This window comes from Nyctibius grandis, unplaced genomic scaffold (assembly GCF_013368605.1).
Source record: "Nyctibius grandis isolate bNycGra1 unplaced genomic scaffold, bNycGra1.pri S41, whole genome shotgun sequence".
NCBI classification, from domain to species: Eukaryota; Metazoa; Chordata; class Aves; order Nyctibiiformes; family Nyctibiidae; genus Nyctibius; species Nyctibius grandis.
The window spans coordinates 526,610-597,014 of NW_027167475.1; the positions used below are offsets into that span (position 1 = coordinate 526,610).

The 70,405-nt window shown below is 51.6% G+C and overlaps 2 protein-coding genes across 2 annotated transcripts; one reads left to right on the forward strand and one right to left on the reverse strand.

Annotated features, from left to right (window-relative positions):
- Positions 1-7,335: 7,335 nt before the first annotated feature.
- On the reverse strand, positions 7,336-27,729 carry LOC137677217 (ubiquitin carboxyl-terminal hydrolase 17-like protein 6). Its single transcript, XM_068424487.1, has 11 exons — positions 27,543-27,729; positions 26,988-27,098; positions 26,810-26,912; positions 26,595-26,662; positions 26,370-26,440; positions 25,728-25,810; positions 25,362-25,473; positions 24,959-25,099; positions 24,641-24,741; positions 8,538-8,589; positions 7,336-7,839 (listed from the first exon to the last, which is right to left on the reverse strand). The coding sequence occupies exons 1-11, from the start codon at positions 27,727-27,729 to the stop codon at positions 7,336-7,338; spliced, it is 1,533 nt and encodes a 510-aa protein (XP_068280588.1).
- A 26,296-nt stretch (positions 27,730-54,025) lies between these two features.
- On the forward strand, positions 54,026-63,318 carry LOC137677218 (olfactory receptor 14C36-like). Its single transcript, XM_068424489.1, has 3 exons — positions 54,026-54,622; positions 62,097-62,343; positions 63,149-63,318. Exons 1-3 carry the CDS (start codon positions 54,026-54,028, stop codon positions 63,316-63,318), a joined length of 1,014 nt encoding a protein of 337 aa, XP_068280590.1.
- The last annotated feature ends 7,087 nt before the right edge of the window (positions 63,319-70,405 follow it).

Consider the following 70,405-nt stretch of genomic DNA (forward strand, 5'->3'; position numbering starts at 1 on the left):
CCTGCAGCTACCCTAGGCCTGCCTATGGCTTGGGCCTGGGCCTGGGCGTAGTCCTGGTTGTAGGGTTCGCCCTGGCTCTGGCCCTGGTCCCCCACGGCCCTGGTCCCCCATGGCCCTGCTCCCCCCTGGCCCTGCTCCCCCCTCACCCTGGCTGCCCCCCCCCATCTCTCCCCCATTTCTCCTCAGGCCTCTCTGCCCCCTCCAGCCCTGCCCCAGCCCAGCTGTGACTGACAGGCCACCTCCGGCTCCGCTGATTGGCTCAGCCATGGCCAATGGCGCGGCTGTTGCCGGGCAGGCACAAGCAACCCGGGCCTCTCCTCACAGACCCCCTGTACCCGGCTGCCCCCCTGCATCACTGCAGACCCCGGCGCTGGGGCTGGGCCTGAGCGGTGGATTTCTGGCAGCCGTGGCCCTGGGCAGGAGGAGCTGCCTGTTATTGTCTTGTGGCTTTTGGGGGATTTTATTGAGGCGTCTTGGGAGGAATAAAGGCAAAGGGCAGAGGGTTCTGTCCAGGCCCTCTCCTGCGAAGACAGGCCGTCGTGGAAAGGGCCATGTCGGGGCACAGGCCTCGTCCTGCTGCTCTCACCCAGGCCAGCCTGTCAGCCGCGTCATCTCACCCCTGAGCGCAGCTGCTCCTCAGCCAGCCGGGACCCTGGGCCAGCAGAGAGATGGCCTTCAAGAACGCACACACAGAATCACAGAATCACAGAATCACAGTATGTTAGGGATTGGAAGGGACCTCGAAAGATCATCTAGTCCAATCCCCCTGCCGGGGCAGGATTGCTTAGACCATATCACACAGGAATGCGTCCAGGCAGGTTTTGAATGTCTCCAGAGAAGGAGACTCCACAACCTCTCTGGGCAGCCCGTTCCAGTGTTCGGTCACCCTCACCGTAAAGAAGTTTTTCCTCATATTTATGTGGAACCTCCTGTGTTCCAGCTTGCACCCATTGCCCCTTGTCCTGTCAATGCATGTCACTGAGAAGAGCCTGGCTCCATCCTCTTGACACTTGCCCTTTACATATTTATAAACATTAATGAGGTCACCCCTCAGTCTCCTCTTCTCTAAGCTAAAGAGACCCAGCTCCCTCAGCCTCTCCTCATAAGGGAGATGTTCCACTCCCTTAATCATCTTCGTGGCTCTGCGCTGGACTCTCTCTAGCAGTTCCCTGTCCTTCTTGAACTGAGGGGCCCAGAACTGGACACAATACTCCAGATGCGGCCTCACCAGGGCAGAGTAGAGGGGGAGGAGAACCTCTCTCGACCTGCTGACCACACCCCTTCTAATACACCCCAGGATGCCATTGGCCTTCTTGGCCACAAGGGCACATTGCTGGCTCATGGTCATCCTGTTGTCCACTAGGACCCCCAGGTCCTTTTCCCCTACGCTGCTCTCCAATAGGTCTGTCCCCAACTTGTACTGGTACATGGGGTTGTTCTTGCCCAGATGCAGGACTCTACACTTGCCCTTGTTATAGTTCATTAAAATTCTCCCCTCCCAACTCTCCAGCCTGTCCAGGTCTCTCTGAATGGCTGCGCAGCCTTCCGGTCTGTCAGCCACTCCTCCCAGTTTGGTGTCATCAGCAAACCTGCTGACAGTGCACTCTATTCCCTCATCCAAGTCATTAATGAATATATTGAATAGAATTGGTCCCAGTACCGACCCTTGAGGGACTCCGCTAGACACAGGCCTCCAACTGGACTCTGTCCCATTGATCACCACTCTCTGGCTTCTTTCCTTCAGCCACTTCACAATCCACCTCACTACCCGATCATCCAGACCACACTTCCCCAGTTTAGCTGCGAGGATGCTGTGGGAGACCGTGTCAAACGCTTTACTGAAATCGAGATAGACCACATCCACAGCTTTACCATCATCTATCCACCGGGTAACATCCTCATAAAAGGCTATCAAGTTGGTTGAGCATGACTTCCCCTTGGTGAAGCCATGTTGAGTGCCCCTAATGATCCCCCTATCCTTGATGTGCCTAGAGACAGCACCAAGAACAAGTTGTTCCATCACCTTTCCAGGGATGGAGGTGAGGCTGACCGGTCTATAGTTACCCGGGTCCTCCTTCTTGCCCTTTTTGAAGACTGGAGTGACATTCGCTTTCCTCCAGTCCTCAGGCACCTCTCCCGTTGCCCACGACTTACCAAAGATGATGGAGAGTGGCCTAGCAATGACTTCCGCCAGCTCCCTCAGCACCCGCGGGTGCATCCCATCAGGGCCCATGGATTTATGGACGTCCAGGTTGCTTAATTGGTCCCTGACCCAGTCCTTATCAACCAAGACAGATTCCTCCTCTATCCTGACTTCTTCTGAGGCCTCAGGGGTCCGGGGCTCCTCAGGACAGCCTCCAACAGTATAGACAGAGGAAAAGAAGGCATTCAGTAAGTCCGCCTTCTTTTTATCCTCTGTCTCCAGGGCCCCCACCTCATTCATCAGTGGGCCTACATTGCCTCTAGTGTTGGTTTTACCTGCAATGTATTTGAAGAAGCCCTTTCTGTTGTCCTTGACCTCTCTTGCAAGGTTTAATTCCAAGGAGGCCTTAGCTTTCCTAGTTGCCTCCCTACATCCTCTGACAACAGACTTATATTCCTCCCAAGTGGCCAGCCCCTCCTTCCATGATCTGTACACCCTCTTCTTCCACTTGAGTTTGCCCAGCAGTTCCCTGTTCAACCATGCAGGTCTCCTGGTACCCTTCCTTGACTTCCTACCTGTTGGGATGCTCTGATCTTGAGCTCGGAAGAAGCAGTCCTTGAATGCTAACCAAAACACGCAGGGCCTGGTGGCTGAGACCCCCACTCGATCCAGTAGCTGCACTGGGACACCCCACTCGCTCCATCAGCCTAACTGAGACCCCCCACTCGCTCTATCAGCAGCACTGAGACCCCCTACTCACTCCAGTAGCTCCACTGAGACCCCCCACTCGCTCCAGTAACTGCACTGAGACCCCCACTCTCTCCAGTAGCTGCACTGGGACACCCCCACTCACTCCAATAGCTGACTGGGACCCACTCCAGTAGGTGGCACAACAAGCCAGGGGTGCCCACACCCCCTGGTTGGCTCCAGGAGCTGGCACCCAGTCCACCCATGCCAGCGTCCCAGTATCTGACGCATAATCCTTTCAGTTCACATACACACAGGGCAGAGAGTGAGATTACGCAGAGAGATTATTAAGAAAATATTTAATAAGAAGATAGAAGAAGACAGGACAGACATCATCTGTATCCTGCTACCAGTCATTTGTCTCTGGAGAGATTATGGTGTCATCAGGTAGTCCGTCATCTGAAACTTCTTCCACAAGATTAGAGGGGACAAATACTCTTGTGCCATCGGTCAGCTCCCCCACATGCCAGCTGTCTTCATCCAGGTCTCCAAAGATGTAAACATATTGTCCAGTAACTAGAGGAAGCTCTAGTCCAAGCCCTCCTTTGGGATCATCAAACGAATCATATCTGTATCGATCTGCCAGGTTCTCCTGGCACGACGTGGAAATGATACGGTTGGATCTTTCTCTTTCCAGTCGTTCAAACTGCTCACATAATGGGAGCCCTCTTCATCTGCAGCCACTTGGGCCTGAAGCTCCTCAGCTGCTTTCTGTGAGAAGTCGTCCTCCTCCTGTGGCAGCCAGGCTCCGTCAGTCTCTCCCATTTCTCCAGTCCTCTGCTGAAGAAACGTTGCCATGCACAGTTCCTCAATGGAGCTTTGGACAGGCAGTGGCACTCGAGTATTGCTTGGGCGATGGATCATCCCCTGCAGTTTCCTGGCTGTTTCATGCAACTGCTTGCTAATGAGACACATCTCAGCAGTCTCCTTCTTGAGCCTCTCCACCTCCTTCCCCATTTCAGAAGAGCATGCCTTCCTCAGAAGACAATTCTCCTCTTGAAGGACACTGTACTTCTTCTCGAGGTCCTTCAGGGCCCTCTGGAGGTAGGCATTCTGCTCCAGCAGCCTTCTGTGACTGCTACCAGGCAGCCAGTCCTCTTGCTGCCCTACAGTCTGAACACCCACCTCTGCCACAGACTGCCCGCTGCTGGTCCTTCCTTGCAGTGGGGAGTGTGGCTCCAAGTCTTGCCCCATAGCCTCGAGCAAAACCTCCATGTTTTTCCCTTCCTCCTGGAGGTGATCATCTTTTAAGCTCTCGCAGGTTTCCCACTGCTCTTCTCCATCACAGGAGAAAGATGCCATGAGGCTCTCCAAAGAGCAGGGCCCGATGGCCCCAGTGCCCAGGAGGTTCCGTAGGTCATGACAGGCCGTAGCCTTGGCCCTGGCCTCATTGCAGGAAGTGGGCTGCTTGCTCTCAGACCGCTCCAAGATGTACTTTAGGAAGAGTCTCCTCTGCCGTAGCAGTTTGTCTTCAAGGCTGAGGATGCGAGCAGCCTGCTCACCGCTGGTATCCCAGCGCAGCTTTCTGAGGATGTCCTGGAGCTTACCATGGGCTTCGCTGCTCCTCCAGGCTCCTCCCACCAGCTTCTTGGCCAGCTGACGCTGCAGGTGCCGTGCCTGACGCATGGCATCATCGCGCTGCTGCTGCAGCATCCCCTGCACCTCGCTCAGTTCAGCCTCCTTCAAGCGTAGCAGCTGGCGGATCTCCACCGCCCGCTGCTGCTGGTTCAGCTCTCGCAGCCGCTGGAGCTCCCGTGCCTGCCGCTGCTCCCATTTGGAGCATAGCCGTTTAGCCAGGAGCTGCCGGTCCCGCTCTGCTGCCTCCATCAGCTTGTGAGTTTCAGTGGCAAAGCAGCAGCACAGCTCTTGGGAGCGGAGTTGCTCAGCCTCCAGCTCAGCCCACAGCCTCTCCAGCTGCTGCTTGTGCTCATCCTTCTTCGCTGGGCCCCAGCAGGTTGAGGGGCAGCTGCCTGCCACAGGTCCCTGTCGTGCACGATGCCGGCTCATGGCTGCAGGGATGGCAACCAAACGCTACCACTAACGGCTACCAACGTCACGCCTCACTGCCTCTCAGCAGCTGCTGCCTCCCTTGACCGTGCGGGAGCGGAGACAGCATCTGCAATCAGCCAGGGCTGGGTGAGTGTGGCCTTATACACCTGTCCTGGCCATGACCACACAATGGAGGGGTGGGGCCACATGACCTTATAAGGTATGTCCTGGCCATGACCACACAATGGAGGGGTGGGGCCACATGACCTTATAAGGTATGTCCTGGCCGTGACCACACAATGGAGGGGTGGGGCCACATGACCTTATAAGGTATGTCCTGGCTGCAACCACACAAAGGAGGGGTGGGGCCGTATGGCCTTATAAGGTATGTCCTGGTCCCAACCACACAAAATTTGTGTCATCTAACGCCATCTCCTGTGAATGTGCCATTGTGTTCATTGTCATGTTGAGTCCTTTTGTCTAGTCTGGCTTGGAACATCTTGAGACATTTTGGTTATTTTAATTGAAAAGGACACCTCCTGGGGTGTAAGAGCTGTCAGTTTTCCTTTCCACACCCTCAATTCCCAGGGATTCCCAGGGCTATCAAGAGCTAACTCTCTGTGGCACTGCTCAGTTCCGCTACCAATGGTGTGCAGGGTCATCCATAATGAAATCAGTACAACGCATCAGCCTGGGAGTCAGACAGGTGTTGAACAAGGATGAGAGTACATCAGAGTGCAGAGAGGTTAATGCGTGCTTGTCCAGCTTAAAGCCAGCACCTACGGGGAGACCACTGCCATGGCATCCGCAGAAAGACACCGTCTCTTCCACTTCCCACCCACCACCAAGATGTCTTGTGGTATACGCTGTATACCAAGCCAACTGCATTGATTCTGGAAAGATACAGGGGCCTTGGGACATCTTGAAGCATAATTACAACCCCTTTTATATCCAAAGGAACATCCAAGAAGGCCTCGTAGGAATCAGAAACCGTTTTGCAGCTCAAGCATGTCACTGGACGGCAAATCAAAATGCTCAGCGATAGGGGAAGTTGACTGTGCTGGTTTATGTCGTCTGTACCTAGTACGCCAGTCACACGATGAGCTGTTTATCACAGGCAGTGACAGGGAGGTGTTGGCTGGACCCTGTGATGGGGACGGGGACAGGGACAGGCAGGGGGTGGCGCATCACCTGTGTGACCTGCACACGGTCCAGCTGGTCCCCGGTCCCCAGCTGCACGTAGGGGATCCTCCCTTGCATGTAGACTCATCCCTGGTTGTCCACCAGCCCCAGATGGTTGTACCCCACAGACCAGGCCAGCACCTTGGGGACAAGGTGATGGTGAGGTGACACCACTGGGGACACACCCCCAAGGTGGCAAGGACCCCTCCTAGGGATATCCCCCCACCTTGATGGCATTGCTGGGATTGCCCTAAGGAAGGGGCTCAGCCCCCACTGACCCCTGGCACTGGGGGACTGCCCCAACAGGGACCTCACCCTACACCTTCTGCAAGACAGACCCGGAAAGATCATGCCAGCATGGTGGGACAGCGACGCTTCTTCCTGAAGGAAAGACACAGGGGGTGGTTACCTCCCTTTCCATTTTACCCCCTTCCTGGTCTTGTCGCTGCCCAAGGGGCAGGCAGACCAGGGGAGGAGGTTCCCTGCCTGGCCTGCAGCTCCCTCCCTCGGCATGATTTGGGTGATTTGGGGTTATTTTACTGTGGCAGTGAGACAAAGCTGGGCTCCAGAGCTGAGCGCAGTGGGACCCAAGGAAGGGCATGACGGTCTTGAGGCTTTTAAGGGCTTTGCACCGAGCCCTGTCCCTGCTGGAGGGGACGCTGGTCACGTTCAAGACAAAGGTACTGAAGCCCTTGTTGTCACGTGCGTCTGTCGTGCCCCCCAGACCACAGGTCTACCCTTGTCCTGGGTGGTCAGTGCTGCTTTCTGCATGGGGCCGTGTCTGAGTCCTGCAGGGACCTGTCTGTCCTGGCTGCCCCGCCAAAGAGCTGCTTCCTCTGGGCAAGGGGACAGGGGAGTCACCCCCCACCATTGCCTGCCTACTGACGGTAACTCAGCCCTGGGGCAGCTCGGTGCCCTTCGGGGCTTGCCAGCTCCGATTTGGGGCTCAGCAGGGCTTTTGCACATCTTGGGTACCATTTTCTGGTGCCCCCTGAGCTCCCCCCCACTCCCACACAAGCACGGAGGCGTTATGGAGAAATGGCTTTTAATGGAAAAAAAAAAACCCAAGAGCAAAGGAGCAAATATGTCAAGAAATCTCCTCTAATTTAACACCACGCCACCGCCCCCCCCTACAATTACACCACCCATGCCCCCAACCCATCCCCCCCAATCTCCATCTCATCCCTGCTGTGGGTCTCATCTCACCTTCCCACTCCAGTGCTGGCTGCCAGAGCCCTGCGCTCGCTGGGTGCGTTTGTCCAGGTGCTCTTCTGTCACTTCTTCCTCCACTTTTCCAGCCTGCCAGGCTGGGACATGCCCGGCTGGGACGTGCCTGGCTGGGACATGCCTGGCTGGGGTGGTGGCAGGTCCATCCCTGCATCCCACCACAGCTCCTGGGGCTCCATCCTGACGGTGGTGAGTTGCTTTACACTAAGGCCTGCGTTGGTGGTCTCGGGGATGCTGTAATTGGGGGTGATCAGTTCCGTGGGCAGTGAGAGCGAGCTGATGTAGCAGTGGGGGATGGCTCCGTCAGTGCCACCAGGGTCCCCAGGCATGTGGACGCTGCTGGGACCATTCTGGATGACCAGGGAGCAACTCAGAAGCATCTCCTTGAGCAGTGCAATGTCACCTGCCGGGTCCCCAACAGCTTGGGTACGAAGGGCAGCACAGGGGCTGAGGAGGACGTCGCTGCGTAGGGGGATGTTGCTGCCCAGGGGTGCCCCCGCGCGGGTGGTTGTGTCAGAGATGCTGAGCTGTGCAAACTGCCTGTCCACGTGCTGGCAGTTGGGGAAGCACAGTGGCAGCACCGGTGGGGCTGGGGCCACCGCTCTCCCCTGATGGTTCAAGGGTGCAAAGTGTTGCACTTGGCCCTAAGGGGTCCCAGGGGCCGTCCAGGCCGGGGGGGTCCTGTAGCCCCGGGGCCCCACAGGGCAGTACCCGTCAGAGACACAGTGCCAGGACCGAGTGTGGAGGTGGCCGGTGGAGGTGGGTTGGTGCCCGTCCACTGGGTGCTGAAGACCCAGGGGTTGAAGAAGGAACTGCACGGAGCTCTCAGCAGACCTGTGTGGGTGAGTGGGAGCCGTGCTGGGCTGGGGGCCTCTCCAGGGGCACCCACCAAGCCAGCCCCGATGGCCAACAACCCCCGGCTCTGAGCCAGGCACGTGGGGAGGTTGTAGCCAGGGTGCTCCCCGCAGAGTGAGCTGCTGTGCCAGCAGGACGCAGCTGCAGATCGGGGAGCAGACTCGGTTTTAGGAGACAGAAGGGAAGAGATGGCGATACTTGCTGGGGGTGCCTGTGGGGCCTGGGGTGCCACCCTTGCTGGGGGTGCCCAGGCTGCGGGGAAGGGCTGCTCCTGCGCGGGCAGTCGGCACAGTTTGGCTGAGCCTGAAAGAGAGCTGGGAGCGATGGCCAGCGGTCACCTGTGCTCCTTCCCCCAAGATTGTCCCCAGGCTGCAGGGGTGGGGGCGGTCCCTACCTTGCGGGTAGAAGGTTTCAGGACAGACAAAAGGCTGAAGCAGACAGGGGACCTGGGGGGCCTGGGGGCCGCACGGTGAGAGCCGCAGTGCTGGCAGCACCATGGTCCGTTCTGTCTGTTGACTGCTAAAGACTCTGGGGATGCCGGCTGTGGCCTTCTGTTTGGGAGTCTCCCAGGAAGGAATGTGGGGGCTCCCTGTGTTCCACCCTGCCCCCAACAGCCTCCCCAGCTTCTCGTGGGGAGGAAAAGGGTTAACAAAAGAGGAACAGCCAGTGGCCCAGTGCCCAACAGGAAACCAGCAAGGAGCGGTGTCCCTCAAGGGTCCCTACTGGGACCAGTACACTTTAATATTGGTGGCATGGACAGTGGGATCGAGTGCACCCCCCAGCAAGGCTACAGGTGACACCAAGCTGAGTGGTGCAGTCGATATGCTTGAAGGAAGGGATGCCACCCAGAGGGACCTGCTTGCTCTTCTCCAAAACAGAGGCATTTCACATCCCAGAGAGGGGAAAAACCACATAAAAGCAAACAAAGAAAAACATTTGTGTTTTTAAGAATGATCTAAAATGAAGCAGGAGGTACAGAGCATAACAGACCTTTCAAGAGGAGGAGTTTCAGGAGAGTTTTCTGCTCACAAAGCCCCTGGGAAGAAAACTGATCATGACTACAGCCTCTGGAGACCCTTTATCTTCTCCTCTGTTCGTACTCAGGGTTTACACCTAAGGCTTCAGTGTTGAGGTTCTGCAACAGCTATACACCCTTGCACAGAGCCAGCACAGCCTGAACTGCATTACTCCCCCCAGGTCACTAATTGCCTGCAGGCAATTTAGTGAGCGTGGACTGAAACTCCCAGACTCAGGCAGCCACCTGGGTACGTAGGATCATTTCAGCCTGCCAAACCACTCTCTATTATCTACCGGCAGTCCTGGTTAACTGGAGAAGTTCCAGCTGACTGGAAATTAGCAAATGTAACACCCATTTACAAGAAGGGCCGGAAGGATGATCCAGGCAACTATAGGCCTGTCAGCCTGACCTCGGTGCCAGGCAAGGTGACGGAACAGATCATCCTGAGTGCCATTACATGGGTGATGCAGGACAATCGGGGCATTGGGGCCAGCCAACATGGATTCATGAAAGGCAGGTCCTGCTTGACCAACCTGATCTCCTTCTATGACAAAGTGACCTGCTTAGTAGATGAGGGCAGGGTTGTGGATGTAGTCTATCTAGACATCAGCAAGGCATTCGACACTGTCTCCCACAGCATCCTCCTAGACAAACTGGCTGCCCGGGGCTTGGATGGGTGGACTCTTCAATGGGTTAAAAACTGGCTGCATGGCCGAGCCCAGAGAGTGGTGGTGAATGGGGCAAAGTCCAACTGGCGGCCAGTCACTAGCGGTGTTCCCCAGGGCTCAGTTCTGGGGCTGGTGCTGTTCAATATCTTTGCAGATGATCTAGATGTAGGGATTGAGTGCACCCTCAGCAAACTTGCAGAAGACACCAAGCTGGGTGGCAGTGTCGATCTGCTGGAGGGTAGGAAGGCCCTACAGAGGGATCTGGTCAGGTTAGATAGATGGGCCAAGGCCAACAGCATGAGGTTCAAGAAGAACAAGTACCGAGTCTTACACTTCGGCCACAACAACCCCATGCAGCGCTACAGGCTGGGGGAAGAATGGTTAGAAAGCGGCCCAGCAGAAAGAGACTTGGGGGTGCTGATCGACAGCCGGCTAAACATGAGCCAGCAGTGTGCCCAGGTGGCCAAGAAGGCCAATGGCATCCTGGCCTCTCTTAGGAATAGTGTAGGCAGCCGGTCTAGGGAAGTGATCGTCCCTCTGTACTCGGCACTGGTGAGGCCACATCTTGAATCCTGTGTCCAGTTGTGGGCCCCGCACTTCAAGAAAGATGTTGAGGTGTTGGAGCGAGTCCAGAGGAGGGCGACCAAGCTGGTGAAGGGTCTGGAGGGTCTGACCTATGAGGAACGGCTGAGGGAGCTGGGGTTGTTTAGCCTGGAGAAGAGGAGGCTCAGAGGTGACCTTATTGCAGTCTACAACTACCTGAAGGGAGGTTGTAGCGCCGTGGGAGTCAGCCTCTTCTCCCAGGCAACTAGCGATAGGACAAGAGGACACAGCCTCAAGCTTTGCCAGGGGAGGTTCAAGTTGGACATTAGGAAGACCTTCTTCTCAGAAAGGGTTATTAGACATTGGAACGGGCTGCCCAGGGAGGTGGTAGAGTCACCATCTCTGGAGGTGTTTAAGCAAAGACTGAACATGGCACTTAGTGCCATGGTCTAGTGGCCATGGTGGTGTCAGGGCAATGGTTGGACTCGATGAGCCCAGAGGGCTCTTCCAACCTGGTTGATTCTGTGATTCTGTGATTCTGTGATATTTATTTTCTTTATCGTCTTTGGATATGTCACTTAGCACATAGCCTCCTACCCACTGTCTTTTCTCCCAGCCTCACAGATCTCCGAAACATTCAAATGATTTGCAAAACAGGCAATTTACGTGTCTCTGACACAAACACTTCCTGAGCTCCCTCCCGGCTTTTGCACCCAGCAACAAATGGAACGCTATTCCTGCCCGTTGGTTTGCTGCTGACAGGAGCCAATGACCCCCATCGATGCTATTTCGGCAGAGAGAATTGCCCGTGCAGCTTCCCCGGTGTGTGCAGACTGTCCCCACCCCACCTTCCTCCCACCCTCGCCTGCATGCTCCCACCCTCCCCACTCCGCTCCCAGCTGGACCAGCTCCCTGCACCAGCTCCCTGCCTCCCCGCGGGGTGCTCGCAGTTCCCAGGAGCACAAGCAGCCCCGTCTGCCTGCCTCTGCCTCTGCCTCTGCCTCTGCCTCTGCCTCTGCCTCTGCCTCTCCTCCCGTCCCGCCAGCGCAAGCGAGTTGAGGGTTTGTGGGTGCGAATTAAGGGGCAGGCTGGGAGATACTGTTGTGGGTGTCTATTACAGGCCACCAGATCAGGATGAGGAGGGTGATGAGGCCTTCTACAGGCAGCTGAGAGCAGTCTCTCAATTAGAGGCCCTGGTTGTCATGGGGGATTTCAACTACCCTGATATTTGCTGGGAGGCCTACTCAGCCAGCCATCCTCAGTACAGGAGGTTCCTCCAGTGCATTGATGATAACTTTCTGATGCAAATGGTGGATGAGCCAACTAGGAGAGGAGCGCTGCTGGATCTTATCCTCACTAACAAGGAGGGTCTGGTTGAAGCGGTGAAGGTAGAGGGCAGCCTTGGTTGTAGTGACCATGAGATGGTAGAGTTCAGGATCTCATGTAGCAGGAACAGAATAGCTAGCAGAATCACAACCCTGGACTTCAGGAGGGCCAACTTTGGCCTTTTCAAGCAATTGCTAGGGGAAATCCCATGGGACAGGGTACTAGAAGGTAAGGGGGGCCCAAGATAGTTGGTTAGCATTCAAGGACTGCTTCTTCCGAGCTCAAGATCAGAGCATCCCAGCAGGTAGGAAGTCAAGGAAGAGTACCAGGAGACCTGCATGGTTGAACAGGGAACTGCTGGACAAACTCAAGTGGAAGAAGAGAGTGTACAGATCATGGAAGGAGGGGCTGGCCACTTGGGAGGAATATAAGTCTGTTGTCAGAGGATGTAGGGAGGCAACTAGGAAAGCTAAGGCCTCCTTGGAATTAAACCTTGCAAGAGAGGTCAAGGACAACAGAAAGGGCTTCTTCAAATACATTGCAGGTAAAACCAACACTAGAGGCAATGTAGGCCCACTGATGAATGAGGTGGGGGCCCTGGAGACAGAGGATAAAAAGAAGGCAGACTTACTGAATGCCTTCTTTTCCTCTGTCTATACTGTTGGAGGCTGTCCTGAGGAGCCCCGGACCCCTGAGGCCCCAGAGGAAGTCAGGATAGAGGAGGAATCTGTCTTTGTTAATGAGGACTGGGTCAGGGACCAATTAAGCAACCTGGACGTCCATAAATCCATGGGCCCTGATGGGATGCATCCGCGGGTGCTGAAGGAGCTGGCGGAAGTCATTGCTAGGCCACTCTCCATCATCTTTGGTAAGTCGTGGGCAACGGGAGAGGTGCCTGAGGACTGGAGGAAAGCAAATGTCACGCCAGTCTTCAAAAAGGGCAAGAAGGAGGACCCGGGTAACTATAGACCGGTCAGCCTCACATCCATCCCCGGAAAGGTGATGGAACAACTTGTTCTTGGTGCTGTCTCTAGGCACATCAAGGATAGGGGGATCATTAGGGGCACTCAACATGGCTTCACCAAGGGGAAGTCTTGCTCAACCAACTTGATAGCCTTTTATGAGGATGTTACCCGGTGGATAGATGATGGTAAAGCTGTGGATGTGGTCTATCTTGATTTCAGTAAAGCGTTTGACACGGTCTCCCACAGCATCCTCGCAGCTAAACTGAGGAAGTGTGGTCTGGATGATTGGGTAGTGAGGTGGATTGTGAAGTGGCTGAAGAAAAGAAGCCAGAGAGTGGTGGTCAATGGGACAGAGTCCAGCTGGAGGCCTGTATCTAGCGGAGTCCCTCAAGGGTTGGTACTGGGACCAATTCTATTCAATATATTCATTAATGACTTGGATGAGGGAATAGAGTGCACTGTCAGCAAGTTTGCTGATGACACCAAACTGGGAGGAGTGGCTGACAGACCGGAAGGCTGCGCAGCCATTCAGAGAGACCTGGACAGGCTGGAGAGTTGGGAGGGGAGAATTTTAATGAAATATAACAAGGGCAAGTGTAGAGTCCTGCATCTGGGCAAGAACAACCCCATGTATGAGTACAAGTTGGGGACAGACCTGTTGGAGAGCAGTGTAGGGGAAAGGGACCTGGGGTCCTAGTGGACAACAGGATGACCATGAGCCAGCAATGTGCCCTTGTGGCCAAGAAGGCCAATGGCATCCTGGGGTGTATTAGAAGGGGTGTGGTTAGTAGGTCAAGAGAGGTTCTCCTCCACATCTACTCTGCCCTGGTGAGGCCGCATCTGGAATATTGTGTCCAGTTCTGGGCCCCTCAGTTCAAGAAGGACAGGGAACTGCTAGAGAGAGTCCAGCGCAGAGCCACAAAGATGATCAAGGGAGTGGAACATCTCCCTTATGAGGAGAGGCTGAGGGAGCTGGGTCTTTTTAGCTTAGAGAAGAGGAGACTGAGGGGTGACCTCATTAATGTTTATAAATATGCAAAGGGCAAGTGTCAAGAGGATGGAGCCAGGCTCTTCTCAGTGACATCCCTTGACAGAACAAGGGGCAATGGGTGCAAGCAGGAACACAGGAGGTTCCACATAAATATGAGGAAAAACTTCTTTACGGTGAGGGTGACCGAACACTGGAACGGGCTGCCCAGAGAGGTTGTGGAGTCTCCTTCTCTGGAGACATTCAAAACCCGCCTGGACACATTCCTGTGTGATATGATCTAGGTAATACTGCTCTGGCAGGGGATTGGACTAGATGATCTTTTGAGGTCCCTTCCAGTCCCTAACTTTCTGTGATTCTGTGATTTTTTTTTGCCAAACTTCTGTATTAGATGGCTGCTATTAGCCATGAAGCATTTAGAGGCAGGGTATTCTGGAGTGCCGAGTTAGTTACTGGCCAGACTCGACTGATATTTCTGCTGTAAGACGTCTTAACTGGCCTCTCAATTCATGGGCATTCTTTTCTGAAACCCCTTCTTACTGTGGCCAGTGTTAGTTAAAAGTGACCCTGTCTGGACAAGAGCAGACCCAGCGACAGCCGTAGGCAGAGCAAGGTCAGAAAGTAAAAAGAAGGGAGGACGTGGCCATAGAAGGTGAGAGCTGCAATAGTGACAACTCCCTACCATGCCCAGCTTTGGTTCTCTTGGTCTGTCGGGGTCCGGTCTCCTTCCCAGCACGTGCAGAGCAGGCATGTCAGGATGGCCAGGGCCGAGAGAAAACAAGCCATGGGCTGGCAAGCAGAGCCCTAGCAAAGGCGTGCGGGGCGCCCCATTTTCTGCACGGAGCTCTCCGTGCCCACAGCTTCCACATGTAGCCGAGTGCTCGCACCCCACGGTGCACCCAGCACTGCCCCGCACCCTCACACCCATCTAGAACTGCAGCCGCGACAGGGCCTCAGCAGCCTCCTCTCTCCACAGGTGCCTCTCTGCAGCTTCAGGAGCCCGGCACAACGCCAGCAGCTGTCCCTCGCTCCCAGCCAACCATCCTGCGCACCCCAGTACCCCTGAGAGCCAGACACAATGCCAGGAGAGGCTGCCTGTGCCTGAAAAACTGGCCCGCCTGCCACAGAGCATGGGGGGACTGGCCCGTGCCAGCCCAGACAACCGCCTGGCACATTCGCCCCCAGCCTGCCCCTCATGGCTGTCCAACTCAGCCAGCCGGCTGTTGCGGGACTGGCCCAGCACCCTCCAGCACCTGGTGGAACTGAAACTACCCCCCCTGCCCCCCAAGCCCATGGCCTTTATCCTCCTGCAAGGACTTGAGGCAGCCCCACCAGCATACAGGTTGGGGGTGCAATGAGAGACTCCAGATGCACAGCTTCAGGGGTCAACCATTCATTGCTGAAGAAGAGCATAGCAATGAATCCAGAGCAGTAGCACAATTGCCTGGCTTGTGTTGAGAGGGCACGGAGTAAATGCACGCAGACCAATATGATCGTTAAGCAGATCTCATTTATTCGCGTATCTGAGGGTACATTTATACTATTCTGGTTTTGTACACGCTGTGTGTACATGTCATTTCTATTATGATTGGTTAGTATGCTTTGTTCACACGCCTCTATATTAGTTCTGATTGGCTTATGCTAAAAAGTTATATCTTGCAGGTGCAGCATTCTTTCTTATTTTTCAACTTCTCCCATATCTTGTTGGTCTCATAGCTAAGGCCCTTGTTCTGTATTATGATTGGCTAGTTCATCACCACCCCATTACAACCCCCTGGACATGCCTGGACATAGCTCGTTCAGTACCTCGTTCCCACCATTGTCCCGTGGGAACCCCACAAATCCCCCTTTTTGTTTTTGAACGAGCCATGTCCTGTCTCGTCCTTTTTGTCTTCGTTTCTTATTTAAACCTGGTTCCCTGTGTCTCGCAGAGCCCGGTCAGAGAATCCCAGCCTTGGTTACCCATAAATCCTGCTCTCTGTTGTTGTGCCAAAAAGGCTGTATTGACCATTCGTTGTACAGTTCTCTGCAAACATGCAAACAAACAGGGTAACACAAGTAGGATAATGCCTATTATAAACATTCCCATAAGTAAATTCTATCTACAAAACATGCAGTTTGCTTCAGAACACACTGTTATTCTCTGTTATTCTAGCTGAAAGGAAAGTTACTGACAGGAAAGCTGATTCTGTATAAAGGTAACACAGAGCAGGCCTTTTAGAGCCTACTCTGAGGCCTACTCTTGCTAAACCGTTCCTAAACCATCCAGTATCAATTTCCCCCTTTGGAAGTAGTTAGATTTATTATCTCACTACTTCCATATACTATTCTCAATGATTACCTCAACACAACCCACGCAGATCCCTATGATAATTATAATCACAACTATATAAACTATTCCCTCTAATAATGTGGCTAACGATCCTTTTAGAGACAATCCACCTAATTCTTGCAGGATTTTGTTGAACCAACTATTTCCTGCTGCATCCCTGATTGCCCTGCTGTCTTCTGCTACTCTGTCGGATCTCTGGATCTGGATTCCACCTCCACATATGGTTTAATACATTTGATCGGAAACCATCATACTCCTGTGCCTGTAGAGACAGAAGCATAACCTCGACCCATTAGTAATAGTTCCCCTGGTCCTAACCACTCGTTAGTACCTGGTTCCCTATACCACACTTTGCCTTTGTTTTGCACATAGCTTGCTCCCTGTCGAACTGCCTCCCAATGTATTACAACTGGGGGTCGCTCCTTATCTCCTGCTAAAGTTAAATGGTTAAGTACATAAACAGCTTTTGCAAGTCTCTCAGAAGGTTCAGTCACCTCTCCCCCTTTTTGTTTTTGCAGAAGCTGTTTCAATGTACTATGAGCACGTTCCACAATCGCCTGACCCGTAGGCGAATGCGGAATCCCAGTGACATGTGTAATACCCCATAGCTGACAAAATTGACGAAAAATCTGTGAACAATATGCTGGTCCATTATTAGTCTTAAGTTGTTGTGGAACCCCAAGACTTGCAAAGCAAGCAAGTAAATGTCGTTTGACATGACGACCTGTTTCCCCAGTTTGTGCTGTTGCCCATATTACATGTGAAAATGCATCAACAGATACATGAACATATTTGAGCCTTCCAAATTCTGCAATGTGAGTAACATCCATTTGCCACAGTTGTAACGCACTCAGTCCTCGAGGATCTACCCCTATTCCAATTCCCATGCCAATTTTCTGACAACTAGGACAAACACTAACTAATTCACGTGCTTGTGCCATGGTGAGGTGAAATTGTTTCCCTAACATTTTCGCTGATTGATAAAAGAATTGATGGGATAGGTGTACTTGTTCAAATAAATTTGGTGATATTTGCGTATAGAACACAAGTGTGTCTGCTTTATTATTTCCAATGCTCAAACCTTGATCAAATTGATGATTACGAATGTGGGTGACAAAATAAGGTATCTCTCTGAGGTTTATTGCTTGATGCAACTGTAGCAAAATGGTGTAAAGTCACATATTTCTTATTGGTCGTATAAAAACTTTTTCATTTCGATTTACAATGCCTGCTGCATAAAGAGAGTCTGTTACAATATTGACAGGTGAATCCTTCCATTTTATAAAGACCTGGTATATTGCAAAAAGTTCAAGTGTCTGCAATGAGTCCTCAGTTTGTCCTGAGAATTTGCAATGTTTCCATTGTCCATCCTCTTGCCAGGTAATAACTGCTGAGTGTGATCGCTTTCCTGCATCAGTAAAAACAGTTAGTCCAGTCACAGGTATCTCTGATCTGATAGGTTTTTCTTCCCAATCCTGTTTGCAAATAAACTGTAGCTTTTTATCTTTTGGTAAATGCGTTAACAATTGTCCAGTAAAGTCCTGTAAGGCCATTTGAAAAAGAGTTGACTGATTTGTTAACCACTGTAGATATTCCTTTCTGATAGGTAAACAGATAGCATCTGAGTCTAGTCTGGTAATGTCTGTAATCCTTTTATGTACTTTGATAAGCAATTGTGCTATTGCTTCCACTCTGGTACAAATTGTTGTTTTAGGATGAAAAACCAAAGAGTCCACTCGAGCATTGCCTTCTGCAATAAACCCAGGCAAATTAGTATGATTTCTTACATGTAAAACGTAAAACAATGCAGTTCGGATTTGAATTTCTTGCCACAGAGCTCGCAGCAATTCAAAAACACACTGATTACATATATGCTCTATAACAGATCTATCCAATTGCTTTATAATGCCAGCTACATATGCTGAATCAGTAATCAAATTAAAGGGAATGGGAAAATTCTGAAATATTTTTAATACAGCTCGTAATTCTACCACCTGAGGTGAACCCTTTTGTTGTACTACCATAGATTCCCACTTGCCATCAGAATACCAGACAAGGCCTGCCTTGCCTGTGTTCCCAGATCCATCCGTAAAAATGGTAGTTCCATCCACAGGAGTGTCTGCGCACAACACTCCTGTGGCAATTGGAAGTTCCACGCTCAATTTTATGACAGGATGGGAGGGCAAGTGGTAAACAACCTGTCCCGAGAAATTCTCCATGGCTGTTTGCAAAGCAAAGCTATTAGCCATACACTACTCAAAATATTGAGCTGCAATAGGAACGGTTAGTGATGCAGGATCTCTGGCCACAAGCTCCCGACATCGCATCCGACCTTTGATGATAATCTGTGCCAATAGCTCTGCAATCAGGGGAACAGTTTTCTTTGTTCTTAAAGGTAGAAACAACCATTCCAATACATGTAACGAATTTGATCATTCTGAATTCCATTGACCAATTATTGCATACGGAATTTGCCTATCAAACAAAGTGATAATTTGTATTTCCTGATTCAAATCAATACGATGTACAAATTTGGAATGTAGCCTGCTTTCTATTTCTGTAATCAGTTGCTGTATCTCTGAAGTAGTGTGTCGTGGTGCTGTTAAAGTTGTGTCCCCTGCTAACAATTGGAATAGAGACTGCAATTGTGACGACGTAAGCCCCAAGTGCGGCCGCAGCCATAACTTGAGCCTTATGTTCCACAGTACCCACTTTTGCACATGCCTTTATCATAACATTCAAATCTGTTTTTCCAGGTAAAGCTTCAATGATCTTTTGACAATCAGCATTAGCATTATCCCTGTTTGCCACAGGTCCAAGGCTTGGCAGCCGCACAGGTTAACCCTGCGTGGAAACACCAGTCCTGCACTCCCTGCGGTTTGGGTTGTGAGTTAACTGCATAGGCCTGGAACTCGTTGGGAAGATTCATTTGTCTCAGCATACGATTCCCCCCCCCCCCCCCCGCGTTCTTTCTCCAGTTTCCCTGCATTCTGCAGCTGGTTGTTATCAGCTGACCTTGAGCATTATACTGAGACCTGCACAGCTTCACAAAATGCCCTAGCTTCCCACAGCAATGACACATCAAAACAGTTATCTCTCCCACTCAGCTTCAACTTCTTAAGGCAGTTTTTCTTAAAGTGACCTTCCTGTTCTCATGTATAACAACGATGAACTACCTTAATTGCCGCCGCAAAAGTTTTTGCTAAATACTCCATCTGAAATATGGTGGTTCCTACTTTCTCACAAGCATCCATTAGCTCAGTTAAGGTGGGGTTACGATTTGCCATCCCCGCAGCAACCCCTCTGCAGTCCTCACCTGTGTTGTCCCTCGCCAACTATAGTGGCAATGCTTCTCCCACAACCCTCCAATCCAACAGTTGCCAAATATTTCCTCCCTCAGGACCCGCACCCACAATCACCGGATATGCCCGTGGAATCACAACTCCTTCTAATAACGCATCTCGAATGACCCCTTTCCATTTTACTCCTCCCCCCCCCTCCCCTGTATACGCAGGCAGACGCTGACCCTCTCCGCCACCTCCCACATTACCAGATGGACGCAAACCTCCCCCCCGGCCCTGATCTAAAGGTGGAGTAGGGATTTGCAAAGGAGGTTGAGGTGGCCCTAATGCTTGTCCCGAACACAGAGGGGGGTTTGGGGGAGACATAGTCACGTGTCCCGAGGCGTTGGCTGAACGATGCTGCTGCAATTCCGTCTTTAATTCTTCCAGTCGTCTACCAAGCTCTGTCATGTCAAGTTCGTGTCCATTTCATGATGGTAACGGTCCTTTAAGTCCTTGTGACTCTGGTACTGCTGACTCCGTAACTGGAGACTTTAAGGGTGGTCGTTTAGCACCGGAATGTAAACTTTGTTCAACAGACTCAGGAAACGGTGAATCCGGTAAAGGTGGATACGAAGCAGGTTTACCCTCCTTCTTGTCCTCCTGCTCAGCCTCATCCGTAGAGAGATCAATGAGAGGGAGGGGGTTTCGGAGGGGGTTTCTGCCAAGTCTCCTGTTCAGCGTCTGAATCAATTAGTCCAAATCGAGCTCGTGTTTTAGGGCGCACTATCAGTCCTGATGGATCTGTATCTATTTTACTCGCTCCCCGCTCCTCAGCTTTTTTCGGAGCCGTCCGTACCGAAGGCGATAAAGGAGCTGCCACCGGTACAGCCACCGGGGCCGTGGGAGGTGTTGGTCCCGCAAACAGTGAGGGGGTAGTAGACGTCTGCGGTCCTAAAGCCATAAAAGCTGTATGTGTGACTTCTCTCTCTGCTTTTATTCCTTTTAACGCTTCGCTAACCAGCCTCCATGTAGCAGACAATTTAAAGGCTTCCTTATCACCACTTGACACCGCATTCCAGAGAGAGTCACCAATCTTCTCCCATAAAGGCACTTCAAAGACATCATTAAAGGTTGTAAAATGTCCTTTATCTTTTGCCCAAAGCAGTAACTGCTTTAACGCAGCTTCGTCATATTTAATTCCTCTCTCGGAGAGTATATGTTGGAGGAGTTTCACCACTGCCACTTCTGTCTTGGTCAGGGTAGACCCCATTCCTCCCCCAGCTGCCTGGGAAGCCCTACCCAGGTTTTCCTTTGCTAGCAAAACTCAGGCTTACCACATCCGTTCCTGCCGGTGCGAAAATGCAGTGCCGGGGCAGCACTCTACAGCTGGCTTCCTCTCACCGTTTCCTTTCGTGCCGTTGTCCGCTGCTTCTCCGCAGTCTCCGGCCGAAGGCCCCTGGTCCGGGGGAATGTCCCTGTTCGGGCGCCACTTGTTGAGAGGGCACGGAGTAAATGCACGCAGACCAATATGATCGTTAAGCAGATCTCATTTATTCGCGTATCTGAGGGTACATTTATACTATTCTGTTTTTGTACACGCTGTGTGTACATGTCATTTCTATTATGATTGGTTAGTATGCTTTGTTCACACGCCTCTATATTAGTTCTGATTGGCTTATGCTAAAAAGTTATATCTTGCAGGTGCAGCATTCTTTCTTATTTTTCAACTTCTCCCATATCTTGTTGGTCTCATAGCTAAGGCCCTTGTTCTGTATTATGATTGGCTAGTTCATCACCACCCCATTACCACCCCCTGGACATGCCTGGACATAGCTCGTTCAGTACCTCGTTCCCACCATTGTCCCGTGGGAACCCCACAGGCTTGTAATGGCAGCAAACCCAGGAATTCACCAGTTCTGGGATGAACTTCATATCAGGGCATGGAGGGACATGGATGTCTGTGGTATCAGCAGGCAGGAAGCTGGGCTTGGTCCCCGCTGACCATAAAGAGGAGGGTTTGGACCCTAAAAAGGAGGCTTTCAATGTTAGAATCAAAACTTTGGACCCTAAAAATGAAGCTTTGAGCCCTAAAAGAGGGCTTTGGAGCATAAAAATGAGTATTTGTAAACTCAGCATGCGGCTTGGACCCTAAAAACCACTGGCTGGATCCTAAAAGTGAGCCTTTGGACACTGAAAATGAGGCTTTGGAAAACAAAATGTGGCTTTGGACTATAAAAATGAGACTTTGCAAACTGAAACGGAGCCTTTGGACCATAAAATGAGGCTTTGGATCCCAAAATGAGGTTTTCTGCCATGAAAGTGAGGGTTTGGACCCTAAAAATAAGGCTTTGTACTCTAAAAATGAGGACTTGGACCTTCCAAATCAAACTTGGGGCCTTAGAAATGAGGCTCTGCGTTCTTGAAATGAGTCCTTGGACCTTACAAGGGGTGCCTGGAACAGATAAATGCAGCTTTGGGCCCTAAAAGTGAGGCTTTGGGACCTAAAAAGGAGGCTTTTACCCTAGAATCAAATTCTGGGATGTAAAAATGGGGCTTTGGACCTAAAATAGAGGCTTGGGGGTTTAGAAGAGGGGTTTGGACCATAAAAACGAGAGTTTGGACTCTCAAGATATGGCTTGGAGCCTCAAAATGACTAGCTGGATCCTAAAAATGCCACTTTGGAGCCTGGAAATAAGGCTTTGGAAACTAAAAATGCAGCTTTTGTTTTGGAGTCTAAAAATGAGGCTTTGGAGGCTAAACTGAGACTATGGAAGACAAAACAAAGTCTTTGGAAAGGAAAAATGAGGATTTGGACGCTCTAAATGTAGCTTTGTACCCTGAAAAGAGACTTTCTGCACTAAAAGTGAACATTTTCATCCTATAAAGGAAACTGTGGGCCCTAGAAAAGGCTATGGGTAATAAGAGAGAGTTTTGGACCCTAAAAATGAGGATTTGGGCCCTGAAATGAGGCTTTAGGCTCTAAAACTGATAGGCGAGATGCTACAAATGACCCTTTGGAACCTGCAAAGGAGGGGAGCCTCTTGCTTCCTCTGTGGCCCCAAGAAATGAAGCTTTGGTCCCAAAGATAGGGCTTTGGGCACTCCAAAGGAGGCTTATCGATCCCACTTCCGTTCGAGTGACTTGAACTCCATATTGAAAAAGAAGAGATTGCACGATGGGCACACGCAAGCGCACAGCTTTCAAAATCCCAAGGCATAAACCTCCCACACTGGTTTTTTCCACCAATTGCCCCAAAACCTACAGAGGAGAAACACCCCATAAATTACACATGCAAGGCCAACAAGTATTTTTAATTCTGTCTTTGGCTTTTCTGCCGATTGGTTCCAAATGAGTATCAGATGCAGAGCTCCTCCCTCATCCAGGGTCGCAATCTGCCCCCGTCACCACCACAGCGCCCCGAGTGTTTGTCCGATGTGCATCGCTGGGGATCTGACACCCTCCTCCTCCCCGCTGAGGGGTCATTGTCTGCCGTCCACAGACCGGCTGCGGAGATCACAGCCCTGCCATGGGGATCTGCTCCGCTCTCTCAGCCTCAGAGTTTGCTCCTGAGCAGCCCTGGGTGCGGGAGCCCACTTGGAAGTGGCATTGCAGGGCCCTGGAGCTCCATCATCCCCTGGGGCTCTGTCACCATGTGGAGAACTTGCTCTCTGCCTCCTCCTCCTCCTACTTGCCAAGCAGTAGTGGTCTGTGATCTCCACAAACCGGCTGCAGAGATCATAGCCCCACCGCAGGGATCTGCTCTGCTCTCTCTGCATTGGTAGGGTTAGTTCCTGAGCAGCCCTGGGTGCGGGTGCCGACTGGGAGCTGCCGTTGGAGGGCCCTGGAGCTGCGTCAACCCTGGGAGTGCGGTCATGACTTGGAGGACTAGTTCTCTTCCTCCTCCTCTCTGTTGGGTGGTCATAGTCTGTGGTGTACACGAACCAGCTGCGGAGATCTCTGCCCCACTGTGGGGATCTGCTCCGGGCCCTCTCCCTGGCACCGTTCCTCTGGCAGTGGGAAGAAGGGCTGAATTCATGCTCCTCTTTGTCACTGTCTTCTCGCACGGTGTGCAGCTCACGGTCAAATTGGTGACAGCACAGCTGGCTTGTGTGGGCTGATGCAGAGGAGCTGCTGTCCTCTAGAGAGTCCTCCATGCCTACCACCATGTCCTGCAAAGAGAGCTGTGAAAAGGTCTTGCCCTTTCCTCCTGAAAGGACCAGAACAGGAGAGAAACGCCAGAAGCTGTTTGAGGGACAGCTAAGGCTCTCCTGAAGGCTCTCCTGGAGGGGTGCAGAGGCAGACTAATGGGATGGATCTAGGTGGGATGCTTTGAGAGGGAGCAGTGTTGTGGCTGTGAAGAAAGCTGCAGTGTTGGAGGGAAAAGAGAGCAATGCCAAGATCCCAGAAAGAAATCCACTGTCCACCTCGTGCCCTGACCCACGTCCCCAGATTTACCTTAGTCCTATGAGGTAGACACTGTGGTCCCACAGAAGCTGCCTGCTGCAAGCCCACAACCAGCTGAAGAAGGAATGGATGTATGATAGTGCTGGTGAGGAAGGAACCCTTTCTGCAATTTTCAAATCAGAGCACCTGGAGGAAAAAAAAAAACCAAAGTGATCACTGTTTAGGGCTGTTCTTGCAGCCTCCTCTGGGGTTCATTTTTCTGGAGGGGTTTCTAGGAGAGACAGAAGACGTAACCAAGGCTACAAATGGGAAATTCGATTGAGGTCTTCCCCCCCAGGTTTGCCCCTGTCACAGCAAGTCCTCATCTTTATGCCCCCTACGACCTCCATTTCACAGAATCATAGAATCATAGAAGGGTTTGGGTTGGAAGGCACCTCTAAAGGTCATCTAGTTCCAACCCCCCTGCCATAGGCAGGGACGGCTTCTGCTAGACCAGGTTGCTCAGAGCCCCATCCAGCCTGGCCTTGAACACTGCCAGGGAGGGGGCATCCACAGCTTCTTTGGGCAACCTGGTCCAGTGTCTCACCACCCTCACAGTCAAGAATTTCTTCCTCATATCTAATCTAAATCTTCCCTCTTTCACTTTAAACCCATTACTCCTCATCCTGTCACTACGCTCCCTGCTGAAGAGTCCCTCGCCATCTTTCACACAGGCCCCCTTTAAGTACTCTTCGCTACATTAGACAGCTTCAGATCGCAGACAAGGAGCAGTTTACAGCAGGGCAGCAGCCTAAAGCCCAGCAAGGGAAGACAGGGACTGACGTGGGGTAGTTCAGATTTGACAGCACTGAATGATGCAGGTAGTAACTGTCTCCTATGACAGAAAGAGAAACACTCCGGAGGACAAGAAGAATAGCAAAGCCAGGAGAAGGAAATGTATTCTGCACACGTTCTAAAACTTGTTATTACCTGACATAAAACAGCAGATAGGCTTGCTGCCTGAGAACTGTTTCGATGCCGCAACCATGCACAGACATATCGTCCATCTTGTACCACCGTCCATTGCTGGCCTGCAAAGAAAGCATCGATATCTGGAGATGAACTGCACGGTTTCTCCACAAAAACACAGGCAGGGAACTACAGAACCAAGCGTGCGCCAAAACAAATCCAATCCAGCCCTGAAAGAGACCTTCTTCCACAAAACCTCGGCTGCCACTAACACTGCCGTGAAAGTTTGGCTTCCCCAGCCCACATTTTTCCCCTGCTAGGAAGTAAGTTGCTCTTTACCTTTGCATAGCAGAAATAGTGTCCTGCATAACAGCTGCCACCGCTATGTACCAGGACAGCATATAAGGAGTAGATGAGCGGTTCTCCAGCTGTCTGAGACATGTATGGCCGAAGATCCAAGTACTCGGGATACTCCACAACCTACAGAGAGACCAAGAGGGCCCAGAAATGATCCTGAAATGCTACATGAAATAGCCTTCAACATGTCATGGTTTGGGTGGCAGGAAACTGCTCTCGGCCCAAGCAGCTCTGTCATTGGTACATGCTCTTCTTCCCACAGGAACTCTCATCTCCCCTGAAGGGAACATGAAAAACCCAACATGAACAACATGTGAAAGAGCGTCCTGCTTTGGGAATTCTCCTGCTCCAGGAAGAGAAAGTTGTGCTCCAGTTGCGTACACACCTTGCTGATCTTCCTGCCGGTGAAATCTTCAAACCTTTTCAGGCACATCGTGAGAACATTGGGTGCGCGGTGAACTGTAAACCTCTTGGAGGCGGCAACCATCTTGTCACACCTTGAAACCAAGCACAGAGCCAAGTGCTGAAATGCACCCTATCTTCCCCCAAGAAGGCCAGACAAGATTTCCTCTCTCACATATCCTTATGCTATTTCAAGGCTACTCAGTACCATAAGGCCATATTAAAAAAACAAACAGCTGCATGTCCTTATTGTCCATTAAACCTAACGTGAAAAGATGTCTTATGCTCCATGCCATGCAGCACCTTCACGCAGGATCTAGCATTAATATGTCGTTAGTAATCTTCTTACTTGCTACATTTAAAGCAGTTTTCGCCATCCAGCTGCTCAGGTTTCACAAAGTCCTCCAGAGCTGCAGTGACAGATGAGGCTGCCTGGAGGAGTGAGAAAGGAGAGCACTGAGCTGAGGGTAACGGCCTCACCCAAACACTTACTGGGAGTTGAAAAGAAGACCCAGGCAGCTGAGGCAGAGGAGACCCACTGTGAACCCGCAGGCAGTGTCCAGAAGGAGGCAGAAAGAGGGTATTATGCTGAACATTTCCCTCAGTTCTCAGGGATTCCCGAGCCTATCAAGAGCAACCAATCTATGGCACCGCTCAGTTCAACTACTGATGGTGTGCAGGGTCATCAGTAATGAAAAAAAGACAATCCATCAGCCTGGGAGCCAGGCAGGTGTTGAGGGAGGGCAAAAGGAAGAAGGATGAGAGTACGTCAAGGTGCAGAGAGGATAATTTGTACTTGTCCAGCTTAAAGCCAGCACCTACAGGGAGACCACCGCCATGGTGTACCCAGAAGGACACAGTCCGTTCCACTTCACACCCACCACCAATTCCTCTCGTGTTCGCAGTCTAAGTTTTTTAAGTCAGCTGCATGGATTCTGGAAAGCTACAGGAGCCTTGGGACGTCTTGAATCAGTATTACAAGCCCTCTTACTTTTATATCCAAAGAAACATCCAGGAAGGCCTCGTAGGAATCGGAAACTGCTTTGCAGATCAAGCACGTGACTGGAAGGGAGATCGAAATGCTCAGCGCTAGGGGAAGTCGACCGACTGTGCCGATTTCTGTCCTTCATACGCCAGTCACGCGATCAGCTGTTCATCACAGGCAGACAGAACGGCACAGACAATTCCTAGGAGAGCAAGGGTTGTGGAAAAGTACCTCTGGATCTCAGAAAGCCTCCAAAGATTTGATGGACGATGGTAGTGGCTTGAGAAGAGATGTCCAAGCTGGAAATAAATGGTAAGGCAGAGAGTTATCTCCTCCAGGTGTTTTGCTTTTTCTGAAAGCCCTGGACCTAGGTTTTCCTTGATGGGAGTATATCAACGAGTCCAAAGGGCTCGGGAACATTGAAAAAGTAATTTGCTTGTGCTTACTTGCTGATTCCACTCAGACAAGCTCTCTGCATGGCACTGACAGTACAGCGTAAGAACTCATGGGCATCTTCCTGCCTGCCAAGCTGGAAGTGCTGTCCTATTCCTAAGAAAGAAGAAGTTAGTAGTTCTCTGCTACAAGAACGGAAGAAAACATGTCAAAGCACCTGAAATCACTTACGTGTGAGGACTCTGACAATAGCCCAAGGCTGGATGGCACTGCCTGAGGTACACAAGACTTGGTAAACGTGCGCTTCCATTCTGCACATCATGCAGAAGCCTTGCTGGCGACCTGAAGAGGGAGGGAGGGAAGGAAGAAAGCTTCTCAGGTTAGCAAAATATCCACAGCGATGGGAAATTTAATGAAGTTATAAGAACAGTCTCCACTCCTCTTCTCCCAAGGTGCCAATGTCCCAACAAGCCCAGGACATTTTAGTGCATAGAAAACTTTCTTCGTAGGGATGCTTAACTGACAGAATTTTTCTGTGCAATATGCCAAGAGGGCTTAACAAGAGGCAGGATTAGGCACCAAGACCCAGGCCTAGAAAGAGGTCCTTTTCTGAAGAGGAACACACCTAGCTACGACAAGCAGGTTCTAGGCTTGAGTGTTCCAAGAACACCAACTCAGAGGGTTGACAAAGAAGGGCTGCTTTTCTGCTAAATCACATTGCAGATTCTGGGAATCCTTGGGAAGTGCCCAACAGATCTACAAGGGGTTGTTCATAAAAGCACTCACATGACTGGCTGTGCTCGAGAGAGAGCAGGTAGTTGGCCAGAGGAGGCGTGTACGTCAGGCACTGCAGGACGGAGTTGAGGAAGCACGTATTGCCCATGTTGTGGAGTCCCACTCCAGGTCTCTGTTGCTGCTGCCAGGCCATGCAAATCTCCTCTGGGGGAAAGAGGATCCTTTGTGGCGGAGCCATTCCCTCAGCAATGACTGCAGGGAAATGACATTTGAAGAGATGAGACAATAATGTTGCGCAAAAGCATATTTTAAAAGTCTGGTTCTGTACAGGAGCACCCAGGACAGCCATCTCTAACCTCCAACCCAGAAACATCGAGGGAAGCCATTGAAATTTACAGGTCAAGAAACAGTTTTGGAAAAGAGTCTGTTCCCCTGCTTACTTTGCCACAAGTCCAACACACCCACACTCTGTTTTCTGTGCCTCAGGCTACCTTCCTTTCCCTCTAGTCTTGAACTGCATTATCAAGTCAAGCCTTCCCTTTTCCTGATTGTAACTTGATGAAAACAAGCAAGTGCCTAGCACAGAAGGTAACCCTACTGACGCCACAGCTTTCTACAAGCAATGACATCTTTCAAAGTCCTGCAAATAGTGGCAGAGGAGGGATAAAATGTGTTTTCCTGTGTCTATTCGAAAACACCTGGGTAAGTCTGTCTGCTCTCAGGAAACGCCCCACAATTCAGTCTAGGTTGTCACACATCAACATGCAGGGATGCAACACCCGACACCTCCGTTGCCTTTGGGCATTCACAAAGTCCAAGCCTACTGGTGAAGTCGCTACTCACAGGAGTCGTTCCCCATTGCAGCCATCGCTCCTCTCAGAAACAGAGGGGAAAGCTCTGGATGACAAAGGATGTCAGGATGTGCTCCAGAAAGAGGAGATCAGTGCCAGTCCTGTCACCTGATCGCAAAGAAATAATTGTAACTCAACAAAATGATTCAAAAAACCCTCAAAACGCAACCCACAGATCAGCATCCACCATCAAAACTGTTTCAGTGGCACTTGTAACTGCTGCAGAGCTGCAGGCTGATGGCCCTACTGTCCCTGTCACAGGACTCCAAGGGACAGCAGTTACCAAGGCCCTCTTGAAGAGGACTTGCTGCTGACCTGTAGCTAGCATTAGCAGCAGAGCCCTCTGGCTCTCCAGCCCACACTCACCCACCTCGTACGCGGCAGTGGCTGCCTTTTGTCCGCTGCTTTAACAGCTGCTTTTGCCGTGCTCCTTTTCTGTCTCCCTTCATACCGCCACAGTCAGGGTGGGCTTCTTGTCATTCTAGGCTGAGCCCAATGCCTCAGACTACACTGTCAGCCCCTACTTACCTATCCTGGGCTATGGTAAAGAAATAAGAATTAGCAAATAGGAGCGCTACCCATAGTCCTGGCCAGCCTATGAAGGTGTAATAACTCAGCCTAGAGCTCGGAAGGTATAGACCAGCCTATACTTTCATCCTGTACCTACCTAGTCTATGATCTGTCCTGAAAGTCAAAGCATAATTACCTTTGAAAGAGGATGGAAGTTGAGGAGAAGTGGGCGATAAATGATAAATAGTTGGGAAAAAAGTAGCCACGCAAGTAGCAAAGGAAGGAGCTGAGTTATCCCGAAGGCCACCTCAGCTCAACTCACTTTCACTGCCCTGCGTGTCAGGATTCCAAGCCCCAGCCAGGTGATGTCACAATCCCTGGGCTGGTCCCGCATCACTGCCCCTTTGTGACATGGGGCCGCATGGCAACGTGTCCCCTCAAGCCATGTGACCACGCAGCTGCCACAGCCTGGGAACCTCCCGCCGCTAGGCTTCTCTGTCAGTGTTCGCGAGAGGGCACGGAGTAAATGCACGCAGAGCAATATGATCGTTAAGCAGATCTCGTTTATTCGCATATCTGAGGGTACATTTATACTATTCTATTGAGGGTACATTTATACTATTCTATTTTTGTACACGCTCTGTGTACATGTCATTTCTATTATGATTGGTTAGTATGCTTTGTTCACACACCTCTACATTAGTTCTGATTGGCTTATGCTAAAAAGTTATATCTTGCAGGTGCAGCATTCTTTCTTACTTTTCAACTTCCCTATATCTTATTTTTCTCATAGCCAAGGGCCTTGTTCTGTATTATGATTGGCTGGTTCATCACCACCCCACTTGCTCCAACAGCTCCATGTCCTTCTTATGTGGGGGCCCAGAGCTGGACGCAGTACTCCAGGTGGGGTCCCATGACAGTGGAGTAGTGGGGAAGAATCTCCTCCCTCAACCTGCTGGCCATGCTGCTTTTGATGCAGCCCAGGATACGGCTGGCTTTCTGGGCTGCAAGGGCACATTGCCGGATCTAGTTGAGCTTCTCATCAACCATCACCCCACAAGTCCTTCTCCTCAGGGCTGCTCTCAGTCTATTCTCCGCCCAGCCAGTATTTGTGCTTGGGATTGCCCCGACCCACGTGCAGGATCTTGCACTTGGCATTGTTGAACTTCATGAAGTTCTCACGGGCCCACTTCTCTTCACTGTCAAGGTCCCTCTGGATGGCAATTCACACTCCTGCTCAGCTCAGCGCACTAATAACCTATTTTTCTTACAGCATAGGAGTTCACAGCCACTTTTGAAGACTGGACTCTGGGAGCAACACAAAGTTATTAAAGGGAAATGATAAATAAATACAATTTATATGAATTGTACTTCTGTGGAGAAGGATTGTGCTCTAAAGCCCGGGGATTGGAGTTGGCTATATTTCAAGTCACAAGCACTCCATTTGACAACATGTTCCAGTATCCTCTGCCAGCATGAAAACAACGGATGTGTGAAACACAGGAAGTGTAAGTCAGGGTCCCGCACTAAGCACAAGTCAACATTTTGGAAAAACGTGTTGCCGATGGCAAAGCCACTATTGCAGGACGCTGCTGCAACCAGCCAGCCTGACTACTCTGCCGGCATTCACCACTAGCACAGATCAAGTTCCAAGTGGGACAACTTATTTGCAGTAGTTTTCTTGAGTTTGCTTTTTGGTACTTGTCGTCATTTCAAAGGGACAGTGGGATGAACTTTTGCACTGCATCCAGGGGCTCCAGAGAGCAAAAAGCCCCACAATTTGACCAGCATTCTGGCTAAGCTTAATTGCAATGATTTAATGAATATGTTTTATGAGTAACCCATAACATGAAATACTAATACAGCTATTCTGGGTTGGTGAAGAGCATCTTTTAAATGCCTTCAATGTCCAACTGTTTTGGTAGGTGTCTTCAGCAAGACTGTGATGCTGAAGAAGAAAGGAGGAGTGACCAGAGAATTTTATCATGAGGAGACATTCCAGAAGAGGAAGAACAAGACTACCAGCTACCATACCTGAAAGAGCAGAAAAAGGAGGCAACCAAGCAGAGAAATCATATTCAAGACAAGTCCAGGATAGGATAAAGCAATGGGGATACACTGTGTAATGAGCAAAGAAAGGGATTACTCAGCAGAGCACAGGCAGGAGGAGATAAACACAACAGGTGGAAGCAGAAGATAAAATAGATACCAAAAGTAGACTATGCCATTTATTTTAAAAAAAAAAAAAAAAGGAAAAAACCCACCAAAAAGACTTCTCACATAACAGGATTTAATGTGTTCTTATTACTTTTTGGGGTTTTCTGTCACCAGTTTTTATCATTTGTAGAGGACAGGCAAGAAAAGGAGATAAAGGGAAGAAAGAGGACCTCACACATGCAGTCTCAGTTCAGAGTCCCAGTGGCTTCTCTTAGAGTGTTTTCTGCAGGGCCTTACCTGATTTCCAGTATTCCGATTAGTCAAAAGAAACCAACCCAAAACAAAGAAATGACTTCTTCATTGTTTATGTTGCACATGGCCACCATTTTATAGCCTAATTAACTGTTTACTTGGAAGTAAGTCGCTGGTTCTAAGAAAGAAAAGAATTGAAAAAGAATGTGTAAAACACAAGTGAGGTCGTGCAAGAGCAAGCGGTGGAACGTACCAGAGCCCATTTGAAGCCTCTCTTATATTCACAAAGAAGAGAAAGGCCTTCCAGAATCACAGAATGGCTGAGGTTGGAAGGGACCTCTGGAGGTCACCTGGTCCAAGCCCCCTGCTCAGGCAGGGTCACCAAGAGCAGGCTGTTCAGGACCATGTCCAGACAGCTTTTGAATATCTATCTCCAAGAACGGAGACTCCACAACCTGTGGCTCTTCAGCCTGGAGAAGAGAAGGCTCCGGGGAGACCTTAGAGCAGCCTTCCAGTACCTGAAGGGGGCCTACAGGAAAGCGGGAGAGGGGCTTTTTACAAGGGCAAGTAGTGACAGGACGAGGGGGAACGGTTTTAAACTGAAAGAGGGGAAATTTAGATGAGATATTAGGAAGAAATTCTTTACTGTGAGGGTAGTGAGCCCCTGGAACAGGTTGCCCAGAGAAGTTGTGAATGGCCCCTCCCTGGCAGTGTTTAAGGCCAGATTGGATAAGGCTTTGAGCAACCTGGTCTTGTAGAAGGTGTCCCTGCCTGTGGCAGGGGGGTTGGAACTAGATGATCTTTAAGGTCCCTTCCAAGCAAAACCATTCTATTCTCTGGGCAACTTGTGCCAGTGCTCGGTCATTTGTCAAGTTTTTTCTGATGTTCAGACAGAGCCTCCCATGTTTCAGTGTGGGCCCATTGCCTCTGGTCCCGTGACTGGGCACCACTGGAAAGTGCCTGGCTTCACCTTCTTTACCCCAGCCCTTCACGTATGTATATGCAATGATGAGATCCCCCCTGAGCCTTCTCTTCTTCAGGCTGAACAGTCCCAGCTCTCCCAGCCTTTCCTCATAGAAGACGTGCTCCAATCCCCTCTCACCATCTTTGTGGCCCTTCGCTGGACTCTCTCCAGTACCTCCACACCTCTCATGTGAGACTGGGGAGCCCAGACCTAGACACAGCACTCCAGGTGTGGCCTCACCAGTGCTGATTAGAGGAAGGATCACCTCCCTCCACCTGCAAGCAATGCTCCTCCTCATGCAGCCCAGGATACTCTCAGGCTGGATGGGGCTTTGAGCAACCTGGTCTAGTGGAAGGTGTCCCTGCCTGTGGCAGGGGGGTTGGAACTAGATGATCTTTAAGGTCCCTTCCAAGCAAAACCATTCTATTCTCTGGGCAACTTGTGCCAGTGCTCGGTCATTTGTCAAGTTTTTTCTGATGTTCAGACAGAGCCTCCCATGTTTCAGTGTGGGCCCATTGCCTCTGGTCCCGTGACTGGGCACCACTGGAAAGTGCCTGGCTTCACTTTCTTTACCCCAGCCCTTCACGTATGTATATGCAATGATGAGATCCCCCCTGAGCCTTCTCTTCTTCAGGCTGAACAGTCCCAGCTCTCCCAGCCTTTCCTCATAGAAGACGTGCTCCAATCCCCTCTCACCATCTTTGTGGCCCTTCGCTGGACTCTCTCCAGTACCTCCACACCTCTCATGTGAGACTGGGGAGCCCAGACCTAGACACAGCACTCCAGGTGTGGCCTCACCAGTGCTGATTAGAGGAAGGATCACCTCCCTCCACCTGCAAGCAATGCTCCTCCTCATGCAGCCCAGGATACTCTCAGGCTGGATGGGGCTTTGAGCAACCTGGTCTAGTGGAAGGTGTCCCTGCCTGTGGCAGGGAGATTGGAACTCGATGATCTTTAAGGTCCCTTCCTATCCAAACCATTCTGATTCTATGACACTGTGATCTGATCACTTCAGCTCCTGCAACAGCCTCTCCTGCTGCACATCAACAGCAACAGCACTGTCTTCTCCTTTGCCCATCTCCAAGCTCTGGAGGAGCTGTTCACACGCCCCTGGCAAGCGGCCTTGCTGCTCAAGGTCATGAGAAATGTCACGCTACGGCTATACCCAGATCACTGTTCTCATTCTGAGTGACACTGCCCATTTCTTTATATTCCCACCTGTGCACAACCAGCTGTTGCCTTCTGTCTCATAAGGGTTTTGGAAAAACCACCCTTTTTTGTTCTGAATACCTGCTTTGAGCTCACTGCAGTACAGGCCCAGAGTCCATGACCATGGCTGGTAAAGTCATAGCAACACAGAAAAGTGCAGGGGTGAAAAACACCCAGTGGGTCAGCTCGTTTTAATTGTTTAAGACAAGGCTTTTGGCTAGAACACAGTCGAGAAGATTTAAAACCAGAACTAACCTACACTCCCATCTTGACTGGCAATCTTTCTTCATCAGTTCTTTGCATGTCTGTCTTTCCCCAGGAGTACATAGCAAGACTTTCCTCATTAAAAGAAACAAGAAAGATCAGTCACAAATATGCACAAAACCCGCCACTCACAGACACGGTGCCCACACAGCAACATTTATCGAGGCCCTGCCTATACACAAAAGATTACAGTAACCTACTTTTTTCCTACACAGGAAGCAATTGAGGATCAACTGAATACAACCATCTCTTGTTACCTATTTTCACAGGTGGTACGTGCTGCTTCAGCTTCTGTCTTCCAAGCTGTTGCCTATGAGGAAATGGAAGCATGTTTTATCATAAGAGGAAACCCTTAACTGGTTCATGGCCTCATTTGCCTCTCTATTCACACTCCTACTCATGGGCGAGGAAACATCACAGAAGTGATTAGCAAAGCAACCCCAGGACACCTCAAGACATCCTGTCTTTCCTTTTCGCCCCCCACTTCCCAAAGCACCAGGGCAGGAGCAGGCAGGGCAGTCATGTGCTCGGGTCACACGGGGGAGGAGAGAGCAGGAACAGCCCTGTGGCACCCAGGATTAGTAACAACAATTTCTGCTCTGAACTGGGGTTAGTCCATGTGCAAGTACAGAACTGGTCCAAACACAAAACTGAGGGTGTCAGTTAATCCCAGGTGCCACACACACTGTACCTTCTTCCATTGCCTCCTCTCAACGAACTGTTTTCTGTGGGCGGGGAGGTCTCCAGGTCCCCCTCAGGCCCGTCCATGCTGGGAGATACCTGCTCCTGCGCCTGCAGCTACCCTAGGCCTGCCTATGGCTTGGGCCTGGGCCTGGGCGTAGACCTGGTTGTGGGGTTCACCCTGGCTCTGGCCCTGGTCCCCCATTGCCCTGGTGCCCCCTGGCCCTGCCCCCCCTGTTCTTGCTCCCCCCTCACCCCAGCTGCCCCTCCCCATCTCTCCCCCATTTCTCCTCAGGCCCCTCTGCCCGCTCCGGCCCCGGCCCAGCCCAGCTGTGACTGACAGGCCACCTCCAGCTCTGCTGATTGGCTCAGCCATGGCCAATGGCGCGGCTGTTGCCGGGCAGGCACAAGCAGCCCGGGCCTCTCCTCACAGACCCCCTGTACCCGGCTGCCCCCCCACATCACCGCAGACCCCGGCGCTGAGGCTGGGACAGAGCGGTGCATTTCTGGCAGCCGTGGCCCTGGGCAGGAGGAGCTGCCTGTTATTGTCTTGTGGCTTTTGGGGGTTTTTATTAAGGCATCTTGGGAGGAATAAAGGCAAAGGGCAGAGGTTTCTATCCAGGCCCTCTCCTGAGAAGACAGGCCGTCGTGGAAAGGGCCATGTCGGGGCACAGGCCTCGTCCTGCTGCTCTCACCCAGGCCAGCCTGTCAGCCGCGTCATCTCACCCCTGAGCGCAGCTGCTCCTCAGCCAGCCGGGACACTGGTCCAGTGGAGAGATGGCCTTCAAGAACGCACACACGCAGGGCCTGGTGGCTGAGACCCCCACTCGCTCCAGTACACAGAATCACAGAATCAACCAGGTTGGAAGAGACCTCAGGGATCATCGAGTCCAACCATTGCCCTGACACCACCATGGCAACTAGACCATGGCACTAAGGGCCATGTCCAGTCTTTTCTTAAACACATCCAAAGATGGTGACTCCACCACCTCCCTGGTCAGCCCATTCCAATGTCTATTAACCCTTTCTGAAAAGAAATTCTTCCTAATGTGCAACCTGAACCTCCGCTGGCGAAGCTTGTGGCTGTGTCCTCTTGTCCTATCGCTAGTTGCCCGGAAGAAGAGGCCAACTCCCACTTCACTACAACCTCCCTTCAGGTAGTTGTAGACTGCAATATGGTCACCTCTGCGCCTCCTCTTCTCCAGGTTAAACACCCCCAGATCCCTCAGCCGTTCCTCGTAGGTCAGACCCTCCAGACCCTTCACCAGCTTGGTCGCCCTCCTCTGGACTCACTCCAACACCTCAACATCTTTCTTGAAGTGCGGGGCCCACAACTGGACACAGGATTCAAGGTGTGGCCTCACCAGTGCCGAGTACAGAGGGACGATCACTTCCCTAGACCAGCTGGCTACACTATTCCTAAGAGAGGCCAGGATACCATTGGCCTTCTTGGCCACCTGGGCACACTGCTGGCTCATGTTTAGCCGGCTGTCGATCAGCACCCCCAGGTCTCTTTCTGCTGGGCCGCTTTCTAACCATTCTTCCCCCAGCCTGTAGCGCTGCATGGGGTTGTTGTGGCCCAAGTGTAAGACCCGGCACTTGTTCTTGTTGAACCTCATGCCGTTGGTCTCGGCCCATCTATCTAACCTGTCCAGATCCCTCTGTAGGGTCTTCCTACCCTCCAGCAGATCGACACTCCCACCCAGCTTGGTGTCATCTGCAAATTTGCTGAGGGTGCACTCAATCCCTACGTCTAGATCATCTATAAAGATATTGAACAGCACCGGCCCCAGAACTGAGCCCTGGGGGACACCGCTAGTGACCCAGTAGCTGCACTGGGACCCCCCACTCACTCCAATGGCTGCACTGGGAACCACTCCAGTAGGTGGCACCACAAGCCAGGGGTACCCACACCCCCTGGTTGGCTCCAGGAACTGGCATCCAGTCCACCCACGCCAGCGCCCCAGTAGCTGACACATAATCCTTTCAGTTCACATATACACAGGGCAGAGAGTGAGATTACGCAGAGAGATTATTAAGAAAATATTTAATAAGAAGGTAGAAGAAGACAGGACAGACATCATCTGTGTACTGATACCAATCTTTTGTCTCTGGAGAGGTTATGGTGTCATCAGGTAGTCCGTCATCTGAAACTTCTTCCACAAGATTAGAGGGGACAAATACTCTTGTGCCATCGGTCAGCTCTCCCATATGCCAGCTGTCTTCATCCAGGTCTCCAAAGATGTAAACATATTGTCCACTAACTAGAGGAAGCTCTAGTCCAAGCCATCCTTTGGGATCATCAAAAGGATCATAGCTGTATCGATCTGCCAGGTTCTCCTGGCACGACGTGGAAATGATACGGTTAGATCTTTCTCTTTCCAGCCGTTCAAGCTGCTCATGTAATGGGAGCCCTCTTCATCTGCAGCCAGTTGGGCCTGAAGCTCCTCAGCTGTTTTCTGTGAGAAGTCATCCTCCTCCTGTGGCAGCCAGACTCCAGCAGTCTCTCCCATTTCTCCAGTCATCTGTTCAAGAAACGTTGCCATGCACAGTTCCTCAATGGAGCTTTGGACAGGCAGTGGCACTCGAGTATTGCTTTGGCGATGGATCATCCCCTGCAGTTTCCTGGCTGTTTCATGCAGCTGCTTGCTAATGAGACACATCTTAGCAGTCTCCTGCTTGAGCCTCTCTGCCTCCTCTCCCATTTCAGAAGAGCATGCCTTCCTCAGAAGACAATTCTCCTCTTGAAGGACACTGTACTTCTCCTCGAGGTCCTTCAGGGCCCTCTGGAGGTAGGCGTTCTGGTCCAGCAGCCAGCTGTGACTGCTACCAGGCAGCCAGTCCTCTTGCTGCCCTACGGTCTGAACACCCGCCTCTGCCACAGACTGCCCGCTGCCGGTGCATCCTTGCAGCGGGGAGTGTGGCTCCAAGTCTTGCCTCACAGCCTCAAGCAAAACCTCCATGTTATTCCCTTCCTCCTCGAGGTGATCATCTTTTAAGCTCTTGCAGGTTTCCCACTGCCCTTCTCCATCACAGGAGAAAGATGCCATGAGGCTCTCCAAAGAGCAGGTTGAGGGGCAGCTGCCTGCCACAGGTCCCTGTCGCGCACCATCCTGGCTCATGGATGCAGGGATGGCAACCAAACGCTGCCACGAACGGCCACCAATGTCGCGCCACACTGCCTCTCAGCAGCTGCTGCCTCCCTTGACCGTGCGGGAGCGGAGACAGCATCTGCAATCAGCCAGGGCTGGGTGAGTGTGGCCTTATACACCTGTCCTGGCCATGACCACACAATGGAGGGGTGGGGCCACATGACCTTATAAGGTATGTCCTGGCCATGACCACACAATGGAGGGGTGGGGCCACATGACCTTATAAGGTATGTCCTGGCCGTGACCACACAATGGAGGGGTGGGGCCACATGACCTTATAAGGTATGTCCTGGCTGCAACCACACAAAGGAGGGGTGGGGCCGTATGGCCTTATAAGGTATGTCCTGGTCCCAACCACACAAAATTTGTGTCATCTAACGCCATCTCCTGTGAATGTGCCATTGTGTTCATCGTCATGTTGAGTCCTTTTGTCTAGTCTGGCTTGGAACATCTTGAGACATTTTGGTTATTTTAATTGAAAAGGACACCTCCTGGGGTGTAAGAGCTGTCAGTTTTCCTTTCCACACCCTCAATTCCCAGGGATTCCAAGGGCTATCAAGAGCTAACTCTCTGTGGCACTGCTCAGTTCCTCTACCAATGGTGTGCAGGGTCATCCATAATGAAATCAGTACAACGCATCAGCCTGGGAGTCAGACAGGTGTTGAACAAGGATGAGAGTACATCAAGAGTGCAGAGAGGTTAATGCGTGCTTGTCCAGCTTAAAGCCAGCACCTACGGGGAGACCACTGCCATGGCATCCGCAGAAAGACACCGTCTCTTCCACTTCCCACCCACCACCAAGATGTCTTGTGGTATACGCTGTATACCAAGCCAACTGCATTGATTCTGGAAAGATACAGGGGCCTTGGGACATCTTGAAGCATAATTACAACCCCTTTTATATCCAAAGGAACATCCAAGAAGGCCTCGTAGGAATCAGAAACCGTTTTGCAGCTCAAGCATGTCACTGGACGGCAAATCAGAATGCTCAGCGATAGGGGAAGTTGACTGTGCTGGTTTATGTCGTCTGTACCTAGTACGCCAGTCACACGATGAGCTGTTTATCACAGGCAGTGACAGGGAGGTGTTGGCTGGACCCTGTGATGGGGACGGGGACAGGGACAGGCAGGGGGTGGCGCATCACCTGTGTGACCTGCACACGGTCCAGCTGGTCCCCGGTCCCCAGCTGCACGTAGGGGATCCTCCCTTGCATGTAGACTCATCCCTGGTTGTCCACCAGCCCCAGATGGTTGTACCCCACAGACCAGGCCAGCACCTTGGGGACAAGGTGATGGTGAGGTGACACCACTGGGGACACACCCCCAAGGTGGCAAGGACCCCTCCTAGGGATATCCCCCCACCTTGATGGCATTGCTGGGATTGCCCTAAGGAAGGGGCTCAGCCCCCACTGACCCCTGGCACTGGGGGACTGCCCCAACAGGGACCTCACCCTACACCTTCTGCAAGACAGACCCGGAAAGATCATGCCAGCACGGTGGGACAGCGACGCTTCTTCCTGAAGGAAAGACACAGGGGATGGTTACCTCCCTTTCCATTTTACCCCCTTCCTGGTCTTGTCACTGCCCAAGGTGCAGGCAGACCAGGGGAGGAGGTTCCCTGCCTGGCCTGCAGCTCCCTCCCTCGGCATGATTTGGGTGATTTGGGGTTATTTTACTGTGGCAGTGAGACAAAGCTGGGCTCCAGAGCTGAGCGCAGTGGGACCCAAGGAAGGGCATGACGGTCTTGAGGCTTTTAAGGGCTTTGCACCGAGCCCTGTCCCTGCTGGAGGGGACGCTGGTCACGTTCAAGACAAAGGTACTGAAGCCCTTGTTGTCATGTGCGTCTGTCATGCCCCCCAGACCACAGGTCTACCTTTGTCCTGGGTGGTCAGTGCTGCTTTCTGCATGGGGCCGTGTCTGAGTCCTGCAGGGACCTGTCTGTCCTGGCTGCCCCGCCAAAGAGCTGCTTCCTCTGGGCAAGGGGACAGGGGAGTCATCCCCCACCATTGCCTGCCTACTGACGGTAACTCAGCCCTGGGGCAGCTCGGTGCCCTTCGGGGCTTGCCAGCTCCGATTTGGGGCTCAGCAGGGCTTTTGCACATCTTGGGTACCATTTTCTGGTGCCCCCTGAGCTCCCCCCCACTCCCACACAAGCACGGAGGCGTTATGGAGAAATGGCTTTTAATGGAAAAAAAAAAAAAAAAAGAGCAAAGGAGCAAATATGTCAAGAAATCTCCTCTAATATAATACCATGCCACCGCCGCCCCCCACAATTACACCACCCATGCCCCCAACCCATCCCCCCCAATCTCCATCTCATCCCTGCTGTGGGTCTCATCTCACCTTCCCACCCCAGTGCTGGCTGCCAGAGCCCTGCGCTTGCTGGGTGCGTTTGTCCAGGTGCTCTTCTGTCGCTTCTTCCTCCACTTTTCCAGCCTGCCAGGCTTGGGACATGGCCGGCTGGGACGTGCCTGGCTGGGACATGCCTGGCTGGGGTGGTGGCAGGTCCATCCCTGCATCCCACCACAGCTCCTGGGGCTCCATCCTGACGGTGGTGAGTTGCTTTACACTAAGGCCTGCGTTGGTGGTCTCGGGGATGCTGTAATTGGGGGTGATCAGCTCCGTGGGCAGTGAGAACGAGCTGATGTAGCAGTGGGGGATGGCTCCGTCAGTGCCACCAGGGTCCCCAGGCATGTGGACGCTGCTGGGACCATTCTGGATGACCAGGGAGCAACTCAGAAGCATCTCCTTGAGCAGTGCAATGTCACCTGCCGGGTCCCCAACAGCTTGGGTACGAAGGGCAGCACAGGGGCTGAGGAGGACGTCGCTGCGTAGGGGGATGTTGCTGCCCAGGGGTGCCCCCGCGCGGGTGGTTGTGTCAGAGATGCTGAGCTGTGCAAACTGCCTCTCCACGTGCTGGCAGTTGGGGAAGCACAGTGGCAGCACCGGTGGGGCTGGGGCCACCGCTCTCCCCTGATGGTTCAAGGGTGCAAAATATTGCACTTGGCCCTAGGGGGTCCCAGGGGCCGTCCAGGCCGGGGGGTCCTGTAGCCCCGGGGTCCCACAGGGCAGCACCCGTCAGAGACACAGTGCCAGGACCGAGTGTGGAGCTGACCAGTGGAGGTGGGTTGGTGCCCGTCTACTGGGTGCTGAAGACCCAGGGGTTGAAGAAGTAACTGCACGGAGCTCTCAGCAGACCTGTGTGGGTGAGTGGGAGCCGTGCTGGGCTGGGGAGACTCTCCAGGGGCACCCACCAAGCCAGCCCCGATGGCCAACATCCCCCGGCTCTGAGCCAGGCACGTGGGGAGGTTGTGGCCAGGGCGCTCCCCGCAGAGTGAGCTGCTGTGCCAGCAGGACGCAGCTGCAGATCGGGGAGCAGACTCGGTTTTAGGAGACAGAAGGGGAGAGATGGCGATACCTGCTGGGGGTGCCTGTGGGGCCTGGGGTGCCACCCTTGCTGGGGGAGCCCAGGCTGCGGGGAAGGGCTACTCCTGCGCGGGCAGTCGGCACAGTTTGGCTGAGCCTGAAAGAGAGCTGGGAGCGATGGCCAGCGGTCACCTGTGCTCCTTCCCCCAAGATTGTCCCCAGGCTGCAGGGGTGGGGGCGGTCCCTACCTTGCGGGTAGAAGGTTTCAGGACAGACAAAAGGCTGAAGCAGACAGGGGACCTGGGGGGCCTGGGGGCCGCACGGTGAGAGCCGCAGTGCTGGCAGCACCATGGTCCGTTCTGTCTGTTGGCTGCTAAAGACTCTGGGGATGCCGGCTGTGGCCTTCTGTGGAATGTGGGGGCTCCCTGTGTTCCACCCCGCCCCCAACAGCCTCCCCAGCTTCTCGTGGGGAGGAAAAGGGTTAACAAAAGAGGAACAGCCAGTGGCCCAGTGCCCAACAGGAAACCAGCAAGGAGCGGTGTCCCTCAAGGGTCCCTACTGGGACCAGTACACTTTAATATTGGTGGCATGGACAGTGGGATCGAGTGCACCCCCCAGCAAGGCTACAGGTGACACCAAGCTGAGTGGTGCAGTCGATATGCTTGAGGGAAGGGATGCCACCCAGAGGGACCTGCTTGCTCTTCTCCAAAACAGAAGCATTTCATGGCCCAGAGAGGGGAAAAACCACATAAAAGCAAACAAAGAAAAACATTTGTGTTTTTAAGAATGGTCTAAAATGAAGCAGGAGGTACAGAGCATAACAGACCTTTCGAGAGGAGGAGTTTCAGGGAGAGTTTTCTGCTCACAAAGCCCCTGGGAAGAAAACTGATCATGACTACAGCCTCTGGAGACCCTTTATCTTCTCCTCTGTTCGTACTCAGGGTTTACACCTAAGGCTTGAGCGTTGAGGTTCTGTAGCAACTATACACCCTTGCACAGAGCCAGCACAGCCTGAACTGCATTACTCCCCCCCAGGTCACTAATTGCCTGCAGGCAATTTAGTGAGCGTGGACTGAAACTCCCAGACTCAGGCAGCCACCTGGGTACGTAGGATCATTTCAGCAATCCTGAAAAACTGGAGGATCCCTGTAGTTTCACACTAGATACCAAACCTATGAAATTCCTCTAGCACGACAATAGCAAGCATAAATCTCCTTGGTTGTGAGAGCGACAGCACGATCCTAGTGCCAAGCTGCCCTCCTTCATTGGCATTACAGCTGCCAGTCTGTCCAGCATCTGTACAAACATCTGCAGCATCCACCTACAGAGATGATTGTTCCAATGTAAGAGATAACTCCTGTGCACAATGCTCGTGCAGGAATAAAACAGACACGGGGCACTTTAAAGGCTGCTGCAAAAGGCTACGTTCAGGCTTTACCTACAAGACACAGGCCTAAAATTGCTGCAAAAAGGTCAGGTCAACATTTAAGCAGCCAAAACTCAGAATAGTTACGCTGACCCTTACTTCCGGATGGGCTTCACCCCAGAGTAATGAAGGAACAGGCAAATGAACCTGCCAAACCACTCTCGATTATCTACTGGCAGTCCTGGTTAACTGGAGAAGTTCCAGCTGACCGGAAATTAGCAAATGTAACCCATCTATAAGAAGGGCTGGAAGGATGATCCAGGGAACTATAGGCCTGTCAGCCTGACCTCGGTGCCAGGCAAGGTGACGGAACAGATCATCCTGAGTGCCATTACATGGCACATGCAGGACAATTGGGGCATCGGGGCCAGCTAACACGGGTTCATGAAACGCAGGTCCTGCTTGACCACCCTGATCTCCTTCTATGACAAAGTGACCTGCTTAGTAGATGAGGGCAGGGCTGTGGATGTAGTCTATCTAGACATCAGCAAGGCATTCGACACTGTCTCCCACAGCATCCTCCTAGACAAACTGGCTGCCCGGGCCTTGGATGGGTGGACTCTTCAATGGGTTAAAAACTGGCTGGATGGCCGAGCCCAGAGAGTGGTGGTGAATGGGGCAAAGTCCAACTGGCGGCCAGTCACTAGCAGTGTTCCCCAGGGTTCAGTTCTGGGGCCAGTGCTGTTCAATATCTTTATAGATGATCTAGATGTAGGGACCGAGTGCACCCTCAGCAAATTTGCAGATGACACCAAGCTGGGTGGGAGTGTCGATCTGCTGGATGGTAGGAAGGCCCTACAGAGGGATCTGGTCAGGTTAGATAGATGGGCCGAGACCAACGGCATGAGGTTCAACAAGAACAAGTGCCGGGTCTTACACTTGGGCCACAACAACCCCATTCAGCTCTACAGGCTGGGGGAAGAGTGGTTAGAAAGCGGCCCAGCAGAAAGAGACTTGGGGGTGCTGATCGACAGCCGGCTAAACATGAGCCAGCAGTGTGCCCAGGTGGCCAAGAAGGCCAATGGTATCCTGGCCTCTCTTAGGAATAGTGTAGCCAACCGGTCTAGGGAAGTGATCGTCCCTCTGTACTCGGCACTGGTGAGGCCACACCTTGAATTCTGTGTCCAGTTGTGGGCCCCGCACTTCAAGAAAGATGTTGAGGTGTTGGAGCGAGTCCAGAGGAGGGCGACCAAGCTGGTGAAGGGTCTGGAGGGTCTGACCTATGAGGAACGGCTGAGGGAGCTGGGGTTGTTTAGCCTGGAGAAGAGGAGGCTCAGAGGTGACCTTATTGCAGTCTACAACTACCTGAAGGGAGGTTGTAGCGCAGTGGGAGTCGGCCTCTTCTCCCAGGCAACTAGCGATAGGACAAGAGGACACAGCCTCAAGCTTTGCCAGGGGAGGTTCAAGTTGGACATTAGGAAGAACTTCTTCTCAGAAAGGGTTATTAGACATTGGAACGGGCTGCCCAGGGAGGTGGTAGAGTCACCATCTCTGGAGGTGTTTAAGCAAAGACTGAACATGGCCCTTAGTGCCATGGTCTAGTGGCCATGGTGGTGTCAGGGCAATGGTTGGACTCGATGAGCCCAGAGGGCTCTTCCAACCTGGTTGATTCTGTGATTCTGTGATTCTGTGATATTTATTTTCTTTATCGTCTTTGGATATGTCACTTAGCACATAGCCTCCTACCCACTGTCTTTTCTCCCAGCCTCACAGATCTCGAAACATTCAAATGATTTGCAAAACAGGCAATTTACGTGTCTCTGACACAAACACTTCCTGAGCTCCCTCCCGGCTTTTGCACCCAGCAACAAATGGAACGCTATTCCTGCCCGTTGGTTTGCTGCTGACAGGAGCCAATGACCCCCATCGATGCTATTTCGGCAGAGAGAATTGCCCGTGCAGCTTCCCCGGTGCGTGCAGACTGTCCCCACCCCACCTTCCTCCCACCCTCGCCTGCATGCTCCCACCCTCCCCACTCCGCTCCCAGCTGGACCAGCTCCCTGCACCAGCTCCCTGCCTCCCCGCGGGGTGCTCGCAGTTCCCAGGAGCACAAGCAGCCCCGTCTGCCTGCCTCTGCCTCTGCCTCTGCCTCTGCCTCTGCCTCTGCCTCTGCCTCTGCCTCTGCCTCTGCCTCTGCCTCTCCTCCCGTCCCGCCAGCGCGCGCATTTCTGCAGCGGCGCCGCGAGCTGCAGGAGGTAACACACAGGTTAGGGGTAACGCTGTCTACCAAAACTACACCGCTGCTTGGGCCAGGTGAGTTTTAACCTCAGTTAAAAGTTCCAGCTCCCCAGCCCCATCCAGCAGCGCAGCACTGGCGCCAGAGCAAGCCAGTGGCACACAGAGAAGCTCCGTGAAGCAGCAGCAGCGTTCACTAAACAGTGGCCAGGGAACGGCCTCCGTGAAACCACAGTCAGCTGCTCCTGGAGGAGCACCAGCAAAGGCATCTACCTTGAGATGAAGGAAAAGCAGCAGCCGAATCGGTCAGAAATGTCCTTGTTCTAATGAAAGAAACACATTTCTGTCAAAGTCAAGTCCTTACATTCATCCTGGATAATTTCCTGGAGTCAAATAGGTTTTTAAACTCTGGCCTAAGTGTTGGGGTCCGCGCGAGGAAGGAACTACAGCACACCAATATGGTGCTCTAGTAGCTTCTTTATTTTGGTTAACACACACTTTTATAACCTACATACTCTCTTATGTAACGGTCACACACTAAGCTATTGGCTACAAGTATTGTCCATAATCTGGCTGCGTGCCACCTCTACTGTTCTAATTGGATACTTACTATAAACTTAAGCAAGCCACATCCCTATGCTTTCTTGCTATCTCATGCTGTTACATAACAGCGTACTGGTATGTTCTCTCTATAACTTTCCCACGGTCCAGGCCTCTACATCTCCCCCTTTCTTTCTTAATATAAATGGCAATGGTTCTTGATATCATTCCCTGCAAAACCTTTTATAGTACAGAATACCAATACAAAATGAATAGCAATACTTGCGCCAAGCCTTTCACTAGGCTGGCTATCCACCCTCCAATTTCCAGACCACCCAACCAGTTCGTCCAAAAAACCCATGATGTTCCCGCATCTTCTGTTCTGGATTCAGATTCTGGAGTCACGGCCAGATGATACGTGCAAGGCGGTGATCACACCTCCTCAAGGCCTCTGGTGTTAGAGTTGTCTGGTCCTGTAGCGTCGGCTGGTTCATCTAGCCACGGCTTCACCCATTTGGCCGGAACCCATTGGCAGTTATTTCCTGTGGAGACACAAGCATACCCTCTGCCCCAGGTTATTAATTGCTTTGGCCCTTCCCAAGTGCCTGATTCTGGGATAAATACCCTTACTGGTACGTTTGTATTACTGAAGTCTTTTTGATTTCCCTGCCCGTGAGCTATGGCAGGTGGTGTTTGCGAGTTCTGCTTAGGGTTTAGCCAATTTAATACAAACAATGTTTTATGTAGTGCATCCTGTGGTCCCATCTCCCCCTGTTTTCAAATAACTTCTAAATGCTCTTTTAATGTGCGATGCGCGCGTTGCACAATTGCCTGCCCTGTAAAATTATATAGAATACCGTGTACATGTGTAATACCCTATTTCTGCATAAATTCTGCAAGCAATTCAGATCGATAGGCAGGGCCATTATCAGTCTTAATTTGTTCTGGCTGGCCCATTACTGCAATAGCTTGCAACAGATGTTTTTTAACAGCCTTAGCTGTCATGGAGGTCAGGGCTGTAGCCCACATGTGACCGGAGCAGGTGTCAATTGATACAAGGATATATTTGAGTCGGCCAAAGGCAGCATATTCGGTGATGTCTGTTTGTCAAATCTGTCTGGGTTGGAGTCCCCCGGGATTTGCTCCTGCAATCTGTAACACAGGTATTCTAGCACAATCGGGGCAAGAAGGTATAATCGCCCTTGCATCAGTCTTTGTCAATTGGAATTGCGATCGGAATGCTGCTGCAGATTGGTGAAAAAATTGATGAGATTGTCGAGCCTCTGTTAATTTTGCCTGTGGGGATTCTGAAGGAAGGTGTCTTTGTTATCAAAGCATCCACCAGAGTGATTTAGCAGGGGCTCTGAATTCTTTGTCCAAGCCCCGTGCATCATTTTCTTCTCCCAGGTCTTGTGGATACTGAAGTAGGAGGTATTCACAATCCGGCAGGTGTCCGCTTCCGGATTGTTTCCTCTTTGTGCTTTAGCTCTGCCGGAGTAAGTTCCGGTTCTGCTGGAGGAGCTTCCTGCTTCTCGATAGCCTGTCCGAGAGCCTCTAACTCGCCAGATATTGCCTGCGAGGCTTCATTGTAAGCGAGCTGCCGCGATGTTTCACTAGCTCCTCCATCTAGCCTCTCCATTCTTTTCAATAGTTCCTGCATTTGCTGTTCTTGTCGCTGCAGCAACTCTCGCAACGGCGCGTTACTGTCCGCTTCGGGAGCGGCGTCTGACTCATTTGTTTCTACTTCCATGGGGAGGGGTACAGTTTCAGGATTCACCGGTGGCTGTTTGCCTCCGGCAGCCTCCGGAGGGGGTACCGAGACCCCAGATGTCACCGCCGGCCCCACTGCATAAGGCATTAACGGGGCTAACGGGGCTGTTGATTCTCCACCCCAAAACTCTTGCTCAATCGCAGGGTAAACAGCTGGCACCGAGGCAGCGGGGGGGGGTAAGGGGGGGGCGGTGGAGGGCGCGGAACCGGCGGGGGGAGGGGGGGGGGCGTATTGGAAAGTTCTTGTAGGGAGGGGCTGCCTCTACAGGGTACGCCGGTAACTGCTCTTTTTCTTCTGGTATTAGTGCTTTTTTGAGAGCGGATCGCACTTTCGCCTCAGAGGACATAGCCTCCAGCATATCCCTCACTTTCTTCCAAGATTTAATTAGCTTTCTAGCCTTTTTATCTCCCACCGTGACTAATTTCAAAAGTTCTTGTCCTAGATCGTCCCAGCAAGCTGCAGAAAACAACTGATCAGTGGTTTTTAGAAAACCTCTTTGCTGGCTCCGTTCCAGCAAAGTTTCTACTTTTTTTCTTTTTATCTTAATCTCAGTTTGCGCAGCTATCTGCAGAATACATTTCACCGCCGCCTTTTCCAGTGCAGATACTGCACCCTCCATCCTGCCGTTAATCATGTAGACCTACAATTCCCCGTCTCTCTCGAACGGATTCCCGTCTCTCTCGGACGACTTCCCGTCTCTCTCGGACAGCTTCCCCGTCTCTCTCGGACGGCCTCCTGCCTCTCTCGGACAGCTTCCCCGTCTCTCTCGGACGGCTTCCCCATCTCTCTCGGATGGCCTCCTGCCTCTCTTGGACAGCTTCCCCGTCTCTCTTGGACGGCCTCCTGTCTCTCTCGGACAGCTTCCCCGTCTCTCTCGGACGGCCTCCTGTCTCTCTCGGACAGCTTCCCCGTCTCTCTCGGACGGCTTCCCTGCCTCCCTCGGACGGCCTGGCTTACCTCCACCGGCACAGCACTCACCCTCGCGTCTTTCGTCTGGTCCCCCTTCTCCGATGCAACGATCACGTCGGGGTCACCATAATGTTGGGGTCCGCGCGAGGAAGGAACTACAGCACACCAATATGGTGCTCTAGTAGCTTCTTTATTTTGGTTAACACACACTTTTATAACCTACATACTCTCTTATGTAACGGTCACACACTAAGCTATTGGCTACAAGTATTGTCCATAATCTGTCTGCATGCCACCTCTACTGTTCTAATTGGATACTTACTATAAACTTAAGCAAGCCACATCCCTATGCTTTCTTGCTATCTCATGCTGTTACATAACAGTGTACTGGTATGTTCTCTCTATAACTTTCCCACGGTCCAGGCCCCTACACCTAAGTGAACAAAATACGTTAAAGCTCACATCTACAACTCCTTACAAGTGTTTCCACGTTCCCACCCCAGACATTACCGAGTCTCTCTCCTAAAAAACACAGGATGACATAAATACTTGGCCTCCCCCACAAAAAAAACACATCCTGTCCAAAACCACGTTGGTGCTAAGCAGCAGGTAAGCTGAGTCTGGGACACAACCTGAGGGCACCGGTGAGACACAGACAGGCTGTGTTCCAGCAGTACACAGCCAACAGCTCTCAGCAAACACTCACCTGAGCAAATATTCACCTTTTGGCTAGAAGTTGCCTGACACATGAAGAGCAAGAAGCTGCATGTCAAGCGAAACGTTACTAAACAAAGCTGTGAAAGAGTAACTTGATCAGTTCAGAAAGAAGATTGGACAATGCCAAGTACAAACCACCACCCTCCCCCTGGTGGGATGGCGGGGGAGAATCGGAAGGGTAAGAGTGAGAAAACTTGTGGGTTGAGATAAAGACAGTTTAACAAGTAAAGCAAAAGCCGCGCACGCAAGAAAAACAAACCAAGGAATTCATTCACTACTTCCCATCGCCAGGCAGCTGTTCAGCCATCTCCAGGAAAGCAGGGCACCATCATCCGTAATGGTGACTTGGGAAGACAAAATGCCATAACTTCATATGTCCCCCCTTCCTTCTTCTTCCCCCAGCTTTATATGCTGAGCATGACGTCATGTGGTCTGCAATATCCGTTTGGTCAGATGGGGTCAGCTGTCCCAGCTGTTCCCCCTCCCAACTTCTTGTGCACCCCTTGCCTGCTCACTGGTGGGGCGGTGTGAGAATCACAGAATCACAGAATCACAGAACATCAGGGATTGGAAGGGACCTCAAAAGGTCATCTAGTCCAATCCCCTGCCAGAGCAGGATTACCTAGATCATATCACACAGGAACGCGTCCAGGCGGGTTTTGAATATCTCCAGAAAAGGAGACTCCACAACCTCTCTGGGCAGCCTGTTCCAGTGTTCAGTTACCCTCACCGTAAAGAAGTTTTTCCTCATATTTATGTGGAACCTCCTGTGTTCCAGCTTGCACCCGTTGCCCCTTGTCCTCTCAAGGGATGTCACTGAGAAGAGCCTGGCTCCATCCTCATGACACGTGCCCTTTACATATTTATAAACATTAATGAGGTCACCCCTCAGTCTCCTCCAAGCTAAAGAGACCCAGCTCCCTCAGCCTCTCCTCATAAGGGAGATGTTCCACTCCCTTGATCATCTTTGTGGCTCTGCGCTGGACTCTCTCTAGCAGTTCCCTGTCCTTCTTGAACTGAGGGGCCCAGAACTGGACACAATATTCCAGATGCGGCCTCACCAGGGCAGAGTAGATGTGGAGGAGAACCTCTCTTGACCTACTAATCACACCCCTTCTAATACACCCCAGGATGCCATTGGCCTTCTTGGCCACAAGGGCACATTGCTGGCTCTTGGTCATGGTGTCCGGGAGGGCTCTCCAAAATCTGGCACATCCAAAGCATCTGTCAGAACTACCATCATAGTTTATCCAGTTTGTAGGAAGACGTGCTGCTGAGCAAGGCTTCCCTGCTGCATCGTCAGAGAGACAGGACATGACGGCTGCCCCCTCCCGAGTACGGCTGCAGGGGTGTGAAGCTGGGTGTGCACCCAGGGGTGCCCAGGACTGTCCTTCCAAGCAGGGTCCCTGCATCCAAGGGGCTGTGTGCTGGGACGGGGACTCTGCTGCCTGCCAGGGTCAGCACTCAGCCTGCACAGGGAGATCCCCACAGCACTTCAGGGAGAACTGTGGGAGCAGCCCCTGTCAGGGCAGCATCCTTCTGCTGTTGAGAGGGTGCTGCATGGGCCGGGGCTGCTCAGAGCTTTACGTCCTGTCCAGGACATTTCTGAGGGCAGATCTGAAGAGGACGATTAAGTGGGGGTTACCTGAAAGGGAAGGTGTCTGTGCTTTGAGGTTTCTCCTCTTGGTTGTCTGGGTGGTGGGAAATTGGAAATGGGAATTTATTTCTCTGCTCTGAAGAAGGCACTGAGACCCCAGATCTCCTTACGATTCTTCTGAGCTGCTGCTTCACCCCTTCACACACAGAGATGCCTCTGGTCAGTGCCCTGCTGCCAGGAGGTGTCTGCAGGGCAGAGCTGAGCACACTGCGGGTGAGATGAGGTCTGTGAGCACTGACAGGGCAGAGACATGGGAACAGGGAAACAGGTCCCAGCAAGGACAGCTCCAGGCATAGAGTCATGGGCAGGGAGAGGGAAGTGGCACCAGAAACACCTTGGCAGGTGGCATTGGAGCACCTCCCTGCCGTCCCCTGCAGTGCAGACACCTTCCCTGGAGCAAGCCCCTGGTCTCTCTCACCCAGCAGAGCATCTGCCATCACAGACATGGGGTCTCAGTCTGAGTCACCTCCTTGGCATCCAGATCTCCAATGAGGAGAATCCCCCAAATGCCTGTATCTCTGTCCTTGCCCTGTCTCCATCAGTAGGAGCATTGGGGCATTTCCCCTCCTGTCCCTGCTGCCTTTGTCCCCACCTAACCTGGGGTCTCTGAGCACTGCAGTGTGCGGGCTGGAATGAGCCGGCCTCCTTTCAGGACACCCCATCTTTAGGACATTTGACTTTCCCTGGGAGTGCTGCTGGGTTGCAGGCTGCTCTCCAGAAGGGCACAGCTCTTCCATAGCATCTCTGTGTTATCTTGGAGGCCCGTGGAGAAGACAACTTGTTGCTAAGCCATGAAAATGCTGCTGGACGACTGTAGGTGGGCAGCTGCAATGAGCCTTCTGTGTCCCTGGCTGGGAGGGGGGGTGAGATGGTGCTCAGGTACGATGAGATGGCATGGAGATGCTGGAGATCTGCATTTTGAAACTGGGTTCCTTTGCTCTCAGCAGTGTCCACTTTCTTTTCAGTGCAACATCTGAGTGCGATCATCCTCCAGCTCAAAGTGGTGCCAGCACAGGGCAGAGGAGAACAGGACTGATGGACAGACTGCCTCTTGTCACTCTGCACTAAGGGACAGCCCCTTTTCCTCTCAGGACCCACAAGGTTTCACTTGGAATACAGCAGAAATGCCAAAGATTTCAGCCTTTAAACACTCCTCAGGTGTGGTGGGCCAACGATGACAAAATAAACAAATCAAAATCCCCAAAGCTCTGCTCTGCAGGTGGGTGATTTGGGAGTGACAAAGCTGAAAAGCCTTTTGATATCACGAGTGAATTTGATCTGAGATTACCCTGTGTTCCTATTTGCCTGTTGCTGTAGGGCAGGACTGACTCCTCGAAAGCCAACAGCATAGCCCCCTGCTCCCAGTGACACCCTTAGCCTGCCCCAAACAAAACTCAGGAAAGGGACCTGGGAAAGGTGTTCCTGAAAAGAGGAGAAGCAGTCTGGGGTATTTCTATGAGAAACAGAGTAGGTTTTGCTCAAAGAAATCTCCCCTAACTTCTCAATGCCTTTTCTTCCATGGATAGTCAACCATACCTAGAAGCAGCAGATGTCCAACAGGTACCTGATTCAGCTGTGGCTTCTCACACACATCACTGAGGAGGGCAGGGTGACAGGAAGAGAGGAGCATGCTTCAGTTTCCCAAAGCCCAGGACAGTGCCCAAATCATCCATCCTTCCCCTGCCCTCTGGCATCCTGATTCTTGGGATGCAAACCTACTGGGGCTTCTGTCAAAAAGCCTTCTGTCATCCTTCAGGTGTTGGTGTGACTTCTCTAAGAGTATCAGTAGCTAAAATAATAAAAAAGCAAGCATTTATCTGCCTAAATCTAAATATCTGCAACGTAGCAGGCTGCATCCATCTGTGCTAGCCACTCTGGGCAATGCCAACTGAATCCAGTCGTCGTCATATAAGGCATGATACCCCATCCTCAAGCACACACCTAACATGGTTCAGTTGAAGGGTGGCCTTGTGCAAGAGACTCTTTGTGTCCCCAGGTGGCATGGACACTGCTGATATTCCTCTCCAGAGAGTGACAGAGGCTGAATCCCCTCCTCAGGACAGACTCGCTGCCCAGGCATGGGGCTAGCTCACCCAGTTCTTATTGACACTTCACTGGGCATCCATTTGGGTATATTAGGTGTTCTTCTGTGGCTCTTTCTGCACAGGAGATCATAAAAAGACAGCCATTTCATAAGAGATGATCACAAAGGCCCTGCTAAAGACAAGAAGTCTCACCATGAGCTCTGAAGGGAGCCAGCAAGTTTGTTAGTAAGCATGAGGAAGAGCCAAGAAGCTCAAGGCCTCTTCTGAAGTATGAGTGGCCCTGAGAAGCAGGGATTGGCAAAATGTAGGTCTGGGGCAGAGAGTCGGGGGATGTCAGTGAGAAGATGGTTAACAAATCCTTACAACCATATCTGAGCCCAGAAACAGAAAGCAGTTGATGCCTGTGTGTGGAGGAGGTCTGTCCTGGCAGGAAGGGAGGCCCCTCCTGTGCAAATCAGGGATGATAGAGATGCTTCCACGTTGTGTGCATGGCTCAACCTAGGAGACAGGGAATACCTGGTGCTGGGGGTGGCTGTGCGCAGTCATGCCCCCTGAGCTGACCTTGCTGTCTTCCCCTCTGTTATTCCCCACGCTTGGATGGACCTCGGGAAACATCCATGAGCCTGGAAGACGGCACCATCCTCGTGGAGTGATGACCTATAACTTCAGGGGAAGAGGGAAGGGGTTTTGGGACACATGGGAGTGCCGTGAGGGATCGGCATGTGCATGGCAGTGAGTGTGTCAAAGGCAGGAAGAAGAACTGGAGTGACACAGGGTGGTCATGCTGAAATGGAATAGACTGAGTTTGGATTTTGAGGCAGCAGAAGAAGGAGGATGCACATTTCAGTGCTGTGTTCATACAGAGTGAGGATTCAAACGAGCCTGAGGCTGCAACATCTTGGGTGACTGAGCAGCATTAGGAGGAATTTGGAAGAAGCTGGGAGGGTTGTGGGGAACTCACAGGCCTTGGAAAATCCTCAAAAAACCACAGCTTTGTGTTTGAAGCAACAGCCAGTGAGGAGAGTGGGAGATCAGTAAAGCTTGGGACATCACGTGGTCAGATTGAGGTGGGGGAAGAAGGGAGCTGGTTAAAGTCTGCAGGGAAACAGGCACAGGCAAAGGACAGTGTAGGACAGCCTGGTGGGGACAGCCAAGGGACTTGGCGGGGAGGAGGTGTGAGGACAGCGAAACAGCTCCGGGCAGGGACATCTCCAGGCAGCAGAGACATGGGCAGGGAGTGAGAGGGAGCTGCTCCCAGAAATGCCATGGGAGGGGGGATTTGGGCACATCCCTGCTACCCCCTGCAGTGCAGATGCCTTTCCCAGAGCTACCCCCTGGTCTCCTCTCCCACCCCGCACAGCCTCTGCCCACAAGGCCATGGGGTCCAGGGCATGAGTCACCTCCTCTGCAGCCAACGTCCAGAAAAGGAGAGCTGCATGTGTCCTCCACATGGTACACAACAAATGGGCTCAAAGCACCTACTCTGTGAGGTGGAGTGCACAGCTGGGTAAGAAGGGATCTTCACTGCATGTCCTTGTTTCTCCTTGCTTAATTTTTCTTTGAGCACTGCAGTATTTTTCCTTGTTTCTCCATGTATCCATGGTACATTGTTTTTGGTTTTTTGGGGGGGCGCAGATCAGCTTCTGCTCTGATACTGATGCTGGGAGATGTGCCCTGGAAGTCTCTTCATGAGAAGTAGGTGCCCAAGCTCCATTTTAAAATGTCAAGCATGTCACTCATGGGGTTTGGGGCATGAGCTGACTTGTTCCTCATTCAGATCAGGGAGGAGGATTCCCATGAGAAAATCAAAGGTTTTGCTCAGAGAAGTCTCTCCTAACATGCCACTGACTTTTCCTCCTTGAACAGGTCCCCATGTCCAGAAGGACCAAATGTCCAACAGCAGCTCCACCACCCAGTTCCTCCTTCTGGCATTTACAGACACATGGGAGCTGCAGCTCTTGCACTTCTGGCTCTTCCTGGGCATCTACCTGGCTGCCATCTTGGGCAACGGCCTCATCATCACCACCATAGCCTGTGACCACTGCCTCCACACACCCATGTACTTCTTCCTCCTCAACCTCTCCGTCCTCAACCTGGGCTCCATCTCCACCGCTCTCCCCAAATCCATGGCCAATTCCCTCAGGAACACCAGGACCGTTTCCTACTATGGATGTGCTTTCCAGGTCTCTATGTTTGTCGTGTTTGTCACAGGAGAGTTTTATCTTCTCGCTATCATGGCCTATGATCGCTACGTTGCCATCTGCAAACCCCTGCACTACGTGACCCACCTGGGCAGCAAAACTTGTGCCAAAATGGCAGCAGCTGCCTGGGGCAGTGGTTTCCTCAATGCCGTGCTGCACACTGCCAATACATTTTCACTACCACTCTGTCAAGGCAATACCATAGACCAGTTCTTCTGTGAAATCCCTCAGATCCTCAACCTCTCCTGCTCACACTCCTATCTCAGGGAAGCTGGGCTTCTTGTGGTTAGTATCTCTCTTACTTTGGGGTGTTTTGTTTTCATTGTGCTGTCCTACACGCAGATCTTCAGGGCTGTCCTGAGAATACACTCTGAGCAGTGACGGCACAAAGCCTTTTTCACGTGCCTCCCTCACCTGGCTGTGGTCTCCCTGGTTATCAGCACTGGCATGTTCAGCTACCTGAAGTCCCCCTCCACCTCCTCCCCTGTTCTGGATCTGGTCGTGGCAATTCTGTACTCCGTGGTGCCCCCAATTTTGAACCCTCTCATCTACAGCATGAGGAACCAGGAGCTCAAAGACACACTGAAGAAGCTATTTCAATCCCATGTCTTTCTGCAGCAATAACCTGTCCATGTCTCCTCACAAGGATTTTCCAGTTCATCTCAGGAACTGCTCCTCCTCTGCTTTGGACATTTGGTTTGTGATAATCATGTTTGTCCAGGAATATCTGCATTCACTTCATTTCTCCAGAGACACAAACCCCGTCTGTCTGAGCCGGAGACCTTGGTACGTGCCTCTGGCATGCTGGTACAACTAGTCTCTTGTGTCGCATGTCTGTAATAAAAGGGGCTTTCCTCAGTGCCAGTGTCCTGGAGGTTGGGCCCTTCTTCCAAAGCTGAAGTCCAGAACAGGCTGAAGAGGTTTCCCCTACCAGGCCATGCTGTGGTGCTTGGGTTCTCCATGGGCTCAGGGGCGGAGGGCATGGGACAACGTGTTGGGGAAGAGGCCTGGTCTGGGTGACCAGTTCCCATGGAGATGGTGAATGATCAGAAGGGATCTGCCTGGGACTGTCTCCCCATGGCTTTCAGGCACCACAGGCCTTCTGGCTCTGCAGAGCAGCACCACCAGCTTGGGGCTATGCGGGGAGAACAAGGAGGGGACAGGAGTGGCCAGACAGGTCAGCATGGACACACTCCCATGGAGAAAGCCTCTCCGGGACAGGGGTGTCCCTGGAGAAGAGCAGAGGAGCAACTCCATGCTTCCAGGGATGAATAAATGACCACGAGAAACCAGGTATGATGCTGGGAAAGGCAAAGCTCCCCTGCAGTTGGTTGCAAGGAAAGTCAAGAGCAAAACACAGAGCTTTGGTTGCTCGTAGAGACCAAAGCTGAACAAGGAAAATGCAGGGCTGCTGCTGAATGGGGGAGGTGTGATTTAATAACAGCAGACACAGAGGGGGCTGAGGGACTCAATGTCTTTTTTTGCCTTCGTCTTTACTGAAAAGGGCTCTAGGCCTCTGTACTCACGGAGCAGGAGAGTATGTGTTGATGGGAACCTCATGAAATCCCACGAGGACAAATGACAGTTTCTGCCTCTGCAGGGGACTCACCCTGGCAATGGCACAGGCAGGGGGCTGCCTGGCTGTGGAGCAGCCCTATGGAGAAGGTCTTAGCGGTCAGCAATCTGGAGAGGAGGCAGCCGTGTGCCCTGAAGCAAGGGAGGCCAACAGCATCCTGGGCTGTATGACCAGGAGTATGGCCAGGAGGTCAAGGGAAGGGATTACCCACGTCACTGCATCCATACTTCAGATCCCCAATACAGGAAAGATGTCAGCGTGTTCAGGGCAGGACCCCTAAGATGGTCAGGGGCTGGAGCACTTGGCCTGTGAGCAGAGGCCAAGAAGGGAAGGCTGAGGGGGACCTCATTGTTAAAGAAAATTGGCAGAGTCCGGGTCTCTAGATTTGCTGGTTTTATTAAACAACTCAGAGTTGGACCACCACCACAGTGAATGGTACCTGATTCAAATTCACTATCGGTTTATATAGAAACTAATAATTACATCATAAATTTTCACGAGGTTCTATTAATAATCCACTAACTATTTCAATTCCTCTTTCTTCCTTCATCAAGAGTCCACAAAAGTCCATTGTCAGGAGTCCACAAAAGTCCATTCTTTTCCATCGGTACGCTGATCTTTTTGTTCTGGTTCCGCTCTGACTCCAGTCAACACCCCGTCCTTAATGTTCTTGCTGTGATCAGCGTCCCGTCTTGATTCGGGTTGACCAGAGTCTGGTTTCCATTGCCAGCGTCTCCTAAGTATTAACCTAAAATAGCTAAAGTCTATTTAGAACTTTATTTCTATTAATGTTTATTTCTAAGTATCTTTTAAGGCAAAGAAAAGGTTAACCATACATCCCCTTTACTAAAATCATCAGAAGGTAATACTTCTAGGCCTACTCCTGCTTAGCTACTCATTAAGATTTGATTGATGATTTGTTCAGTCATAGGTCAGGATTACACAAGGAGCTTTGAGAACAATATTCATGGATTGTGAAAGCCCACCTGTGTTTATTCAGATAGACTTATATTAATTATTCTATTCTTCATTCTATTTCACCCCTATTGATCCTTGTCTCCCTAACTCATAAGAACTTTTACATTAATTATGTGAAAATTTCTATAACACTCATCACAGCTTGCCTTACCTATGAGGAGATCATGGAGAATAAAGGCTCTTCAGGATGGTGCATGCTGGGAGGACAAAAGCAATGGGTAGAAGGTGAAAGAGGAGAGGTTCAGCCTAGACATAAGGAAAAATCTTTTTCCCCATCAGCTCAATGAAGCATTGGAGCAGGTCACCCAGACAGGCTGTGCAGTCTCTGTCCTGGGATGTTTTCAAAATCCAGCTGGTTCAAGCTCAAGCTCAAACACCTGAGTACTTTCAAGAATATGGCAATGTTTTCCCACCATGCCAGAATGGGGATTTCCAGGAAGTGCATTAATCATAGGAGAAGAAATATCAATCTCCCTCTGTACTTGCATTGCCACTACTCTGTCTTTTACACTCTCTGTTTAATCTCCCTCACCTTTCAGGTGTTCCCACCTCTCCTAATTAAATGACCATGTCCAAGGGCACCTTTTCAGCAGACTAGCTGGACATACGCCCTTCCCATTGCTCTCCAGATTTCCCCCTCTCCTTGCCCTGTGTCCGTTCACATACTTCCAAACTACGTTGTTGCTGCTTTGAGCATTAGGGAGTTGGAGACTTGCCCCGTCTCTGAGAAGTCTAACTCTTGAGTCAACTCCTTAATTATGTTTATATCTATCCTTGCCCAGCTCTTTATCTAAAACAGTTCTTGTACTAGTAGAAGGTCGACCTCGTTAGATGCATCTTGGACACGGCACGTAGTAGAGGAGAGTGTTTTAAAGCTTATGAAACTGCATCATGTGTAACTTGTGTTTTTTGTCAATGAGGAGGAGTCCTCCTGTGCCTGTGTGCAGCCACTTCTCTGAGGACAGCAGGTGGGCATTGGTGCCACGGAGCTGTAACATCCAGCTGCAAATTTCAGTGGAGAAGTGTGATATAAGGAGAAGTGATGCAAGGCCCAGGGCCTGATCAGAGAAATGGTGGGGTTGGGGAGGTGAGGAGCAAGGTTGTCCATAGAGTGTTTGGCCTCAAGCGACTGCTTTTCCTACCTGCCCATCTCTGCTTAGGTGACCCTCTCGATCAATATCAATTGGAGAACGCTGCTATCGCTTCTTCAGTAAACTGAAAAATAAACATTAAAAAAGCCTTTAAAATGCAAAACTCCTTTTTCATTAAGTACTTATTGAACTCTTCCTCTTTAACTACCATCCTGAAACCTGTTCAAATAGCTGTAGAAGCCTTGAAGAAATTATGAGAAGAGACAAGGCACCTGAGGACTCTCTGCCTTATAATGAGCCCCATGGTGTATTTGGTGCTGAGTCCATGGACCTGCAATGCTGAGAGGAGATTGCACAAACTGCTCAAGGAGTCAGAAGCAAATGCTGAAGTTTCTTGAAGTATTAATGGGTCCCACTGAGGACTATTAACAAGACAGCCTCCCCATGGACCCGTTAGAGCAGAAAATTGGAGGCAGTGATAACAGGCAGGCAAAGGCCAAGTGCTGGTAGCTCTGATGCTGAGGAGAGCCTTGGTGTGTTTTATCAAGGCAAATGTCAAGCCGTGACCTCAGCCCCTCTGAAGAGAGAACCTTTCCATCACGCATGGCTCAGGGTGCTTCCTGGGCTGTGCGGGGTGCGATGCCAAGTGAAGGACGACAGTATGACACCTCTCAGCCACCCCAGGGGAGTGTGAGAAGGCAACGTGGCCTCAGTGCCGTGAGGACAATGTGTCTCCTCATAGACCTTGGTGGCAGAGATATCAGCCAAATCCAAGGGGACAAAGACCTCAGTCCTGTCAGGGTCTTTCAGCCTTGCCAGCACCCTTGGACATCTCCACCATAGGCTGTCCTACACTGTCCCATGCCTGTACCTCTTCCCCTGCGGGCTGTCGGCATCCAGCACACTTCCTCACCTTGTTCTCACCCCAGCACGTCCCTGCTTTTACTGACATCTCTCCCTCCTCTCTGGCTGTTGCTTCAAACACAAAATCAAACCCAGACTCCGAGTGACTTGTTGTGCCAAAGCACTACCCTCCAAGTGATGTTTCTTCCTCCTCACGTCCATCTGGACATCCAAAACTGCAGTTTCTTGTGGTTTTCTTTTCTCATGCTCTTTCCCACTACCAAAAACCATGGAATCATCTCTGGAAGTAACCATCAAGCTTTCTCAAGCTCCTACTATACTTTCCTGAGCCTCCACTTCACCAGGCCAATGAAGCCCCCAACTCCCACACATGGCCTTTCCACACATGGCCCCTAACTCCATCTTGGCAGATCTCCTATGGGCCTGCTCCGGTTCCTTTCCACTCCTCCAAAACAGGGAGCCCCACACTGGGACACACTATTCCAGATGTGGCCACAGCAGTGCTGAGTCCGGGGAGGGGGGTGATAACTCACCTTTCCTGGGTGGCAACACTCCTCCCAGTGCAGCCCAATGTGCACATGACCGTATTTGTGTTTAGCACCACTGTCCCACATGGCATGCCTCATAATGCCCAGGCCCTTCTCCTCAAGGCTGCTCCTCATTTGGTTCAGGTCTGAACCTGCCTTGATGTACAGGGTTATTTTGCCCCCTACTGTAGAAAATCAAAAGATCAGAAATTCAGAAGGAGAAGATCTCTTCTCCTTGGAAAGCTTCTTGAGGTTTCTCTTGGCCAAATCCCTGAGTTTCTCAAGGTCCACTTGGACATGAGGATGATCAAAGCGAAGAACTCTGGAGGGACAAAAGAGGGGAAAAAAAATAAGGTGAAGCCAAGGATAAAGTCATGGCTGTTTGGGGATATCTGCCAAGCAGCCCTTCACCTGAGAAAGACTGACTGGAGTGGGACACAAAGCTGCATTTGATCTGACCATAGCTAGGCTGGACTTACTTCCATGGTCACAGGGAACCTGAGTGCTTTCACTACCATCATCAAGGTAAGAGCACTGTAGCAGATGGAAAAACAGAATCCTTCATGCTGGAAGGGAAGGTGTCTTGTCCAAACTTCTGCTCACAGAAGGGTCAGCTATCAGGTTGCACCACCTTGCACAGGACTTTATTCATTTTGGTCCCAAAAACTTCCAAAGATGGAGATGACACCAGCTCTCTGGGAAGCCTTCTCCTTGCTCCTTGGCCCACGTGCTCCCATCGTGCACCACAGTGAAGAGCCTGACTCTTCTGGTTACCTCCTGGAAGGTGAAGGAAGGCTGTTCTATGATCTAGAACAGGTTGGTTAGCAGGTTGAGAGAGGTTCTCCTCCCCCTCTACTCTGCCCTGGTGAGGCCGCATCTGGAATATTGTGTCCAGTTCTGGGCCCCTCAGTTCAAGAAGGACAGGGAACTGCTAGAGAGAGTCCAGCGCAGAGCCACGAAGATGATTAAGGGAGTGGAACATCTCCCTTCTGAGGAGAGGCTGAGGGAGCTGGGTCTCTTTAGCTTAGAGGAGACTGAGGGGTGACCTCATTAATGTTTATAAATATGTAAAGGGCAAGTGTCATGAGGATGGAGCCAGGCTCTTCTCAGTGACATCCCTTGACAGGACAAGGGGCAATGGGTGCAAGCTGGAACACAGGTGGTTCCACATAAATATGAGGAAAAACTTCTTTACGGTGAGGGTGACTGAACACTGGAACAGGCTGTCCAGAGAGGTTGTGGAGTCTCCTTCTCTGGAGACATTCAAAACCCGCCTGGACGCGTTCCTGTGTGATATGGTCTAGGCAATCCTGCTCCAGCAGGGGGATTGGACTAGATGATCTTTCGAGGTCCTTTCCAATCCCTAACATTCTGTGATTCTGTGATTCTGTGATCTCCCCAAAGCCACCTTCTGACTGAACAAATCCAGCTCTCTCAGTCTGCCATAGTGAGAAAGTCAACCTTACAAATGAATGCCTGAGATGTTTAAGGCTCTTCCAATCCCATTGGCTTCTCTTGGATTGGCAAAGGACTTCAGAGGTGTGAGAATATCATCCTCCTCCAGCCATGTCTTTCTGCATGTGTCACTCTCACTTGTCATCGTGATGTAATGCACAGGTGAGGAGGGCCTCATGTAAACAAGTAGGCGTTCACAATTGAAGTATGAACTCAAAATGTTTCAGGCCCAAGAGGCAACTTCACACCACTACCAGAAGTGGTGCTGGGGGTGCCATACTTGGTGCTAAGCCACATGCAGAGGAGGAATTCATGACTCCAAGAATCACAGTCACTATCCTCAGTGGTGAGAGAACACCAAACCATTCAGGTCAGAAGGGACCTTTGGAAGTCTCTAGACCAACCTCCTGCTCACATCAGGATGAACACTGAATTCCCTTGACATTCCTCAGGGCTTTTTCCAACAGCGTCCTGAAAATGTTTTCTGGCGGCTTTGTCTAGGACCACTGTGGAACTCCTGGAACCCCTCTGAGGAAGCTGAGGGTGCCAGAAAAGGAGAGCTGGAGGATTCCTTGACTCCCAGAAAACTGCTAACCAAATCTAGTAGGTTCTGAAAAACTTTTTCTGCTGTTCTTGGTCAAGAAGTGCATTGCTGAGAGGCTGCTGAAGCTATTCCAGCCCTTGGACTGTTACTCCCTACTTGTCTTCCAAGTAGGCACCAATGAGACAGCCAGACACAGAACTACAGGTCTGTCAGCCTCATCTTGATCCATGGGAATGTAGCGGAGCAGCTAAGCCTGGAAACCATTTGCAGGCACATGAACAACAAGAAACTCTTCAGGTATAGTCAGCATGGATTCAGCAAGGGCAAGTTATGCTTGACTGACCTCATAAACTTCTATGGTGAAATGGCTGGCCTGGTAGATGAGGGGAGAGCAGTGGCTATTGTCTGTCTGGGCTTCAAAAAAGCTTTTGACACTGTCTGCCATAAGATCCTGATAGAGAAGCCTGGGTTGGATGAGTGGACAGTGAGGTGTCTTGAAAAGTGGCTAAACAGCTGGGCCCAAAGAGTGGTGATCAGGGACACGAAGTCTAGTTGGAGGCCAGTAACTCGTGGAATACCCCAGGGGACAAGACTGAGTCCAGTCCTGCTCACAAGCTTCATTAATGACCTAGATGATAGGGCAGAGTGTACCTTCAACAGGTTTGCTGCTGATGCCTAACTGGGAGGAGTGGCTGATACACGAAAGGGTTGTGCTGCAATCCAGAGGGACCTCAACAGACTGGAGAAATGGTCTGAGAGGAACCTCATGGAGTTCAACAAGGAGAATTGCCAAGTCCTGCCCCTGGGGAGGAACAACCCCCTGCACCAATATGTGCTGGGGGTCTCCCAGCTGGAAAGCAGCTTGGCAGAAAGGGCCCTGGGGGTCCTGGTGGACACCAAATTGAACATGAACCAGCAATGTGCCCTCATGGGAAAAAAGCTGAATGTTACCCTGGGCTGCATTAGGCAAAGTATTGCCAGCAGGTGAAAGGAGGTGATGCTTCCCCACTCCTCAGCACTGATGAGGCCACAGCTGGAGGCCATTTCTGGGCTCCCCAGTACAGGAGAGGCATGGACGTACTGGAGAGAGTCCAACGAAGGGCTGCAAAGTTGCTGAAGGGACTGAAGCACCTCTTCTATGGGAACAGGGAGAGAGCTGGGTCTGTTCAGCCAGGGAAGTGAAGGCTCAAGAGTATCTTATCAATGTATACAAATACCTGAAGGGAGGATGCAAAGAGGATGGAGTCAGAGTCTTTTCGGTGGTGCCCAGTGACAGGACCAGAGGCAATGGGCACAAACTGAAACACAGGAGGGTCACTGTGAACATCAGGAAACACTTTTTTTTTACTGTGAAAGCAAGTGCGCATTGGCACAGGTTTCCCAGGGAGGTTGTGGAGTCTTCACCCTTGCAGATACAAATTGCTGTCTGCTGCTAACTTCTTCAGGTTGCTGCCTGATTCTGCAGCTGTCTTCTGCCTGCTTCTGACTCCTGCTTCTGCCTGCTGCAGCCTGATGCTGCCTGCTGCTTTATGTTGCTGCCTGCTGCTACCTGCTGCAGCTTGCTGCCTGCTTCTGCAGCTTCTACCTACTTCTGTCTACTGCTGATGCCTGCTGCATCCTTCTGCTTCCTGTTACTGCCAGATACTGCCTGCTGCTGCCTACTGCCCCTTGCTGCCTGCTTCTGTCTGCTGCTGCCTGGAGCTCCAGCTGCTCCTGCCTGCTGCTGCCTGTTTCTTTCTGGTGCCTGCTTCTGCCGCTGAGTTTTTTTGCCTGCAGTCACATGGTCCTGCCTGCTGCTGATGCCAGCTTCTGCCTGCTTCTACCTGCGGCTACCTGCTACCCGCCACTGCCTGCTGCCCGCTTCTGCTGCCTGCAGCAAGTTTCTGTCTGCTGCGGCCTCCTGCTCCTACCTGCTGCAGCCTGTTGCTGACTGCTTGTTGCGTTAAAAGGGAATTTGGCAGAAGATAAACCCCCTTGCTTTCTAACTCTCCTCACCGAAATGAGAGGCTAGGTGCGGCTAGGTTTAAATTCTGAGTGATGTCCAATTTCCTGTTATCTGTCCAGTCGCGTTTAATATGTATATTAAACTACCACGGGTCTGGATACACTGATAGCCGTCTGCACTGCCAGTCCAGTTGTGCTCATGAACTAGCACAGCCGCGTAGGGTTCGGTCGCGTTCAGTGAGAAACTTTGATAACTGGCTACTTAAACAGTGCAGTTTTATTAGCAACAAATATACAGGTTTTTGGATTGCCGGTGATAGTGGCTGTCTGCAAGAAAGCACGTGCAAATATGAGGTTATCAAGACTAACACGCGTGAAAAGATTATAATAATACAGCCTGGCTACAAATGTTAGGGAGTAACTCTTTAAAGAGATTTCTAAGATTCCCGAGAAAAGCGCTTAGCATAAATCTCACTCAAGGCGTCCCAAGGCGGGGGGGGAGCGAGGCTCAGCCCGTCAGCCGATCCCGGCAGTCAGAGGCAGTCTGAATGGAGTTTCCCTTGACTTGCTCACGGTGATGTCTTCTTTTCCCCCCTCCAAGGATTCCCTGTTTGTCTGGCTATTTTACATCCTTTCTACCTTCAAGGTGGAGTTTGAGTGACTACAGTCATACATACCTTTATTATGATTGGTGTAAATTTCTCTCGCTTCACGTTTAAAGGTATAGTCTACAAGAAATCGAGGGCGCAGACTCAGGGAGGAGTGGTCACACCTCGGAGGCGGGTAGCCTTCGGGATGGAGGTGTGTTTTGGTATTAAAATGAGGTTAAAACGAGCAAAGTTCATGAAAGGATAATACCTTGGCAAGGTCTCGGAAAACTGTTGGCTCAGGGGGCCAAACGGAATGCTTATCAGCTCTAGAGGAACATCTTCTTCCCATTTATCATCACGGAGCAAGGCCACGGAGTCTCCACTCCGCTCCATCCTCTATGATTTGTGGCAGGGAGTTGCTGTGTTAGTAGATTCCTTGCATGCCTGCTGCAGCTCTGTCCCATCCTCAGAGCTCCTTGATTTTATACTTGGTGAACAATGCTATGCTTTTCATATAAACCTTAGTTTTCAGATGTAAATCTTAATTTTACTAATAATTCCACACTGCTCCATCCTGCTGATACTTGCTGCAGCTACCTGCTGCATGCTGAGCCTGCTCCTGCCAGCTGCTGCTGCCTGCTGCTGCCTGTAATACCTGTTGCTGCTGCAACCTCCTGCTGCCTGCTGCTGTTTGCTGCTGCCTGCTACTTCCTATTGCTGCTGCTGCTGCCACTGCCACATGCTGCTGATGCCTGCTTCTATCTGCTGCTACCTGCTACCTGCTACTGCCTGCTGCCTGCTACTGCTGTCTGCAGAAAGCTGGTGCCTCCTGCTGCTGACTGCTGCTGACTGCTGCAACCTGCTGCAGCCTGCTCCATCCTGCTGCTGCCTAATCCACCTTGCTGCTGACTTCTGCCTTCTGCTGCCTGCTGCTGCTTGCTGCTTCCTGTGGTTGCCTGCTGCTGCCTCTACTTCCTCCTGCTGCTGCCTCTACTTCCTCCTGCTGCTGCCTGCTGCTACCTGCTGCCTGCTGCCTGCTGCTTCCATTGCTTGTTGATGTTTGCTGCTACCTGCTATTAACTGCTTCTGCGGCCTAATGCTACCTGCTGCTACCTGCTGCTGCATACTGTTTCTGCTACACCCTGATGCACGCTGCAGCTGCTTGCTGCATGCTGCTGCCTTCTGCCTGCCGCTGGCTGCTACTACCTGCTCATGCTGCTACCTGCTGCTGTCAGCTGAAGCTGCCTGCTGCTGCATGCTGCTGCTGCCTTCTGCTACCTGCTGCTGCTTGCTGCCGGCTTCTGCAGCTGTCTTCTCTCTGCTTCTGACTCCTGCTGCTGCCTGCTACTGCTGCGTTCTACTGACTGCTGCTGCATGCTGCTGCCTTCTGCTGCCTCCTGCTGCTGCTGCCTGTGCCTGCTGCTGCTGCTTCCTGCTCCTGCCTGCTGCCTTCAGCTACGTTCTGCTGCTTCCTGCTGCTTGTCCCGTGGTCAGCCGGTGTCACCAGTCAGAATCACTGTGTGCCTGCAGGCCCTTCCCCCGGAGCCCACTCTTGCATGTCCTGTCAGCAGCCAGACCTGGTAGTGTTAGTGCAGAGAAGGTGTTGTCAAGGAAGCCAGGAGCATCTCTCTGAGGATGAGTGTCGTCCCTGGGGCATGGAGCAGTGAGCCAGAGAGACGCTCACAGACCTCCCTGGATGTGGTTCGAGGTTGCTCACCTCCCATCACACCCAGTTCCCAGGAATTTAGGAATTTTGCCCTTTTGGGAATGAGGCCATCTGAGAGCTACAACCCAGCCCTGTGGCACGCTGTCCTGGGGCCAGCCTTCCCCCAGCGTGTGTATCGGGGCCCAGGGTGATGAGCAAGTGGCACCACAGTAGCCAGGCAATAGCCCATGGGCTGGATTCCGTCTTTCAGCCTCGTGGACATCCTGGAGGGGAGTGCTTGGGAGATTTACGCTTGGGAAAACAGGAGCATTTCTGCTCTATCCCTTCAGTGCTCTCCTTGGATGAACCGCAGGTCCCTAGCACACACCCCTGGCTTGCAGCCCAGAGCAACAGACACGGGTAGTGCTGGTGCAGCTGCTTGCTGGCACACGGGCTCTTCTCCCCGAGAAGTTTAGGCGATCCTTCTTGTCCTCTGGTGCTAAGACACCAGAGCCAGAGGCACCAACCACTGAAAATTTTGCGTGCATGTGACACACACCGTGAGATTATCCGTCGCACAGAGCACGGTAATGTGTGGCATTGTCTCTTGTCCTTCAGCGGCGGACGCTGGGAAAAAGGCTGAGGCTGCCAGTCATGAGGAGCTGCACAAGTACTATATCCCAGTGACGGCAACAGCCTTGCGTGTGCTGCTGCCTGGGATAGTGGTGTCTTGTGTGGTTGTTTCACAGCCGAGGAAGAGAGACCCGTGAGTTGGCTGTTCCCCAGAGTTATTTATTGCTGCAGCTGGAAGTGGGGTATTTGCAGTTAAGAGTATCCTGGAGTGCCAGGGCAGCTGCTGGCAGTACTCTGCTGAGATTTCTACTGTAAGTTTTTTGAACTGGCCTCTTAATTGCTATCAATGAATAGTCTTCTCTGAAACCCACTTGTACAGAAGGACCAAGAGAAACGAAGAAGCACCGGGACAAGCTGATACTGACTCTGCCTGGAAAAGCAAAGATCAAACTAGAGATCAAGGCAGAGCAGAGTCAGGAGAAGGCACAAGAGAGGGTGAGGTTGCCCAAGCAAATGAGACTTTCAACAACAGCTCCAGCCCGTCACCATGGACATTTGCCCAGCTGACAGGAACATGAGCGCAGCCGCCTCACCTCTGCCTGCTTGTCCCAGATGCTGTCGCACTGACAATGCCTTTTCATGGGACACCTGGATTTCCTTGGACTCGCCTCAGCCTAACCCCTATTGGTGTCCCTGTTACCAGTACCAACAGGGATCCTGTACATCAGAAGATGAAGACTTTCTAGAAGGAATAATAAATGTATTTTGGCCAAAAGCAGTGAGTCCTTGGCTGTTTTGTCTGTTTCCGTTGGGGTATAATGAGGAAAGCTTGGATCAGCGCTGGATCTGTGAGAGAGGCTGTCAGAGACGTGCCCTCCAGCGAGGGACCTCTTTTTCCTAGCATCAGCCTGGTTTCCTAGCTGGGCTGTCAACAAGGTTTCCATCCACCAGAGTGGGGACATGCTGGTGAGACTTGAGGTGCGCAGGGTTGTCGTTGAGCTCCCTTGGGATGCTGCCCTGAATCAGGATGGACTGGGCAGACAGGGAAGGAGGTGCTGGGAAGGATGGCTGTCCAGCGCTGAGCACGTCAAGGGGGGAATGACGTGGTGGCAGAGGCTGCAGGGCTGGAGCACTCCTCCCCACCACAAATATATGAATTTTTCAAAAGAATCGAGGTACTCAGCAGCCTTGCAGGGTTGTAACTGTGAGGCAGGCCTTGAAAACTGGGCATGCAAGCAATGTTTGTACTGGAGAATAGGCAAAGGGAAGAGCAAGCCTGAGTTGTCTCCTGAGAGGGCTTGACTCTGTGCCCTCAAGGTGTGGATGCTGAGCTGGGGAAAGAGATTTGGGGGTGGTACTCCCTGATGCAGGGGTGGTTTTTGGCTGTGTCACTCAAAGGAGCGATTGGTCAAAAGCAGCTGCACTCCCCCACGTGCTCTCTGTCTGGCCTCATGAGTTCTGTTCAGTGGGACAACTTGTCCCTGAGGGTCAGAGAGAGCCTCCATGCAGCAGCACTAACAAGCCTTGGAAAGGGAAGGTGGGCGAGCGCAAAAGGATCCATGCGCAAATGTGAAGCGTGGCCAAGAAGCGGGAGCAAACCCGTGACACTAGGAAAACTGAATTACAGCCATCCCAGAGTGTAAACAAAGCTGAGAGGAGGAAGAGAGGCTCCAGAGTGCACTGATTTGCAATGGTTTTGGGAGGTACCTATGTTTCTGCTGAAACCAAGGCAGTCGTAGAATCATAGAATTGTTTTGGTTGGAAAGGGCCTTTAAGATCATCAAGTTGTTGCAGCCCCAGGATGTTCACTGGTTCAGAGATGGTATCAAAGTGAGAAAGAACATCTCCTGGCAACATCAGAGCTCCTGTGAGATTAGCAGCAGTGCACAGGATACACTAGTGTGCAGAAATGTTCCTCCAGGTGTGGATGACAAGAGAAACTCAAGTGCTGCGGGCCCTAAGGATTTCCAGAAGTACTTCACAGAAGGTGTCGTGGCAGTCTTGGGCTCTGTGCTGTTTGGGATGGTATTGTGTTGTGTGATCTGTCTGTGGAGGAAGAGAAAATGGGGAGTTGTTGGGAGGTTTTTTTTGCCAAACTTCTGTATTAGATGGCTGCTATTAGCGATGAAGCATTTAGAGGCAGGGTATTCTGGAGTGCCAAGTTAGTTACTGGCCAGACTCGGCTGATATTTCTGCTGTAAGACGTCTTAACTGGCCTCTCAATTCATGGGCATTCTTTTCTGAAACCCCTTCTTACTGTGGCCAGTGTTAGTTAAAAGTGACCCTGTCTGGACAAGAGCAAACCCAGCGACAGCCGTAGGCAGAGCAAGGTCAGAAAGTAAAAAGAAGGGAGGACGTGGCCATAGAAGGTGAGAGCTGCAATAGTTACAACTCCCTACCGTGCCCAGCTTTGGTTCTCTTGGTCTGTCAGGGTCCGGTCTCCTTCCCGGCACGTACAGAGCAGGCACGTCAGGATGGCCAGGGCCGAGAGAAAACAAGCCATGGGCTGGCAAGCAGAGCCCCAGCCGAGGCGTGCGGGGCGCCCCATTTTCTGCACGGAGCTCTCCGTGCCCACAGCTTCCACGTGCAGCCAGGTGCTCGTACCCCACGGTGCTCCCAGCACTGCCCCGCACCCTCACACCCATCTAGCACAGCAGCCGCGACAGGGCCTCAGCAGCCTCCTCTCTCCACAGGTGCCTCTCTGCAGCTTCAGGAGCCCGGCACAACGCCAGCAGCTGTCCCTCGCTCCCAGCCAACCATCCTGCGCACCCCAGTACCCCTGAGAGCCAGACACAATGCCAGGAGAGGCTGCCTGTGCCTGAATAACTGGCCCGCCTGCCACAGAGCATGGGGGGACTGGCCCGTGCCAGCCCAGACAGCCGCCTGGCACATTCGCCCCCAGCCTGCCCCTCATGGCTGTCCAACTCAGCCAGCTGGCTGTTGCGGGACTGGCCCAGCACCCTCCAGCACCCGGCGGAACTGAAACTATCCCCCTGCCCCCCAAGCCCATGGCCTTTATCCTCCTGCAAGGACTTGAGGCAGCCCCACCAGCATACAGGTTGGGGGTGCAATGAGAGACTCCCAATGCACAGCTTCAGGGGTCAACCATTCATTGCTGAAGAAGAGCATAGCAATGAATACAGAGCAGTAGCACAATTGGCTGGCTTGTAATGGCAGCAAACCCAGGAATTCACCAGTTCTGGGATGAACTTCATATCAGGGCATGGAGGGACATGGATGTCTGTGGTATCAGCAAGCAGGAAGCTGGGCTTGGTCCCCGCTGACCATAAAAAGGAGGGTTTGGACCCTAAAAAGGAGGCTTTCAATGTTAGAATCCAAACTTTGGACCCTAAAAATGAAGCTTTGAGCCCTAAAAGAGGGCTTTGGAGCATAAAAATGAGTATTTGTAAACTCAGCATGCGGCTTGGACCCTAAAAACCACTGGCTGGATCCTAAAAGTGAGCCTTTGGACACTGAAAATGAGGCTTTGGAAAACAAAATGTGTCTTTGGACTATAAAAATGAGACTTTGCAAACTGAAACGGAGCCTTTGGACCATAAAATGAGGCTTTGGATCCCAAAATAAGGTTTTCTGCCATGAAAGTGAGGGTTTGGTGTTGCCTTTACTGGCGTGGCGACCCGGTTCGGAAACGGCACGGCGACCAACCCCAGGCCGCTCGGGCCATTAACTCACAGACACCAATGTGGTGGACGGTAAATGACGTTTATTAGTGTGTAAAACGGTATTATATATCCTGAGTTCACAACGTCACTTACGTCTAGTTGTGCCCTAACCCACACTCTATTGGCTATCAGGGTATCTGGGGAGGGGTCATATCTTTCCGTACAGCCCGATATCTTCCGGCCGCCAGACCCTAACTGCCTACATTTCCCCCCTCTCCATGCACGAGTAAATCTACTAAAGTATAACAATCCCAAAGAACACATGTGAATAACGAGAATAAAGAATACGTGTGTCATAGACGTGTATAAAATATGCTAAATACAAAGCGCTCTTACTCTATATCTTAAAACATACATTACAAACTTGAAATAAGGCACGTTATATAAAAGTAAATGGGGGATAGCTGGGGACAGCTAACGGAAATTTTGAGACAGAACATTCTTAAGGCAATTAGAGCATTCTTAAAGCATTTGTCGGCGTTCCATCAGCATAACATTAACTTTTTCTATCCGACTTCTGACAAACGACACGATCCTATTCAATATACAGGGTCCAAGGATCAATGCCACCACGATCATTATGATCGGTCCCGTCAAG

Excerpts from the sequence above, each read along its gene's own strand:
- LOC137677217 (XM_068424487.1), bottom strand. The coding sequence starts at position 27,729 with ATGGCTCCGCCACAAAGGATCCTCTTTCCCCCAGAGGAGATTTGCATG. Across the intron at positions 26,913-26,987 it reads TATTGTCAGAGTCCTCACAC|GAATAGGACAGCACTTCCAG; the intron begins GTAAGTGATTTC and ends CTTCTTTCTTAG. Across the intron at positions 26,441-26,594 it reads AGGCTTTCTGAGATCCAGAG|TCACGTGCTTGATCTGCAAA; the intron begins GTACTTTTCCAC and ends TCTCCCTTCCAG.
- LOC137677218 (XM_068424489.1), top strand. The coding sequence starts at position 54,026 with ATGTCCAACAGCAGCTCCACCACCCAGTTCCTCCTTCTGGCATTTACA. Across the intron at positions 54,623-62,096 it reads GGGAAGCTGGGCTTCTTGTG|AGGGACCTCAACAGACTGGA; the intron begins GTTAGTATCTCT and ends GCTGCAATCCAG. Across the intron at positions 62,344-63,148 it reads CCTGGGCTGCATTAGGCAAA|TCACATGGTCCTGCCTGCTG; the intron begins GTATTGCCAGCA and ends TTTTGCCTGCAG.